The 69,232-nt window shown below is 52.7% G+C and overlaps 2 protein-coding genes and 2 non-coding genes across 11 annotated transcripts; all 4 read right to left on the bottom strand.

Moving 5' to 3' along the window:
• Nucleotides 1-4,623: 4,623 nt before the first annotated feature.
• Nucleotides 4,624-9,616, bottom strand: Lrrc3 (leucine rich repeat containing 3). 2 transcript variants are annotated; one of them, XM_042265928.2, is made up of 2 exons: nucleotides 9,274-9,616; nucleotides 4,624-8,383 (listed from the first exon to the last, which is right to left on the bottom strand). In XM_042265928.2, the coding sequence occupies exons 1-2, from the start codon at nucleotides 9,599-9,601 to the stop codon at nucleotides 7,698-7,700; spliced, it is 1,014 nt and encodes a 337-aa protein (XP_042121862.2). In that variant the 5' UTR covers nucleotides 9,602-9,616; the 3' UTR covers nucleotides 4,624-7,697. The 2 variants fall into 2 exon arrangements, with proteins under 2 accessions (XP_042121862.2, XP_006989492.3); XM_006989430.4 differs by having other exon boundaries at nucleotides 4,624-8,602; nucleotides 9,274-9,612.
• Nucleotides 9,617-14,974: 5,358 nt separating this feature from the next.
• On the bottom strand, nucleotides 14,975-66,564 carry Trpm2 (transient receptor potential cation channel subfamily M member 2). Of its 7 annotated transcripts, none has more exons than XM_076558506.1 (33): nucleotides 66,464-66,564; nucleotides 63,464-63,705; nucleotides 62,617-62,705; nucleotides 55,280-55,448; nucleotides 52,805-52,985; nucleotides 51,321-51,487; nucleotides 49,746-49,926; nucleotides 48,365-48,426; nucleotides 47,439-47,639; nucleotides 46,036-46,138; nucleotides 43,517-43,638; nucleotides 42,917-43,270; nucleotides 41,869-42,006; nucleotides 40,558-40,687; nucleotides 40,196-40,341; nucleotides 39,258-39,370; nucleotides 37,974-38,187; nucleotides 35,852-35,970; nucleotides 35,204-35,336; nucleotides 34,575-34,746; nucleotides 30,766-30,949; nucleotides 29,830-30,011; nucleotides 29,441-29,573; nucleotides 26,011-26,098; nucleotides 25,292-25,379; nucleotides 24,553-24,710; nucleotides 23,714-23,790; nucleotides 23,350-23,451; nucleotides 20,545-20,631; nucleotides 19,582-19,687; nucleotides 18,316-18,417; nucleotides 17,040-17,156; nucleotides 14,975-16,104 (listed from the first exon to the last, which is right to left on the bottom strand). In XM_076558506.1, the coding sequence occupies exons 2-33, from the start codon at nucleotides 63,620-63,622 to the stop codon at nucleotides 15,958-15,960; spliced, it is 4,524 nt and encodes a 1,507-aa protein (XP_076414621.1). In that variant the 5' UTR covers nucleotides 63,623-63,705; nucleotides 66,464-66,564; the 3' UTR covers nucleotides 14,975-15,957. The 7 variants fall into 7 exon arrangements, with proteins under 7 accessions (XP_076414621.1, XP_076414622.1, XP_076414623.1 ...); XM_076558507.1 differs by having other exon boundaries at nucleotides 63,464-63,743; nucleotides 66,464-66,520; XM_076558508.1 differs by lacking the exon at nucleotides 66,464-66,564 and having other exon boundaries at nucleotides 55,280-55,375; nucleotides 63,464-63,601.
• Nucleotides 18,374-18,449, bottom strand: LOC121824892 (Z6 small nucleolar RNA). Its single transcript, XR_006066898.2, has one exon. It is a non-coding gene; the product is annotated as a Z6 small nucleolar RNA (small nucleolar RNA).
• On the bottom strand, nucleotides 19,570-19,628 carry LOC121824946 (Z6 small nucleolar RNA). Its single transcript, XR_006066939.1, has one exon. It is a non-coding gene; the product is annotated as a Z6 small nucleolar RNA (small nucleolar RNA).
• Nucleotides 66,565-69,232: the final 2,668 nt, after the last annotated feature.

Here is a 69,232-nt window from a genome sequence, read left to right as displayed (position 1 = left end):
ACCCCAAGGTGCCACCCTGGCTCTGGTTGGTCTGCTGAATGGAAACAAACATGAAAGCCGAACCTATAAATCAAGGTTTTTAAATTCTGAATGCAAGCCAGAGGGGAACAAGAACACTCAGGTATTTACAGCAGGCATGCTGGCTGTACCTCTGGTTTGCATCTTGCTGATGGGGCTCATGCAGCCCTGGCTGCTTGCAGAGCCACAAGTTCATGCTTCTTGATGCACCTAGCACTTCCTCAGCAAAGTCCCAAGTGTGCCGGGCCAGGTGCCTTCAGGAATCCATGGTGATGGGTGACAATAAACATGTTATAAAAATGTCCCTGGACAAATCTCAGTTTTCAGCTAGGGCTGCTTCCTGGACGTCCTACCTTCCACAGAAACATGTCAGCAGTCATCTTTGTTTCTGGCTTCTAAGCTTTGCTTCCTACAAGAGTAGCCAAAAAAAAAAAAAAACCAGCCAGCCATGTGTGAACGCACCTACATCACCTGCCTCCCAAACCGAGCTTGATCTGTATAGTCCTGCTGTGGCACTGTTTGCTCTGAGGTCATTGTTCCTCATGTTGGGATCGCTAGGGTTTGACCTTTGACCTCTCCACGGCCAACACGTACCTTTGTCACCCCAACGCCTCCCTCACTTACATACATGAACGCTTTCCCCCAGATACCTGGCATGTGCACACATACGCATACCTTCCCATGGGTACAACAGCGTAAACGTACGCTGCGAATGCACGCTCACACACACCTTCCAGCCCTGCCTGGCCACGCACTGTCCTGAGCAGTAGGCCTTGAGACCCCTCCTACATGGCTAGCTCAATCTGAGGCATGCTGGTCCTCTGTCCATGAGTGTCACCGGCACCTTCTGCAAGGGCAGGTGCTGCATAGCGTGGATGCTACCTAGCAAATCTGCTGTGCAGTGGGACCCATCCAGCTCACACCCTTTGGTCACGTTCTCAACCAGGGCCTGCCTGCCTAGCCCACCGCCTCAGGAGTCCCACATTCCCTCACCGCTGGGCTGCTCTTCCTCGATCTCCTCAACCAGCCGCAGTCCCTAGCTCCTCCCTAAGCATGCTGTCTTCTGTCCTCCATCCTCCTCCTCACCAGCCTTCGGCTTGCAGTCATGCTCATGAGGCTGCGGGAAAGGTCATGGGGGGGGGGGAGGCTTACTGTGGCCGATGGCCATTCACAGGATTGCTGGGCCACAGGGCAGGTTGGTGACGAGCGACAGGACCACCTCCCATAGGAACCATTTCAGAGCCTTTGGTTCCCGCAACCCTAGATCTCACAGCTCTTCAGTCACCGATGGGTGCCTGGTACCACCTAACACTGCAGTGTGGAGATCACAGAAGCCACGGAGAGAGGGGCCGATCACGGAAGGAGAATGGCAAGACTTGTGGAAGGTCTGTGTGTTCGGTGGAAGGGCATGAGAGGGTGGGCCAAAGCTGCAGCAGCATGGATCTGCTTGGATGAGAATGGCTAGGGAGCGCTGAGCTGGTTCCTCCTGCCTGCCTCGGGTCCAAGAAGGGCAGACAGGGAGCTGGTAAAGGACAACACATCGCAGTGGCGGGGATTATATAGAGAACTCTGTTGTCACAAAGCCAGTGCCCCAAACCAGCAAAGCTTCCCCAACCCAGTGTCCCGAAGGGCAGGAGGCTCACACAGGCTCCTGGTTGAAGCCGTGACAAAGCTGGCTACTTCCTGAAGGAACCTGTGTCCACATCCTTCCGGCTCCTGGAGCCAGGGGCCGCCCTTGGCTCCTGGCCTCCCTCCCCATTCCCAGCCCAGCTGTATCTTTCTTCCTCCGCTGAGTCCCTCTTCCCAACCTGCTCCACACGGAACCGCGGTGCAACGGTCAGCAGCCCCAACCTCGAGTCCTTTTCTGCCGCGATTGGAGTGGGATGCCTGCAAGAGCCCGTTCTGCTGAGTGCTCCCTGGCTTCTTCCCCCTCTTCTCGTTCCTTCTCACTCACTCCTCTCTTCTCTCTCCTCTCTTTTCTCATTTTGTCTCTTCTCCTTTCCTCTCCTTCCTCTTGTTTCTCACCTTTCCTTCCCCTCTCTCCTCCCTCTCTCTCCTTTCTTCTTCCCTTCCCTCTCCTCTACCCCTCCCCATCCCTTCTTTCCCCCCCCCAGCCCCCGAGGGGCCAACATTGAGACACAGTGAGAAGATGGCCATGGAGAGAAGTCCAAGAAAGCTCTACCCCACCACCTGGCACCTGTCCTTAGACTTGCCACCTCCAGGAGCCTAAGGGAGGACAGGACAGGGTGGTCTGTGTCTTTATCATTCCCGCTATTCTCCTGCTGGATGGGTCTGTGTACAAAGCTTACCTGTCCCCCAGGACCTGGAATTGCCTACTTAAAAGTTGCCCACATTCCCCAGATGTAAACTAAGGAAGCCACAAAATCAGACTACAGGATACAAAATACACAGACATTCCCATCCCAGTCCTAACCCGGCCAGGGTAGCCCAAGATGTATGTCATTATTAGGCAGCTCTAATCCAAACCACAAAGCCACCCTTCCTAAGAGGGCACAAGAGCATCTCAAAAAGTGACAGAACAAAAGGCTTGGGACAAGAGGGAGTCCCCTTGCTTCGGTCTGCACAGAATGAGGGAAGAGGCAAAATGGTTGGCCTCCAATGGTCCCGACAGCAGCACATGGCCACTTCTGATGGCTAATGTCACCCAGTGTCGCCTGGGTGTCCTCTCCCTTTCTGGGCAGTGCTGTTGCCATGGTTACAAGTGAAGAGCCAGTTCTCAGCTCCAAGCTTGATGGGTCCTGCCTCTGGCTATGGTGGCCATGCAGACAGGCTGGCTGAACAGGTCTGCTTTGCCTCACCCACTGGCCGCTAGCCTTTCTTCCATCTGGAGTCAACCAAGCTCTGGCCTTTTGTTTTGACAACACCCCAAAGCCCAGTTCCCAAGTGACAGTGTCCAGGCCAGCCATCCGAGATTCAGATTCCAGCCCAGGCTGCCAGGAGCCAACCACCACTAAGGAAGCATGCCCCTCCTCCTGGACACCTCAGCTCTTCTCTGAAGCAGAGCAGAACCCACCATGCCAGCCACTGGGAGAACCCACCAAAACACCTTTGAAAGCGAGCTGGCCTTGTGATGTAGAGCCTGTGGTCCCCTCCCAGTGGCCTGTGGCCTGAGTAAAGAGGGTGGCTGAGAGCTGCTGTTATCCCAAAGCCAGATTCACACAGAGTCATGGGATTTTGCCTTGGCAGGGCCTGGACACTGACCCTGCCAGAGCTGTCTGTCCCACCCATGCTCATGGCTTTGTCCTTGGCACCACCCGGAGGCCCTTCCCAAAGCAGGGGCTTTCCCCCTGAGCCCAGCACTCAGGGACTCAGGTCAGGGTCTCCTCAGCCTGTGGTATACAAGGCAGAGGTGTCCAGAGGTGCCAGGAAAGCAGCTGCCTGTGGATGCTGGAAAAGTCTGGAAACAGATGCTAACCCAGAGACCCCTGAGCAGGCAACAGTCTCTAGAGGCCTGAGAGCATGGGGCAACACTCCCTGCAAGGACCACAGACACATTGGGCCAGGAATGAGGGAGGGATAGCAAGTGTAGATGCATGTGCCCAGAAAGGAGGTGGCACCAGTGAGCAGTTCATGTCCGTAAGAGTGTGCATGTGTGTGCGCATGAGCATGAATGTGACATCACGCCAGTGTTTGGCTGGCTTGTATGTAGTAAAAATGTGTGCATGTGTGCGTGCGTGTGTGTGTGTGTGTGTGTGTGTGTGTGTGTGTGTGTGTGTGTGCAGACTTCGGAAGCTGGTAGGCCCTGCTCTGCCTACACTGAGGGTTTCCTAGGAGGGAGAAACCAGTCTTCAGGGAAGGGAGACAGGCTGACAGGTGACGTGAACACCCTCGGGTCTTTCAGACACATTAACTGAGAACTGATCTGGAGAGCAGAGACTTGGTGTGGGAAGGCTCCATGGCAGGAGAGCACACTGAGAGGAGGAAGATTTCATCCATTGTGGAATGAACCTAAAGAGCAAGGCAGGGATAACCCAGTTGGCAGAGAGGTACCAGGCCATCCCCAGGGACATGAGTCTCCAGGTAGGGCACCTGGAAACAGCAGTGGGAAGAAGGTTGGTGGGGTCGGCAGGCACCTGTGACCCCAGAGCAGGGGTAGGAAGCTGTCAGGAGGCAACAAGCATCAGTAGAAGGTGAAGCCCATGAGTCATCAAGTCCTGAGCCTGGGAATCCCCAGACTCAGGAGACTTTGTCTCTGGCATGGCCCTAGTGTGGCCTGTAAGCCTGTGGAGCATCATTGCGTGGGAACGCCTGCACGATCCAGGTGCTGCTGGCCCAGCCTGGAGGTCACACTGAATGCTTCTCTGGAAGTATGCTGCCAAATGATGACCTTTTCTCAGGATATGAGAGTGGAATTCTGACATGTAGTGTTTACCAATTTCCTTGGTGTATGTAGCACCTCAACATGGTCAGATTGAAGGTGCCATGGCGCAAGCTGGCTCCCAGCATTCCTGATACCTCATGATCAGCAGGATGCAGCTCTAACCATCAGTTAGAGATGCCCTCCCAGCTGTGAGGACCCGCAGACACTGACAGGGATGCAAGGGACAGGTGTCAGCTGCAGTTGATGACACAATCCCCATCAGCAGCTTTTTGGCACAAAGAGCTTTATTGGGGGTTCACAGAAAGACTGAGAAGGGGACAGATCCGGTTCAGGACTGGGCTTCCAGGAAAGGCAACTCAGAAGCCATCCTAGGTTGCTGCATGGCTGAGAGCTGCCACGGGTCCAGAACACTCACTCCATCTCAGTCTACGACTTACCATCCGCCACCTCTGACCCCACCCGAGGAACTCAGTCTAGAACCATGTCTTAGGAAACCACATGGGACTAGTGGGGGAGGGGGGAAGCATCCAGAGGGACCAGTGACTAGGACCTGGGATGGTGACTTTATACTGACTGAGGTGGGAGTGGGATGAACAATACTGAGCCAAGTGGCACAAACTGCCCACTGTGCCTGAAGGGCATCTGGGCACCTCTGTTTGTGTGGCGAGGTCCCACCTGCCTTCCAGAGTCTGGGGGCGTAGAGAAGAGGAGCTGACCCAGAGTATCTAGGGTCTAGAGGGTCTGTGCAGGGTTGGGGAGGAAGAGCATCCCATTCAAGGGTGGAAGGATGGGGAAGCTGGTGGAAGCAGATGGGATCCAGGGAGAAAGAGAATCTCAATGCACCGCTCCCCACCAACCCCCGCCGTGAGTCTCCATCAGCGAGTCCAGCCTCATACACTTCTCCTGTGAGCTGGTCATGGAAGGGAAGATAGAGGACAGGGAATGACATGGCGGGGGAGATGGGACTCCAAAGAAGCAGGGTTGGGAGCCTGGATGAGGAGGAGAGTGCTGCAGTCTCTGGGGTTCTTACAGGAGGAGGCGCAGCTTTCTCCAGGCTCCACCCACATAGACTGTCCCTGCCTTCTCTTTCCAGCAGGGGCTGGGCAGGAGCCCTGTTGATGTACAACCAGGTAGGGCCAAGCCCTAGGCTAAGGGTAGCAAGCCTGGCAGTGAGTTGAGCAGCCTGGGAAGGAGTCCTACCCCTGTGTATCTAAAGGGCCCACCCACTGGGTGACTCTGGGACAAGAGCAACAGAAGAGCTCTGGGGTGCTGACCTCACCACCCAGCCTCCATCCATCCTCTTTCCTGACCCGGCCATGGCCACAGGACAGACCTGCTGGACAGTGGCAGGCTCCTGAGACAGGGAGGGCTCCCTCCTTAAGTAGGGGGGTGGAGGGGCTGCAGGGACCCAGCTACCACTTGCATTGTGGCACCAGCCTGGAAACAGCTCCACACATCACACCACACCGTAAGAGGACGACAAGCCATATCCTCTGCACCAGCACCTCCAGAGTAGGTGCCAGGCTAGGGGTGTCCCTGTTCATGGGGCAGACACAGACACTCTCGACACTGCCACAGCAGCAAGATAGCACCCAGTCTTTAATCCAAGCCCTCAGCTCAGGCTTTCTAGCCTCTTCTCCTTGGGACAGAACCCTCCAGGTCCAGACCACTCTGCCCTCAGCACCTGCCTCCCCTGAACACTTAACCGGACACCACGTGTTGGCTATGTCTGTGCCATGCGGTCCAGGCAGCAGCCACTCCACTGCCTGGTGTTCCTAAGGAGGCTGCTCATGGCTCCGATTCTCACTGGAACGGGAACAGTGCTACTAGCCCGTGCCAGGGCCCGATTCCTACAGCCCTGCAGACAGTGCCGCTTGGCCCAGTGCCGTGGGCCAAGAATGGTGGGCAGGGTCTGAGCTCATCTAAGGCTTCAGATTAGTACTCCACCCATATGGCACACGCTGGGGATGGTGGCCCCAGGGCCACCATGTAGGTGTGAGCACTCAGCAGTGGGAGGAAGTCTGGAACTCACGAGTGTTTCTTTCTCATGTACTTCTGTGGCTGACAGTCATGTGGCCTCAGGGGCCATGTCTCTTGGTGACGGAACTGTGGGCCACGGCGATGCTAAAACCAAGCCAGGCCGGGCCCCAGACACAGTCTCACCTTGTCCCTGCAGATCACAAGAGAATTTCCAACAGAAACAGAAGCCACAGTCAATTTCCACTGAAAGAGACATCTAGACCCGACACTCGACATCCACACAATCTATGCTCATTTGCTTCTTCATATGCTCATTGCTTCAAGTACTCAACATAGCTTAAGATTAAAAACACTTATCCAAAAAGACAGTAAATAATAAAACCGGAAGTTAGTCAAGTAGGTGGCTGTAACATCTACCCCTGAACATGAAGTAAGATAGGTAAGAAAATTGACCAACAAAGTAACGCTGGGATTTCAGCGAGGTGACAAGAGGAAGTTCTTGTTGCTAGAGAAAAGCAGCCTCCTGTGAATTGGCATGGAAACCTCAAACACCAGTCCCTCTTCCTTTGAAAAGCTGCTTTTGATATCGGCAGTAGAAAAGCAAGGCACAGGAGCCACTGTGATTGGCAGGCTTCCACTGGCCAGGCACAGACGGGAGTGGCGGAAGCAAGGGAGGGCCATAAGTTGTCTGGCAACGGGCACTGCCGTGGTGAGCCCAAGCTGGACCTTTCTCGTGTCTCCCCATTTCCTCCCCGTCAATGGACCGAAATTTTGGCACAAGGGCGACCCAAGCGCTCCCAGAACAAAGGTCAGTGCGGGCCGGTACAGGCTGTACTTTGCACTGACCTCTCCAGAAAGGTCTAGATCGCCAGTGCTTTGCTCTGGGAAAGGGCAACCTCTTTGTTCAGATGTCCTGGGAGAGCAACGGTAAACAGAGTGAGCCATTCCCCAGCGGCAAAGCTGCTGATGCCTCTGATTGACACTGCCACAGCCAGCCTCCCCACCAGGGCCCCATCTTCGTGTGCACGAATATCCACTTCCCACAGCACCGGGTGGAAAACGTTGGCAGATCAGAGGGGTCGCAGACCTACACCGCAAGCAGCCTGGGTTTGAGTGCCAGCTGAATCCAGCCCTGGCAAGGTCTTCCATTTCTCTAAACCTCAGTTTACCTACCCATTAAGATGGGCAAATCCCCTACTGTGCAGGCAGTGGCTGCAGAGACGAAACGCCAATGAAAGTGCTTTGGGGGCTGTGCAGAAGCAGTTGTAATGCACCTCCCCGGAACACAAGAGCACCATCACCTCCCCCGGTGCAGAAACCAGGACAGCCAGGCTCAGTGGCCCACCAGAGGCAGGCGCTAGGGCACAGGGCTGAGAGGCTCCTTGGAGACTGGCGCACTAGGCAGGGACTTCAGGTACTCCAGGTGTCGCCTGGCATCTTCCTGGTTGTGGCGCACGTAGTACACGACATAGGCAATCACCATGGTGAACCAGCAGAACATGGTGACCAGCATGGCCACATCAGTGGTCTTCCGGTGGGTACTGCAGAAGCTGGCACCCGAGTCCAAGACCTGGATCAGCGGCTTCCCCACGAACTGCTCCTGTGCTGAGGTGTGGCAGGCAATTTCATCCACAGAGTCAGGGTCCAGTTTCAGCTCCCACAGGGCCTCCTGCAGAGCACACTCACAGTGCAGTGGATTGTGGGACAGGCGGATCTTGGCACTCAACTTGCCCAGGGCGTCCTTCGGAATTCTTCGGATACGATTGTGGGATAAATCCAGAAGCCGCAGGCCCCCGGCCAGACCTGAGAAGGCTGCAGGCCCAATGGCCTCGATGGTGTTGTGGGACAGGTCCAGCTCCCTCAGCTGGGGCAGGTTCTGGAAGGCTCCGTTGGGGACTCGGGAGATTCTGTTGGCATCAAGCTTCAAGAGCACCGTGTCCGCGGGGATGTCCCTAGGGATCTCCTGCAGGCCTTTGGAGCTGCAATGGACAGCCACAGCCCCGGCGTGGTCAGGGCACTGGCAGGCCTGTGGGCAGGAGGCACCTAAGCGCAAGCAGAAGAGGATGAAAAAGCAAGACCCTTGGGAGGGCGCCAGTGGGGATGAGGGGCTCTGCCTGCCCCTGGGGCCCATCTTGCCTCCACTTGACCCAGGTGGCTCTTCTCTAGTGGGATTTGCAGGTGGCTGTCCTTCCCCACGTCGCGGGCAGTCATCCAACACAAACTCTGTGTCCTCACCTGCAGAAGAGCCTAACGGTCTCAGCTCTACAAGAAAAAGAGAAAGAGAGGTGGGGGTGACCAGCACGGCCCATTACTGTCGGTCTGGGAGGACAGAAGCAGGGAGGAAAAGCGTCATAGACACACCAGGTTGGAGGCAGGGTTGCAGGCTATCAAATATACCTGCCTTGTAACTTACTCTGGAAGATTCCCAAGGCCACCCAGAGAAGCATCTCCCAGCTAAAAAAAGACAACTAGAGCTAAACGCTGGCTGGAGACCGGCCCTAGCGAGACGGTTACAGAACCCTGCCCTAGCCCTGGTCACCCACCTATAGCTGGGGACCCAAGTCTGGGCGGAGGCCCAGGGATCCATCTCTCTCTCTCTCTCCCCTCCCCCAACTCCAGGCGAGTGCTGGCCGAGGGCTTCCCTCCCGATCTGTGCCAGCCAGGTCGGGCGGGGCAGGTGGCCGCGTGTGCCCATTTGTCCCTGAGCACTTCGGCTACCTGTGACACCTTAAAGACGGCGGCCATCAGTTACAGCTCGCGGGGCGCTCGGAAGCAGCAGCTCCACGCCCGCGGCGCTGGGGGCAGCGGAGAGGAAAAGCAGCCCCCTGCGTGCGGCCGGGCTGGGCGAGGAGCGGCGGCAGAGAGCAGGGTAGCAGGGCCGGGACACCGGAGCTCCGCGGGTGGGAGGCCACGCGGGCCGGTGGGGGCTTTACCTGAGCGTCCGGGGCTGCTCTGAGCCTTCCGAGCTTCCCGAAGCCTGGCCAGAGCTCTCGCAGCTCCGCGGCGAGCCGCCCCGCGCCCACCCAGCGGCCAGTAGAGGAGAGCGGCAGGCAAGCCAGGGCGGGAGGGGCGGGGGCCTTTGAGATAGGGGAGGGACCGGCCAGAGGAGGGGCAGGATGCTGGCGGGGTCGGAATGAGAGGGGTGAGGCCAGAGGGGCGGGGTTCTGCCTGTTGGGGCGGGGCCTTGAAGGGAGGGACAGGGTGGAGAGGCGCCTTGCTATAGGGATGGGACGGGTGAGAAGGGGTCCTGATAGGGGGCATTGGTGTTGTGTGCCTTAGGGGACGGGGCGGAGCCTGTTGTGGGTGAGAGGTGTCCAGGTAAGGGCGTGGTCTGAGTGTTGAGGGGCGGGGCCTCTGAGGGGCGGTCCTTGTGCTAGGAGAGGGGCCTGAAGGAGGAGGGGCTGGGTAGGGGAGGGTCTTGTTTGAGGGTCAAGGCCTTAAGGGGAAGGGTGTCATAGGGGAAGGTCTGTGTAGGAGCTGAGGCCTGTGTAAGGAAAGGCTAAACAGAGTTTATAAAAACGGTAGAAGACCGAGAGGGGAGAGGTGCGCAGGGTTGTGGGCGGGGTTCCTGCGAGGGGCGGGGCCTGGTATAAGAACTGAATCGGCTGGGGCGGAGTCTAGGCGGGGCCTGGGAGGGCATGGACGGGTTTAGGTGTCGGCTTTCTGGGGCATTGGTAAGGGGAGTGTCCATGGGCGTGCCACGTGGCCAAGCCCGGCTCTGAGCACCCCCACCGCCGGACTGATGTCCCTCATTCCAAATCCCAGGTCCAGGGTGGAGACACCCTAAGAAGGCAGATAGGGGCTTCTACCTGGGACCTGATCCTCAGCTCCAAACCTATCACCACCGGCCTCAGGAGGACCTCAGTCTCCCTTTGTCACCTGCCTTCTTTGGACAGTGGAGTCTGCATTTTCCACAATGGCCTCCCACCACACAGGTTCTTTCAGACTCCTTATTTTGAGGAGTGGCTCTTGGGGCTGTGGGTCTCCCTAGGTCCGGTGTGCCAGTTTCTGGTCTGCTTACCTGTTCAGGTCCGGCCTGGTTTTGGGGCTCTAACAGAAGGGCCATGAAGCACTGTGGAGCAGCAGCCTTGAATGAATACCCTGAAGGGCAGTGGCTGGAGCATGACTGACTTCTGGTTCCTCTGTCATACCAAATGATGAGCCAGTGTCTCTCATTGGAGACAATCGGGGTGTGGAGTGTTGGCGTGACCTGTGGTGTGGGTCTGTGTCACCCCAGAGGTTCATGGTGTGGTCTGTTTCCTGTCTGCTCCATCACTCTGCTTTTAGCTGGGTTGTTTGTTTTCCTTGATTTTGAGTTGGGAGAGTTCTTTGGAAACATCCTTCTCAGGCACATGGTTTGTAAATATTGTTCCTCAGTCTGTGTGGACTGATCTCCATTCTTCCCACAGTTTTTCCCGCAGTTGGGTTGTAATTTTGAGGGAGTCTAACAGTGATTTTCTTTCTTTGGAGGATTATGATTTTGTGTGTCATATATAAGATGCCTTTGCCTGAGGTAAAGCCATGGGGTTTTATAGAGGTACAGATCTGGGTTTAGAGTTAATCTGGATACCTGGTATGAGGCATGGTATATGGACAGCCCATTTTGTCTGGATGTTGAGAGGACCATCCTTCTCTAGTTTGCTGAGAATATTTTTTAAATCAAGAGTGGAGGTTGGATTTTGTTTTTGAAGGTCTGTTAACACGGGATTATAGCAATTGATCTCCTGTGTTAAATTGGCCTCTGTTTGGGGAGAAAGCCCACTTGCTGCTGATGTCATCGTCTTTGTATGCAGTTAAATCATTTACCATGTTTACAAATGCCGAGTCTTCCCCTTTAGCCTAATGTTTTGTGTCACTCAAGAAAGTGACATCTCATCCAAGCTGTCACAGACATGAGTTCATAACGCACCCCTATGACCTTTTCAGAGTCCATGAAATGTGAGTGATTGGCCATACTGTTCTCTTGTACGGCTTCTCCAGTGCCCTGCGCTTCCTCTCTGAGAATCCAGGATAGGCATGTATCGGTTGACTGTTGATCAACTCAGAACAACAGCTTGTGGGTTAAAGTGGCTTCTCCGCTGTCTCACTTTTCCCCGTGGATTTCCACTCTGGACTTTCTTCTGTCCTCTGCTTGCACGTGTTTAATCCCCTCTTCGTTTTCTGGTTTCCTCGGCTAGAGGCTGCGCTCCGGGCGCTGCTTCCTTCTCCAGCACAGGCACGCCCTCTCATCTGGTTTCAGCTGCATCCCAGAACTTTGGGTTTTTTTTTTTTTTTAATTATCACCAAGTTTAAAATACTCTATAACCTCTCATTCTACTTTTTAAAATAAATATTTATTTTGTGTTTGTGTGGTCAGGCCAATGCCACCCACGTGTGTGGAGGTCCGAGGACAACTTGGAGAAGTTGGTTCTCTCTCTCCACCCTGTGAGTCCTAGGGGTCAAACTTGGGTCCTCAGGCTTGGCTGCAAGCATGCCCTTCCCACTGAGCCATCTCATCAGCCTCTCCATTTCTTGTTTGTCCCATGAATTTAACCGTATGTCATTCAAATTCCAGATGTTTGGAAAATTTCCAGCAATGTTTTTTTTTATTGCTAACTTTATCCATTGTCAGAAGATATATTTTATGTTTATATTTTATGTTTTATGACCTCTTCATAATACTGAGACCCATTTATGGTCCAGAATCTGGAGATGGCTTGCATGCACTCCAATTACCGTTCTCTGCTCAGTGGGGTGTTCTGTATCTGGGATGGAGACTGCTGGCTATATTGCAGAGAAGCTTCTGGAATTACCAACTCACCTGCTTGCTCTAAAAGTGACCAATATGTGGGGATTGAATCCCTAGTTATAACTGTAAATTAGGGCCATAAAGATGGCTCAGCTGATGACGGCACCTACTGAAGCCTGATAGTCTGAGTTCGAGTCCCAGAATCCCCCAAAAGTAGGAGAGCACTGACTCTACAGTTGTCCTCTGACCTCCACATGTGTGCTGTGGTGCACACACACACACACACACACACACACACCACAATAATATTTTTTGTTTGATTTGGTTTTTTGTTTTTTGTTTTTTTTTTTTTGTTTTTTTTTAGACAAGTTTCTCTGTGTAGCTCTGGTTATCCTGGAACTTTCTCTGTAGACCAGGCTGGACTTGAACTCAGAGATCCACCTGCCTCTGCCTCCTGAGTGCTGGGAGTAAGGGCATGCGCCACCACCACCCAACTAAAATAAAATGTTAAAAAAAATAAATTTTAAAAAACGTATAGACTAGTCTACTTTCCGTGTGTGTGTGTGTGTGTGTGTGTGTGTGTGTGTGTGTGTGTGTGTGTGTGTGTGTGTTTGTATCTGTGGGTATATGTATGATTACATGAATGTGTGTGTATGAACACACATGTATACACGTGTTCTGCAGGAAGTTGATCTTGCGTGTCTTCCTCAGTCTCCACCTTAGTTTTTGAGACAGTGTCTCTCACTTAACCCAGTGCTCACCAATGTGGCTAGTCCAGCTGGCCAGCAAGCCCCAGGAATCCTCCTGCCTCCACCTCCCCAGCACTGAGACCACAGGCCCACGATGCTGTGCCTGGCTCTTTTGACATGGGTGCTGGAGTCTGAACTCAGTTTCTCATGCTCATGCAGCAAGCACGTTACCAACCGAACTGTCTCCCCAGACCCCCCAGTGTCTGCTCCGCTCATGTTGAACCCTCATGTTGTGACCCCGTGTGTTCTTGACTAACTGACCCTACTGTCGCTGTGAATTGGTCCTGTGGATCCCTAGAAATCCCCCTTGTCTTCTGTTAATACAGCCAGGCCAGCTTCCTTTTGGTCGAGTGAGGGTAGGACGTTCCCATCCGTCCTTCCTCATCACATAAGGGGACTTTCCATTTCAAGCCACTTCCTTCAGGGTCCCACAGTGTCGATGCAGTGCTCGAAACCAATCAACTCCAGAGGGGAAAAAACAATAACTCTACAGCGGAGAAAGCACATCTGTGTGGCCAGCTGTGCTGGTTGCTCTTCCCATTGCTGAACAATTTGACAAGCGACTTACAGGAGGATTTGTTCCGGTTAATAGTTTGAGGCTGCTGTCCTGGTGGGGAAGACAGCAGGTGCCCGTCCACAGCCTGGAAGGCAGGATTTGCTCAAGACTCGCTTACTCCCATCTTAGAGGACCAGGAAGCAAAATGACTGACTGATGGCATTCAGCTGCCTTTTTCCTTCCTCCTCTATTATTCTACCTAAGGCCCCAGCCCATGGGATGGTGTCACCTTTACCCATTTAAATGAGGTGGGTCTTCCTGTCTCATTTAAACTCCTCTAGAAACACTCTCACAGACATGTCTAGAGTTGTTCTTCAGTCTTCTAGATGATTCTAAGTCCGGCCAAGTTTATAATGACTAGTCATCACACAGGGGATATGTCTTTAGTGATCAGACAGACGGTAGCTACCCATCGAGAAGCATACAAGGCCTGCTCTGGTGATGTCCTGCCCAGTGACTCCCTTCATACAGCTGTGAGAAGACAGCAGACATGCTCAACCACACTGTCCAGAATGACAGAGTGCTCAGGGATGAAAAGATCACTACAGACAGCAGAAGTCTGCATCACTGATGCAGATGGAGAAAGCTAAGCAGTCAGTGACAACTGGTCTACCTCAGCGATGGGCTCCTAAGACAAAAGACAGCTATGGGAAATCCAAAGAAACTGAGTCAGCATTGCAGCTAGTCAGCAACTGCAGCTGGTTGGCCTCTGGTGTCTCCTGGCAGGGCTGTCTTGGTTTAAAGGATGACTGGGAGGGAGAAGGGACCTAAGCAACCCCTCAACACATCTTTGTTTCCTCATCTCCGGCATTGGACTAGGCATTTGGGCCCATAACTTGAACATTGGAGGCTTGGTCCCTAGCATGGTACTTCTGGAAGGAGGTGGAACCTTTGGGAGGTGGGACTCAATGGGGGAGGGGAGATCTCAGGTCATTGTGGAGGTACCCTTGAAGGGAACAATGGCCTGCATCTCTCAGCTGGTGGACATGTGATTGGTTTGTTCTGCTCCCATATGCTCGCTCCACACCCAGCCTTGTGCCATCATGCCATCAGCACGTGCAATGGCTCAATCTCAGGACACAGGGACACAGCCAGAGCAGAGCCAGTCATTTTTAAGATACGTATTCTCAACAGCGTGGGCCAGACAGAGCCTCCTCCTTTGTACCGCTGGAATCCTTGTTTCTCCCAGAATCCCTAGATTTCCCAGGATTCCTGGATCTCCAGGGCTTCCTGAATCCTCCAGACTTCCTGACTTTCTGCATTGTTTTGAAGACTGAACTGGGAAAAGGACACCCCCCCACCCCCAGGACTGTGTCCTCTCAGGTTGGAGCCATGCGGTTGCCCTCACTGGGCTACCTGTTGCTTCCCAGAGACCCAAGACTTGTGTTGCTTGGCAGGAAATGTCAATCAGACCACCTCCTTCTGGGCATCTAGGCTTCTTTCCTGGGAACCAGGCTGCCTCCACTGGTTCATGCCAGCTCAGCATGTGTCCTCCAGTCTACTGGGAGACACCCCCCTTCCCGCCCTGCACGCACGCCTTAGAGTTCACATGCTTTCCTTTGTTCCCAGTGGTCCAAGTTGAGTCCTGGGCTTTTTCGAGATTAATTTTTATTTTTTTATTTTATTTATCTTTTTTTGTTTGTTGTTTGTTTTCGAGCAGGGTTTCTCTGTGGCTTTGGAACCTGTCCTGAAACTCGCTCTGTAGCCCAGGCTGGCCTCGAACTCACAGAGATCCGCCTGGCTCTGCCTCCCAAACTGTGGGATTAAAGGCGTGCGCCACCACTGCCCGGAAAGATTAATTTTTAGATAGACTGATCATACCAGTCCTTTATTGTCCCATCCCATTAAACCTCAGCATTGCCCACCCCTACCCTGGCTGCAGAGTTGGTCTTGTAGTCAGTACCAATCCCTGAGTCATAGGTCACCCTGTCAGAGAATGGTACATTCCTCTAGAGGCTGTGACAGGATGCACTGTCTTCTTCTGATACTTCCTGTATCCAGCAGGTCAGCTGGAGCTGGGGGATGCCCTGCTTGAGTGCTTTCTAAAGTCTAGGGATGACAATCATTTATATCAAAGTCCTCACTGCCTCCCCAGTGCCTGTGACCCAGCACCGGCCAGGAATCATGAGGACAGTGTCTCTTCCTGAAGGAGATCCAGCCTCTATCTGCCTTCTGCCTAGGGTAGAAGGCTCCCACAATGAGGATAGAAGTCCCTCCAGGAGATAGCACCTGCCCCAGAGGTAGCTCTTCCAGTCAGGATTATGGGTAATGGCAGCATCTGGCTGGACAGGGCCCCATAAAGCCAAGGTCAAGTCAGTGGTACCTGAGGACACAGGCACCGGGAGCCGCTGAATACACTCTGTCCTCATCCGTAATCCTGTTGTAGCAGAGGTGGCTTTCAGGACAGCACCTCTGGGGACTTGTTAAGATCCTGTGGTCACCCCAACCCAGCACCACTACCTACCACCCCAACCCAGTACCCTAGTCTGCCACCCAGACCAAGGTAAAGCAGCCCAAGTGGTGTTGGGGAACATTGGTGGCTAGCCATGCCTGCCCCTGGAGCTAGTTCCACCAGAAGCCACAGTCAGAAGTGAGCTCCAAACAGCGAGGCCACCTTTTGGAGGATGGTCTTGTGGTTTGCGTACAGGGGGATGCGCCGATCCACCACCTGCCATTCAGTAGACATCTGCAGGCCGCGGGTTGACTCCTTTGGGTCGTGGGTGCGCAGGTTCTGCAAGGACAAACAGCCTGTGTCCACCCAGCAACCTGAATCCTCAGGCGGCAGGGGCCAGCGCAGCCTATGATATTGCCTCCCACCCATAGCCAGCTTTACTGTATGACACAAGATCACCTGCTCTGGGTGCCTGAGCTGGCCCTGCTGGGCACCAGAGGCCAAAATGAATGAAGGAGATGTGACCTGACTCAGAGGCCTTTAGCCTGCCAGGACAACCTGGATTTCACAGGGTGGGACTCTCCCACCCTGGTTCTAAATCAGCAGTGGGAAGGAACTGTTCTCAGTGCCAGTGGACAAATGTCCTGTAAAGAGGGCACAGGGAGTAGAAGAGGCCATGCCAGCCTCTCTGGGCATGGTCCTCAAGTCCCCCTGTGGCGGTTAATATTGACTGTCAACTTGACAAGATCCAGAATCACCTCGGAGACAGATCCCCAGGCAAGTCCATGAGAGGATGTCTAGATTGGATTAACTAAAGGGGGAGGGTAAGAACCTCTCTGGATGTGGATGGCACCATTCCCTGAGATGAGGTTCTGGGATACATAAAAAGGGGAGGTTGAGCTGAGGACCAGCATCCTACTTCCTGACCACAGATGCAATGTGACCAGCTGGTCCATGCTCCTGCTGCCGTGACTTTCCCAGCCATGGTCACTGCGAGCCAAGGTAGACCCTAACCCTTACATTGCTTTTTCTCAAGTATTTGGTCACAGCAATATAACTAATACACGGAAAAATAACTAATGTATCTCCTCACCAAACCACCTGAGTACAGGCTCCTACTGCCTCTCCCTGGTGCCCCTTTGGTCCCTCTGTGATGAGCACCTGCCTCAGCTCCCTACCCATGGGCAGCTCTGTCAAGACCCCCAGGCAGACCAACTACTGAGAAGGCCCTGAGATGTGTCCAGAGCATCAGCACCTAGAGGCTGGCCTCATACCTCTTCCAGACTCTTCAGCTCCACATCATTCTGGCCCTGGAAATGGATGCTGATAGCCACTGTCTCAATCCAGGCATTGTCTGTGTTCCTTGGGTCATCCACATACCCTTTGTACACCTGGAGGCCAGGACAGGGGTGAGTTATCAGGCCCCCAGTGATGGGGCCCTGACTCCCCAGGCCACCATGGAAGAGCTCAGATCCACAGTGCCTCCTGGGGCAGGGTCTGAACATGGCTAGCCATCCTGTTCAGCCCCTGACCTGCCTCCCCATGCCTCCCCATGATTGAGACTGCCCAGTACATGCTTTCTTCCTGACCAGTCTCAGGCCCCACAACCTCCTGACCCCACGACTAGCCTCTGACACAAGTCAAGCATAGGATGCTGCTGCCTGCACTGGGAATCCAGAGGCTCATCCTCAAGGATTCTGCTCAGGGAAAACCCAGACAGCAAAGGTCACCGCTACACACCACACTCAAAATGAGAGTTCAGAACAGCAATCCTAGAAATAAAGGCAGATGGTACCCCAGGGCACAGGGGCTTCTTTTGGGGGGATGAGATGTTGGAACTAGATAGGGATGGTGGCCACAGAGTATTAGCAGTTTATCAATGTGAGGGAATTGCTCATTCTAGACGAAGTCTCTTGTCAGCTCCCTAGAGGGGCTAAGGAGAGATCCCAGGAAACTTAAACAGCCTCCAGGGGAAGGGGGATAGCCTGGGATTTCTCAAAGAGGGTGAGGTTCAGGCATCGCAGCCTTGTTCCTGGGTGTCCATGTTTATCCATGGAGTTACTCCAGATTCATGTGATATGAATTTTACTCTGGTAAGAAAAGAAATTACGTTTTAAATTGTAAGAGAGAAGGCAGTGGTGTCCAGGGAGGCACTGTGCCGATGATACCATCCAATACTGTGGGACTTCTTAGGAAACAGCGGGTGCCACCAGCCACCACTCTTGTTTCTTAGACACAGAACAGCTGGACCACCCCCAGAGGGCTGTTGACACTGGTCACAGTATAGGCGGCAATACATTAGTCCCGACGGACACGGAGATGAACTTGTAAATCTGGACTATACAGCATCTCAGCTGCTGAGAAAAAGCAGGTCATAGACTGCTCATGGCCCCAGTCCATCAGGAACGCACATATCTTTGTGCAGAGAGTCTGGCTAAGGAGGGTGGAGGGTCCTATAAAGAAGTAGGCATCAGAGCCCTGCCTAAGGATTCCAGGCATGCAGGGGCTCAATCCACAGGGCTCAGTGCACAGGGAGGGAGTAGGCCCTACCTCTGTACCTTGCACCAGCAAGGTCTCAAAGGGCACCCAGAACTCTTGCCGGAGGACCCGCTTCAGCTTCCGTGGCAACATCTCCCCCGGTTCCCGAGATCCCTGGGCAGAGGGGAGACGAAGGCCAGTCAGCAAAGCATGCAACCTGGATCCCGGACAACCCAGGAACCCATCTCCTCTGGCCACCTGCCCAGTGTAGGCAGCCAGCCAGCCCCCTGGAAAGCTGACGGCGGCAGTGTCTGTCAGTCAAGAGTCAGCTCTCTGGCTGTGTGATGCTGCCCAGACCCACCATCCGCGTCAGCAGTCCACAGCCTGCGCAGGAGCGAAAGAGGAGCAGGAGCAGCCACTGTGACTCCATGAAGGCCACCGAACCTCCCACCACCGCCCACCACGCTGGCACCAGAGAGGGACAGGCGCTGTACCCTCATTGTGGGCTTGTCTTCAGTCCCTCCTGCCTGGTCCCTGCTGCTGGGCTATCAGCACCCAGAAAGCCTGGATGCTGCCCTGGCGCTGCAATTCAGCCTCTAGCCTGACGACCCTGGTTGACACCACTGCCCCATACCACTACAGGGACATGGGGATAGACAGAAGTCTCAAGAGCAGGACCGCTTTTTGTTGAGTTGGAGAAAACCGCAGACCCAGGGAATCGGGACAGAGGAGAGGCCTTGCCAGATGGGCTACATTAAAGATGCTGTGTGCCACAGCCAGGGTCAGGCTAGACTTGATCCTCCTGACAGGACAAGGCTCTCTGACCCCTGCTCTAAGCTGGGTCTGGAGGTGACGGGGCAGGACAAGCTGATCTGGGAAGAAAATGAGCAATATGGAGTCACATGGGCATGAATAGCCCGGGGCCTCTGCACCCCAATTCTGTCATTACAAAGGGCCTCTGCCGTGCCCATCCAACTTCAGTCTCACAACCAGCTACCGTTCCTGAGGCAAAGGCCTGTGCAACACCCCACCGTTACCCCTTACACAGCACCCTCTGCCTTTAGGGTCCAACTCAGGATCTGATGGGAGAGGCAACCCATGTCTAAGTCAATGTGAGTTGTCCCAGTACTGAGCTCTGCCACCCAGGGCAGCCTGGCCTGGGATACACTAGATGATGAGCCTGTGAGGAAGCCAGGGAGGGAGCTCCTGAGAGACACTGCACCGTGTCGGCTCACCCAGGGCGATGGGAGGCGGGGCCTGTCCCTGTCCCTGCCAGTGACTGTGCGTGGCTGGTATTCAGGCAGTGAGTGGGATGGACAGAGACAGTGCCTGGCTTACCCCCGGCAAGGCCCAGTGCTCGGAGTGGGGCAGCTTCATCACCAGCACCTCCAGCATCTTTCTGACGCTCTTCCGGCAGATGGCTCCGCCCTGGTTCCTCTTCCACCTACATGGGGGACCCACTTACACCTGCGGGGCCACAGGTGCCCTTGTGCGGAGCAGCTGCAGGGACTGGCTGGGTCTGGAGGCGGCATCAGACTTACTGCTGCCTCCCTCACAGCCCCTACCCCCACCCCTACCCGCCCCACCCCCACCCCGTTCTCGGCTCCCCTCTCTGTCCCCTCCAGCTTCTTCCCTAAGCACCTAATCCCCAGGCAGAATAGGGACAGAAGCCACAGGGGGGGAAGTCCATCCCAGCCTCTGACCCAGTTGTCCAAGGCCACAGCTCTCTGGCCCTGAGAGAGCCCAGTGCCTTGTTGGCTCCACGCAGCCTGGGCTAAGACCCCCCCCCCCCCGAGGGGACTCCCCAAGTGCAGCCAGTCAGAAGCCGCCCAGAAGGTAGGTGGGACCCAGGGTCAGAAGCATCATGTGGTTAAAAGGCTTGGGAGGGGAACACGTGGATGTGCACACAAGGCTGTGTAAGAGTGTGGATAGGTACAGATCCCCCGGTAGGAAAACTCCCAGATCTTAACATTTCAGCGGGATTGTGGGTGGGTTTGGTTTTGTTTTGCTTTTTGTAATTTCTGTAACTTTGTCTCTTTAGTAGAAGCTCTAGACAGTTTTTATCAGCCCTCTATCAGGGCTAAGGAGGCACCCTAAGAAACTTCAGCAGCCTTCAGGGGAAAAGTGGTAGCCTAGGCTTTCTCAAAGAGGGTGAGGCACAGGGTATGTGTCTGTGTTCTTCCACACAGACTTCCACAAAGTATCGAGTACCAAGGCCATTCTCTAGGCCCTCAGAACACGTGGGGGTGGGGTGGGGTCTTTGGAACCCAGGTGCTGATGCCAGCCAGACACGGGACTCACCGAGTAACCACCGGCTGCAGTGTGTGGTTGGGTCCAAACCAGCTGAGGCTCCCGCGTCCACGCAACCCCGTACGGCCCATGGGGTTCCTAGGTTAGAAAGGATTCGCTTGGCCATTATACTTGATAGAGAGATTAGGACAGCCCTAGGGGAAAAACTGAGCAGGGACATGGGCAGGTGGGGCCAAGTCACAATGGGCATAACAGGGATCGTGTGCCAACTCCTGCCAACCTGTCCTGGCCCCTCTGAGATCTCCACAGAGTGAAGCCAGGGTTTCTGGTCAGTGTGCAACCACCCCGGCCAGCCCTCCTTCACAGAGAGGGTTAAACACCCAGAGACCTATCTCTGGTGCTTGTGGTCACAAATGGGTAACTACACTTGAAGCCAGGCTGAAGGGACCAGTCTGTGGATACAAGGACTCACTGCACTCCTGGAGTACGGAGTGCTAGTTACAGGCAGAACAGGGGCTTCTCACTGTGCCAGGATCCCTCCCCTCCTCTCATCCCACCAGACCCCTTTCCAAATCAGGTCTAAGAATTGGTGGGCGGGCTGGAGAGATGGCTCAGAGGTTAAGAGCACTGACTGCTCTTCTGGAGGTCCTGAGTTCAATTCCCAGTAACCATATGGTGGCTCATAACCATCTGTAATGAGATCTGGTGCCCTCTTCTGGTGTTCAGGCATACATGCAGGCAGAACACTTATGCAGGCAGTATACATAATAAATAAATAAATCTTAAAAAAAAAATTGGTGGGCCTCATGACTTCAACACAAAACAGAGGGAGGACACACCCCTGTACCACCAAAGGATGTATGCAGCCTCCTCCACATATGACCCTCCCAGCCCACCACTCCACCTCTGCCACCTGTGGATGGGCTCTGCTTCCTTCGGCAGCTCCTAATGCCCCTGACACCCTCCCTCTCTTCTCTCGCCCATCTCTAACTGCTCAGCTGAGGTCCTGGTGTTCCCACACCACCCAATGGGTCGGTATTGGCACAGAGCTATTGGGAGGTGGAGCCCTTTGGAGGTGAGGCCTGGTGGGAGGCTTTCGGTCACTGGGATGCCCTTTAAGGTGACAAGGGAACCCCAGCTTCCTTTTCTTCTCCTTTGCTTCCCCTCCATGAGGTGAGCAGCATTCTCCACTCCACATGCCCTGCCATGACGGGGTTCCCTCCCCACAGGGCCACCAGGGCCACCTTGGATCTGTACTAAAGGCTTTCAAACTGAGGCCACCGTGGCATTTCTTTATTTCTTAGCTAGTTGTCCTAGGTGTTTTGTAATGATGGAAAGCTGACTGACCCAGCACTTCCTCTGCCTTAGACAAGCTCTGCTCCTCCACACTTCAGCAGTGTGGCTCAAGTGAGGAACACTCACTCCAAACACTACTGTGTAGAAGAGTAGAGGATAATGCATCATATCCTTCTCATCTGCACTTGTCCCCACCAAAGCTCACCTCAGATCCACCCTAGCGTTAGATACGTGGGGTGCTGGGGTCAGGTAGGGCCTTCAGGAAGTCATTGCTCACACAGACAATCCTAGCCGTGTGACATCCTGCACCTCCTCTGCCTCCATCAGCAAGAAGGCATCATTGGATGCAAGCCCTTGACCTCGGGCCAGAACCATGAGCCAAAATCAGCCTTTTTTTTTTTTTTCATAACCTACTTAGTCCTCGGTATTCTATTATAAGTGACATAAAACAGACATAGCCAATGATTTCCTGGAAACTATATCCAGGAAAATATAATTTAAAAAAACCAGTTCGAGTCCTAACTACATAAGTATGTTACTGTATAAAAATTATTGGGGCTGGGAGATGACTCATTAGGAAACGTGTTGGCCACGCAAGCAGGAGGACCTAAGTTCAAATCTTCAGAGCTCACATAAAAAAAGGTGAGTGTGGAAGAACACACCTGTCCTCCCAGGGGTGGCAGAGACAGGAGGATCGCTGACCAGCCAGTTTAACCAACTGCTGAGCTCCGGTCTCACTGAGAGACCCTGCCTCCAAAAAGAAAGTTGGAGAATGATCGGGGAGACCCAACCCCTCTGGTCTACATGTGCACAAACACGCAGGAGCACCCTGAGCCCTGTCAGGTCCCTCCTGCTCGTCTGTTTCTACACAGCTGTCATGACATCAGGCATTCACCCGTCATCCCAGCATGGCGGTCACTCGTCCCACAACTGACATTCCTTCCCAAGCATCCTTGGCCCCATCCATCACGGACCCATCATGAGGACACCACAGCTAGAGCCCTGGTCTGTTTCATGCTGCTCCAACCTCTGGCTCCAGGAACAATAGCCCACTCTCTGTATTCCCCCAAAACTGCCTGCCTCCCACTTCCCTCAGGCCCCCCCGCATCATCCTCTGCTCCGCTGCTCCCCCTGCTGGCCACATCCCATCTGGAAGCACAGTGGTGTTTATGGGTCTCTTATTGTCTTCATATAAGTGGTCGGTCCATCATAGACGCTGGGCAGGGTTACCATCCCTAATGTGGGCCCCCCAGCCACGCACTCTGGCAGCAGAATGCTCTCCTCCCACCTGACTGTGGTCCCCACCTTACCAGCCATGAGTCAAAGTCCCCAGGTACCAATAGACCCATGCACCTGGGACCCTGCTAGGGTGATACAGGAGCCTTCTTGGGAAAGATACAAAGAAAGGCTTTGTAGCTTGAGCAGCCTCTGAGGAAGTGACACAAGTTGAGTTTCTTTTTCTCTTGTTTTCTTTTACCAGAAAGAAATGCCAGCTCGCTCAGCGATGAATTCACCCCACAGGCCAGCTTACTAACGCCGGCTAAGGCTGGGCATACTCACAAAGGGAGTCCATCCTCGACCACATAGGCTCCATGGAAGCTACGACGGTCCGTTGGTCCATCCACGACATTGTAACTGATCTTCGACAGAGGTTCTGCCATGCTGGAGGCAAGAAAGAGGACGTGTCCCAATAAGAGGGAGGTTATGGCAGAGCAGAGACACAGAGGGACAGGGGGGCTCAGCCTCTACTGGTAACCCCAATTCTGTGACCACAGGCCTTTCCTTTGAGAGGGGCCTCTGGCCGCAGGTCATGTCCGTTGTCAGGATGAGTTGTGCCCTTGGGTCTCTGGGGCGGATGAAGCGGAGCCTGCCCGGGTCTACCCCAGGTGAATTCTGGGGTCTCTCTGGAGAAAGGGCCACTCACTCTCCCACAGGATCTGTGAGGGCCACGTCTTTCTTCTCAGCTGTGTAAAATGGGGGGTCGTAGATCAGAAACTCCGCCTACAACAAAGCACATGAGCTTCCTCAAGAGTTTTGCCCTACTTCCAGGCAAGCAAGGGGGTGGGTGGTACAAATGGGCCCAAGAGCAGCTACAGCCAAGGCCACTACCCAACCAAGACCAAACATCCAAGTGTGCATGGGCATCTCTCGGCCCTGGGAGAGCTGAGGGAGAATTCCAGATGAACACTCCAATGGGACCAGCCCAAGCATTGCTATGGATGGTGTGGACCCTTCCAGGGATGGGACAGAGGCTACATGGGCCCCTGGAGATAAAAAGAATTCCACACAGCAGAGAAAGGAAGGAGGGAGTTTCAGTCTAGAATGTTCCAGACGAACTGAGAGAAAATCCTGGAGGCTGGAATGGCAAGTAGGTGGCATTATCCCTGTCTGTGTGTATAGGTCTCTCTTTTATGCCTGTCACTCAAGGGGGTGGTGGTGGTAGTTGTTCACTGGGAACCGAAGAGTCAAGAACAAGATGGATGGGATGAGGCCGGAGCATGTGAGGAGCTACAGAAGCAGCCCTGGGTCATGACTCTGTGAGGCCAGATCGCCTCACCAGGCCCTTCCACATTTTGGTAGTAAGGCTCATGTGATTTAATCTCTGCATGCCTTGCTTCGTTTCCTCCTCTGCCCAATGCTCAGATGACCAGAGAGGCTGTAATGGGTAGAGGCCACTATAAACACGGGGTGGGGGGGCACCTCTTCTCCTCCTCCAGAGCCAAGCCCCTCCTGCATTGGTTCACCTAAGAGAGTTATACTCACCTCCCAGGGCACCTTCTCATTGGGCACAGGGAAGCGCATAATGCGGGCATTGGGGTAGAGGAGGTGCCGGGCGTTCACATGGTAACCATCTCCTGGCTCCTCCGCTTTCCTCCTGATGTTCAGTTCAGCATCTGGCTCATCGAAGGTCCTTTGGGATGCTGGAAACAGATACATGTTTGAGCACCAGCCCTGAGACCCCGCTTCCCATCCCAGGAATCTCAGCCCCAGAAGGACAAAAAGCTAGGTCGGCATTGCCTAGCAGACACCGGCCACTGAAGCCACGCTTAAATGTCTCAGCAGTGAGCTAACATCACAGGCTGTGACAGGGTCTGTCCAATTAATGGGGGCAAGTTTGCTTCCTACGGGCCAGTCACACCTAAGGAAGACCCATTCACGTCTATTTTCTGACTAGCTGCACATTTAGGGAAACAGACTTTGCTTTCTATGCCTCGGTTAACATGACAGTCTCAGTCACCTAGAACTATTCCCTGCCCCCAACTCTGCAGCAAGCTGTGTGGAAGGAGGTCAAGGAGGCATGGAGTGCTGCCCTCAGGAATCCAGTAACTGCTAAAGCCAGGAGAGACCTGCTCAGCTCATAGACAGAGGTGAGAGCTGGCCCCATAGGGCATCCAGATAGCTACAGCCAAAATCCCTATAACTGCCTCTCTTGCTAACCCATCCCCCAGACTCAAAACCACACAGACTATTGGTGAAAGTTACTAAGAGACCATCTACTCACCCAGGGTCAGCACACCTGCCTCTGAGCCAAAGCCACTGTCCTTCAGGGTTGTCACGATCCAGTGCAAAGCTCTGGCCGTCTGAGCTACCTGGATGGAATATCCCAAGAAAGACCAGATTGACATCTGTGGTCCACATTACATGTGGCTTAGGACCTAGAGGACTGGCCTCACTCCCCAAGTGACCCAGGCACCCTGTTGGGCCATGCAGCCTCAGAGGAGAACTTGAGGTTGGTCCTCTGGCCTCGGTGAAATTTAAGACATAGTCCCAAGACATTAGTGTCTCAGAGGTGGCCTTGAATAGAGAAGGCAGCCATGTGGATGCTGGGATTGCCAGGACTGTGTACTGATGTGGGTGCCTCACTGTTCAAACCTGCAGGGGGCCCAGGGCAAAACGCTTGGGTAGAATTTTCTAGGGAGTAAAGAAGGTGCTCCTTCCAATGGATAATCCCTGAGTGCGTGCGTGCGTGCGTGCGTGCGTGCGTGCGTGCGTGTGTGCGTGTGTGTGTGTGTGTCTTTCCCTCTGTCTCTCTGTCTCTGTCTCTCTCTTTGTCTCTCTCTCTCTGTGTCTCTCTCTCAATCACTCACCTGCTTGCTCACTCACTCTTTCCTTTCCCCTCTCTCTCTCACAGACCTCCATTTCTCCATCTTTCTCCAAAGTTCTTGGTCTCAGTGTCACCACAGGACAAAATGCCCCACCAGGCCCCGACTGCCAACCTACCTGTTCCTCCAGGGAGACCAGCCTCTGCTCCATGGAGCCCGACCTCTTCACACGGTCCATGTCCAGCAGATCCACCATGGTGTCCACTCTGATAGAGGATAAATAGACAGGCTTTAGGGACCCTGCCAATTATATAAAAATACGATACAAATCGCAGACAGCCCCAGCAAACCCAATAGCTCAAGCGTAGCATCCCGCTGACTCTCACTTCCATACTGTCTGTGATTTCAAAGTCTACAACATGCATCTCTATCTTAAAATAAAGCTGCCCCAGCAGAAGGGCAGCCCAGGCTCAGGTGGCCAGCTCAATGGGCTTTCAGAGATGTCAGCTGGGAGAGGTGACTGCGTCCACAGTCACCCACTTGCACAGATTTGCCCCCTGGTGCTGGGCCATGAGCTCTGAATGCTTGTCTCAGACCACAAAGCTTGTGGTGACGCTGAGTGCTGGTGGGGCACTGGGGCTGTTGGGAAATGTTTAGTTTGAACCAGAAGCCCCGCCCGCTCCCCTACCATGGCCAGCTGTGTTTAAACTACCGTCCAGTCAAGGCCTGCCTGCCGAGCTCCGAGCAGCTTTGCCCAGGGAGTCCTTTATTTCCTCCCACTTGAAGTGCCAACTGCTAGCAGCATCCTCTTATAATAAAGTGAGCCACACTGTAACATCTGATCGGTGTTTCTGGGGATGTGACCCAATTTGAACAGTCATTCGGGAAAGGGAAGCTAAGGACCACACTGAGTGTGCTGGCGTCTACTTCCCCATGCATGGCATTGCTTCAGTCCACAAATGACAGTGACACATGGGAACCATCTAGATCAGCAGAAACCCCCAAACCTCCAGCCATACTCTGTGGATGAGTATCTGGGATCAACTTCGCTCAGCCACAGTGCCATAAGCCCTGGCATACCACACACCAGGGTGCCTCCCTGGGCCTCAGATCCCTCACTGCACCCCCAGAGAGAAAGTGGCCAAGCCAGGGTCCTCACCGGGTCTGAGGGACTGCTCATCATTTCCCGGTCGCTCTATGCTTTGCAGCACTACTGAGTATGTTAACGGTTTCTAGACAACGGGCCAGAGATTTCTGAAATGTTATGTCTTAGCACACTAGCTACTGTTCCCCCTAGAATGTCTGTAGGAATCATCTTGGAAATTTGCTATTTTAATAATCCTTTTCAACCTCAGGAAATAACTGGAGAAGCCCAGCTTCCTCCAGGCCCCAAGATGGAAACTGGACATCAGGTCCATTCTGAGCCTCCTACAAGGAGAGAAATCTGGGGTGAAGGCTGAGTGGGCTCATGTGACTGACTTCTTCAGGGTCAGCCTAGTTTCTTGAGGCAGGAGAGCACAAAATCACCAGGACAGGCCCCCAAATCCGGGCTATAGTGTTCACCAGTGGCGGACACTGTACTATTCCACTTCTGTCCCTTTCCTGAGTCTTTGCCTCCTCAGTGCAAAGGTGGAGCAACCAGCATCTCTTTGTAAGAAAGGCTAGGGTAAGGCCAGGCAGTGGTGGTACACGCCTTTAATCCCAGCACTCAGGAGGCAGAGGCAGGCAGATCTCTGTGAATTCGAGGCCAGCTTGGGCTACAGAGTGAGTTCCAGGAAAGGCTCCAAAGCTACATAAGAGAAACTCTGTCTCAAAAAAAAAAAAAAGGAGGAGGAGGAGGAAGAGGAAGAGAAGGAGGAGGAGGAGGAGGAGGAGAAGAAGAAGAAGAAAAAGAAGAAGAAGAAGAAGAAGAAGAAGAAGAAGAAGAAGAAGAAGAAGAAGAAGAAGAAGAAGAAGAAGAAGAAGAAGAAGAAAGGTTAGGGTAGAGAAGCAGGTCACATGTTCAGTCCATAGCATGACTTTGACACTGCACCATCAGAACCCTCATGCTGACTCTACTGACCCAGCTTCAAGATCATCCTGGTAATGGAGCACCCAGACATGAGCCCCATTTCAGAAGCCCTCTGGGTGCCACATACCCCAGTATCTGGGCAGTAGACACAATCATTGTTCAAAATTAAATGGCACCATACAACCATTCTTGATAAGCAGGTGACAGCAAGTTCGGAGGGGCTGCATGGACCCTGGCACCTGACCTTAAATAGACCGTGAGAGTGTGGTATCAGCAAAGAACGCAGCCCAGAGTGCCACAGGCTAGCCAGGCCAGGGCCCATAGCTTAAGAGCCACACAGCATTCACTGAGTTTCTGCCTGACTCTGGGCTTTCTCTGGGGGTCAAGTACTGTTTGGGAAGGTTTAGGTTATTCTTGCTAGAGGAAGTATGTCACCAATGGGTTTTGAGATTTGCTCTCCCTGCTTTTGGCTTCCAGTTCAAGAATGAGGTGAGCTCTCAGCTTCCTGCTCCTGCTGAAATGCCTGCCACCTGCCACCATGCTGTTGCCACTGTTGTGGATTCTAACCCTCTGGGCCTGAAAGCCAAAATAAACTCTTCTGTAAGTTGCCTTGGTCATAGTATTTTATCACAGCTACCAAAAAGTACCTAGTACCACCCCCAAGCAATCAGTTGATACATTCACCAACCAATAAGCCTATCTCCAAATCCACCAATAAACCACAAATGAACCTGAGACGGACTCACCAAACAATGCACTCACAAAGCCGTCAACCAACACACCAGCAAACCTGTCAACCAGCCAGCCTTTGCAATTGTTCAGAGGTGCGGACGGGGAGTGGGGAAGCAGGAAAGGCCTTGAGTAGGCAACGGCTCTAAGTAGGGGGCATTCCAAGGACAACTTGATGTCACTGTACTCAAGCAAATGGTACCTCTTTGTCTAGCTCACCCATCACGATAGGCACAAGGGACTTTGATCATCAGCTAGTTCACTGAGGTCCGTTGATGTTGCCGTCGGCATCACCATAATGACCAGCACTATTGGGAGCCGCACCGTCACTCTCAACATCCATTCTCTCTAGCATCATCACTCTAGTCCCCATCATCTCCAGCACTCTCCACACCTTCATCTCCATCATCATCATCACTCTAGTCCCCATCATCTCCAGCACTCTCCACACCTTCATCTCCAGCATCATCATCATCATCACTCTAGTCACCATCATCTCAGCACTCTCCACACCTTCATCTCCATCATCATCACCATCACCAGCATCATCACTATAGTTACCATCATCTCCAGCACTCACAACACCATCACCAGCATCATCACCAGCATCACCATCACCTCCAGCACTAACATCATTGTCACTATTGCCATCATGCCACATCAACAATCATCACCATTATCACCATCACCTTCATCGTCACCATCACTGCCATCATCATCACAATCCGGTGCCCTGTTTGCTTGTCATCACAATGACACCCAGTTTCCTCTCCCACAAGCTGAGCATGGTCCTGCCCCATGGGACTGCACTTTGAGGATGCAGGTCATGGCTTTAAGGATGCACCCCCAGGGCTCCTAGCCTCTGTACTTCTCACTGATGTCCCGGATCCTCTGTTCTGGCCGCTGTTTGAGCTGGTACTGCTGGTTCTGTAGGTAGTTCTCCTTCAGGTAGAGCTCCCAGGACAGGAGGGCTGCCTCCTCATTCTTCTCCAGTTTGTTCTCTGTAGGCAGGATGGGGTTAGCAAAGATCTGATGACCTACCTAGGGCCCCATGGAAAGGGTCTATCACTCCATATCCAGGCCAGGGAGCTACTGGCTCATGCCAGGTGCAGGGAAAGCCCAGCAGCATGAAAAGTCAGCACGCTTAATGATGGCCCAGGGCTCTGGAAGGAAGCCCACACTGGCATCTGGACCCAGGACGGTGGGAATGTACAGTGTTGGGGGCAGGGCCAGTGGTCAGGGGGCAGGGGGACCCACTGAGCTGTTTGTGCCGCTTGGCAGGGATCTTCAGGACAATCCTCTTGATCAAGAGCTGCAGGTGGCTGAGGAGGATGAAGGGGGGAGGTGCTGGCGGCCGGCCATGGTACTCCTCAATCAGGTCATGGCGCTGGAACTTCCAGATCTGGTCTGTGTGTTCCTGCACTTCCTGGAATGTGTAGCTGGCAGGAGGCAGAGGTATAGGTATCAGAATGTTTGTGGGACACAACATTCTGGGGTCAAGTGCCTAGCACAGCCGGAGCAGGTGAACGGGAAGTAAACCAGATGCCAAGAGGCAGCCAGCTTCTGGGAACGGGTGAGGACAGGAATAAACAAAAATGGCGTCTGTGAGGGGCTAGGCATGGGCAATGGACACCGCAGAGCTTCTCTGTGTATCTAGTAATTTGAAGAAGCAGAGGATGGTGTCTCGGGTACTTCAGGTACTCAGATCTTACACAGACACCCAGGAGCAGGAGAAAGAACATGTGCCACTTTATCAGATAGCTTTTCCTGCCTGAGGGACAGAGTCTATCCAAATCCTACCCGCACCCCCTGCCCTGATCTCAGATCTAACTAGCACATGCAGTTCTCAATGTTTAGAATACTCTAAAACAGAAGGTGCACCCCTCCGAAATCAGCTGGTGAGAAAAGAATATATTGTGCACACCATAATGGAGGGACTTCCAAAGGTCACGGCCACCAGGAACCTGGCTGTAGAGACAAGAGGGCCAAGGGCTCAGGGGTTTCACTGCGGGCAGGCTGGGCCTCCCATGGCCGAGCTGTTCCCTTTCAGCGTAGGAGTGGGTCTTAGGACCCTGAAGTCAGTGGACAGGGGCTACTGGGCCCCTGGGAACAGTGACACAGACCGGGTTCTGTGCTGGCTCCGCAGGAGCTCCCACACACACTCGCCTTCCCTGCACAGGTGCCCACACTCACTTGAACATGGCGATGAGCAGGTTGAGCAGCAGGATGTTGGCAAAGAGCAGGTAGAGGCAGAGCAGGGTGACCGTCAGCCACTGAGGGAAGGCGGGCGTCTGCCCTGTCCAGTCGCTCTCGGGACACTTGGGCTTGTAGGGGTCTGTGCCATTGGGGCTGCACTGGTCCATGCTGAAATTCACACCTGTGGGGAGTGGGAGGGGACAAAATACATGCAGTCGGTCACCAGGAACTGGCCGCCAGGGACCCTGGCCACTGGGGCACTGACAGTCCCCATAGGCTTAGACACCTGCATCCCAGGAGTTAAGGACTGGGTGTCTGGCTAGAGTCCAAACCAACAAGAAGTCTGTCTGTACTTGAGTATCCTCAAGCAGGAAGTGGGCTATTCAGGGGGAATCTGGAGCCAGAGCTGTCTCCCAGGTTGGTACTCTGCACTCCAGGACCCAGCCATCCCTCCCTCAAAGCTCTTCTCATGGCTACAGATATCGGTGGATGGGTCTTGGTCCTCAGAAATTCAATGAGAAGGAAAGGATCTTCAAAGAAATAACTGGGGGCTAGAGAGGTGGCTCAGCAGAGAAGAGCACATAACTGTTTTTTCAGAGGACGCAAGTTCAATTCCCAGCACCCACTCCAGGTGGCTCTCCACTATTGTAACTCCAACTCCAGGGGACCAGACACTTCTGACCTCCGTGGGCACCGCTATCATGCACACATACCCTCACACAGACATACGCACACACATCACTAAAAATAAAATAAATTGGGGGCTGGAGAGATGGCTCAGCGGTTAAGAGCACTGGCTGCTTTTCCAGAGGTCCTGAGTTCAATTCTCAGCAACCACATGGTGGCTCACCGCCATCCATAATGAGATCTGGTGCTGGCGTGCAGGTGTACATGCAGACAGGGCACTGCATACATTAAATAAATAAATAAATAAATCTTTAAAAAAATAAAAAGAAAGAAAGAAATAGAACTAAAAGAAAAAAATAACAATAACACAAAAAGGAGGACGGTACCCCAGAATGAGCTTCACAGCTCCAGACCTGGCCATTGGAAACTGAAGGATGGCTAAGGTAAGCCAGTGGACCAAGCGGTCAGAGAGACAGCCTGTTTCCAGTCCAAAGCCCCAAACTTCATATAGACCCAAGGAATTCAAACCCCAAAACAATTTGGAAACTGAAGAGCAAAGCCAGAGGGCTCACCACGCCCAGGTTCAGAACTTACTACAAGCCACAGCAGCCATGGCAGGAAGGTGCTGGGCGAGGCCAGATGCACACACCAGCAGAAAAAGAGGGGAGACCCGAGGTGAATGCTTTCATTAAGGATCGGGTGACTTTCACAAGGGGCCAGGACAGCTCGGGGAGACATACTGATGCTGCTGGGACAACAGACAGCCACGTGAGAAAGAATGACCCTTGCCAAGCACAGTGGTGAACAGCTACAGTGCCAGTCCTGGGGAGGCAGAGGCAAGGGACTCACCGAAAGCTCCAGGGTAGCCAGGGCTATATAATGAGACCCTGTCTTTAAAAAAAAAAAAAAAAAAAAAGGAATGGGCTGAAGAGATGGCTCCGAGGTTAGGCTGCTCTTCCAGAGGCTCTGGGTTCAATTCCCAGCACCCACATAGTGGGTCACAACCACCTCTAACTCCAGTTCCAGGGAATCTGATGCCTTCTTCTGGCCTCCCTGGACACTAAGCACAGGCGTGGTACTCAGACATGGTGCAAACAAACACCAATACATATAAAATAATAATTTAAAAAAAAACAAGAACGGCCCTTCTCTCACATACTAATGTGTATAGATAAAGTAGATCCATGGCTGTATAGGGAAAGAGAACAGTATCATGGATAGGGAGAGGCTGAAAGCTAGCTTTTGCAAATGAATCAGAGGCCAAAAGAAAGATCGAAAGCTATAAACCTTTACAAGAAAAACACACACATAAACCATTTGAGCCTTGGGCTTGGCAATGTTTTCTCCACTGTGACACAGAGGCACAAACGATTTTAAAAATCAAGCCGCACCTCATTAAAATTCTATGCTTCAAAGAAAGTGTCTTTTCATAAATAAAAAAAGATAACCTCTGTAATAACAGAAAATATTGCAAACTAGTCCTATGATAAAAGTCTTAAAAGCTCAATAATAAAAATATAATGGAAGGGGGGAATGAGCAAAAGCTAGAAATGGGCATTTCTGCTAAGAAGATGTACAAATGGTCCAGTAAGCACATGAAGATAGACTCAGCAGAAGCCACAAGAGAAACGCCAATCAAAAACCACAAGAACACACTGCTGACATAACGAGTGTGAGGTGAGCGTGGAGAAACTGGAACGCGTCGCCTCTGTGGGAACAGTTTGGCATTTCTCAGAGTTAAACACACCCGCACAACAGCATGCACATAAGTTCGCAGCAGCAGCAGCAGCAGCAGCAGCCACAGAAGCCAAAGCCTAGGAAGCATGCAAGTGGCCACAGCTTATGAATAATTAAAATGTGCCTCATCCATGCAGAGAAATACAATAAAATGGAATGAAGCGCTGATAACCACTATACCCCTCAGTGAACCCTGAAAATATGACACTGGGTGACAGAAACAGACACAGCTGACTACGCCACGTTAGGTCTAGCATGTGCGACATGTCCGGGAGGGCGAATGTGTGTGGACAGCAGCAGATGGGTGGCTTTGTAGGATGCAGGGAGGGAGGAGGGCAGTGGCTGTTGCAGGGACGGGGTCTGAAGCTAGCTTCCGAAAGACACCACGCATGTGAGGACCTTCTGTGGGTAGCTGATGTGGGGAATCTACCTGAAGGATGCTGGTTTTAAAAACCACATGAGAATGGGGAATAGCTCATCAGTAAAATGCTTGCACTGTGGCATGACTGAGCTCAATCCCCAGGGCCCATGTTAAAAGCCAGATGTTACAGCTCATGCTTCCAATACCAGTGCCAAGGAGGAGACAGATGGATCCCTGGGACTCCACTCAGCTAGCTTAGCCTACTAGGCAAGTTCCAGAGCAATGAGTGATCCTGTCTCAAAAAATGAGGGACTGAAAAGATGGCTCAGTGGCTAAGAGCACTGGCTGCTCTTCCAAAGGACCTGGGTTCAGTTCCCAGAACCTACATGGAGGCTCACAGATGTCTGTAACTTCAGTCTTAGGGATCTGACACCCTCTTCTGACCTCCTTGGGCAGTGTAAAGACATGGTGCACAGATATACGTGAATGCAAATTCATATACATAAAATAAAAATAAAGGAAAAAGTCAAAACAAACCAACAAAAGACAAGGTGGGTGGCTCCTAAGAAATGTCATACATGTGCACACACTCACATTTACACACCTGTGCACACACTCATATTTACACACCTACACTCCCATACATACTCAGATACACACCCTCACACATGTATATGCACACACAAGCTCACGCACAGGCACAGATACACACTCACACTGAAAAGCTGTATTTCTGCCACAGAGTAAGCAGTCATGTCTGACTGTAGTGGGGTGAGGGGAAGGGGGTGCCTTCTGATGCTGTGGACGGTCAGCTGTGCCCCATACATCTTAGTTCCTGCTGTCACACGACTGGGAAATGCAGGTAGGTGCCTGTCGCTCTCTGTTGAGGGCTGTCAGCATCCAGGACAAGCAGACTCCAGTGGAGCCCTGGGCCTTCCTGGGCCTTAGAGAGCCACAGAGCCTGGCTGGAAATGAACCCCATCTCCTGTAACCTTGAACTCTTAGGGAGTCCGAGGGAGCTCCCCGACTCCATCTCTCTCTACCCCCCTGGCCCCTTAGATGCCCACAACCTGGCTCCTACCGTCGATGTAGGTTGGGATCTGCCCAAAGATGGTCAGGTAGGAATGGTAGACGACCCCACGGAAGATCCAGTCCACCCGGCTCTCGTTGTGGATGAGGATGGCCTGCTTGGCCACTCCGAAGGACACCACCCACACCGCCAGGAGAAAGAGGAAGAAGAAGACGTCCTTCATCTGCAGAGAGTGAAGCAATGAGCTGCCCTTCCCACCCTGGATCTCCTCTTCCCGCTGTCGCCCTGACGTGAATGCAGGATGCCAGGAGCAACCAGGGCCTCCCCGCCACCTCACAGAGCACACCGATGTATTCATAAGGAATACCCCCGAGACGTGGAATGGGGTCGGACAATGATGACCCCCAAGAAGAAAGGACTTGCAGCTGAGCAGCAATGGGGTCCATGCTGGGGCTGCGGAATGAGAAACAGGCAAGGCGGCCTGGAGGAGGCGGCATCCAGACAATAGGATGAGGGATATTCAGAGATTCTGAGGATGAGGCAGAGGCAAGACACAGGACAAATGGTCATCCATCATCTCTAGTACCATCCTGCCTCTTTCGTGATGGGCACAGCCCTCAGCCTCCCTCCCAGCAGCCGTGGGCTCCAGTCCCTCCCAGATAAGCCCGTTGTGCCCTCACCATGCGCTTCACGATGATTATCTTGGGCCCCAGCGTCTTGCTGATAGTAAAGATGTGCATGAGGCGGAGGCAGAACATGATGAAGTCCAAAGATAGGATGATGCGCCCGGGGTACAGCGTCCCTGGGATGAGCCTGGAAGTGGGCAAGGTACCACCTCAGGCTCTGTTCCCTAGAAGGCAGAGCTTTCTGAAACCTCTCCCTGGCCTGGGGTGGTTCTTGGAGGTACAGGGCTCTGGAGGAGCCGGGCCCAAATATGTCCAAAGCAATGGTGACATCAAGGGAAAAAAATTCACAGAGAACTGAGTTGGCTTCAGTAGAGTCCAGAAACCCAGGGGCAAGGACATCCCAGAAACAATTCCAGGAGCCTTGGCCATATCCATCCTACCTCAAGAAGGAAGAGGGCCACCACCTCTCAGATACACGAGCTGTCACAAGTGGAATGTAACCCAGCATGGAGGGGCAGAGAGGACACTATATGTCTGAGAAGCTGAGACGAACAATAATGGCTGGTGGCCCTTACATGTGACAGCAACCCAAGATGGGCAAAGAGCAGTCACATACCCCAACACCATTTCTCCATCAGTGCCAAGGCAGGCTGGGTCCAGGTGCCCCCGCAGGAAGGAGGCAGGGGCACCCTGGCCACTTACCGGCAGGTCAGTCCTACTATGAAGAGCAGAATGGCACCAACGTCCAGCTTGTTCCAGAAGTCACTGAAGTACAGGGACGCCATCTTCTTCAGCCCACACCCATCGGGATCGTAGAAGAGCTACTGAGGAGACCGCAGTTAGGGGAGGCCGACATCACCATCAGCATCACACTGACAAAGCCCTTTGTGGGCGGAGCTTGACTCTGGTGGGGGCCAACAGGACACAGGGTGGGTGGACCTCTGCACTCAACAAGTTCAGGAACAGCGTGAGCAGAGGTAAGTGCCTGCCATCCTCCACTGCTAGTCAGTCTCTCATGAACCAGGGGGTCCTATTGAACCTGTGCGTGCATGTATGTGTCCGTGTGTGTGTGTGTGTGTGTGTGTGTGTGTGTGTGTGTGTGTAAGTGTCCGTGTGTGTGCGTATGTATGTGTCCATGTGTGTGTGTGTCCGTGTGTGTCCATGTGTATGTGTGTGTGTCCGTGTGTGTGTGTGTGTGTGTGCATGCATGTATGTATGTGTCCGTGTCTCTGTGTGTGTGTCCGTGTCCGTGTGTGTGTGTGTGTCCGTGTGTGTGTGTGTGTGTGTGTGTATGTATGTGTCCGTGTCTGTGTGTGTGTGTATGTATGTGTTCGTGTCTGTGTGTGTACGTGTGTGTGTGTGTGTGTGTCCGTGTGTGTCCATGTGTGTGTATGTGTGTGTGTGTCCGTGTCCGTGTCCGTGTGTGTGTGTCCGTGTCCATGTGTGTCCGTGTCCATGTGTGTCCGTGTCCATGTGTGTCCGTGTCCATGTGTGTCCGTGTCCATGTGTGTCCGTGTCCATGTGTGTCCGTGTGTGTGTGTGTGTGTGTGTGTGTGTGTGTGTGTGTGTGTGTGTGTGTGCTGGAGAAGCTCCTTTCTCCCCGCCAGCACCTCCTACACGGATTTTTGCTCTGTCTAGAATGACACCTGCTTCCTGAGACAGTCCGGGAAGGAGGGGCCTGGAGGAGAGCACCCAGGATCCTCACACGGTCTGCCTGGTAGAAATTCTCACGCTTTTCTGGTACCAGGCCCCCAAACTGTCATGGCCAGGCATATCCTTTCCCTAGGCCTGAGGGGCAGATTCCAGGAGACACACGTGCTCTCTATCCTGGGCTGCCAGGTGAGGTGATATCAGGAAACACAGAAGCCCTGACCCCCATGGGGGGTCCAGCTACAGAGGCTGAGGAGGCCCCAAAACCTCAGCATTGCTCCGGCGTCATCGTGCCCCAGCCCCATGGCTCTTTCTTTGGCTCCCCTCTTTCTTTTTTGGGTCTCCCAACAGGCAGGGTGTCCATCCTATGTAAGCTGGTACCTCAAGGACGCAGCGGGAAACTAACACAGTGAGGGTTGGTCTGCTCAGTGGTCAGACCCTCGTCCTGGGAGGTGACATTCAGCCTTGCAGTGGTGTCCTGTTTATCAAGAGTGTGAGCTAGTCCAGGCGGTCATATAGGCCACTCAGGACTAGTTCACCCTCTAGAGGGAGACTAGAGACAGATCAGCCAGGAGGATAGAGCCACGTCTGTGTGACTGACCCCCAGTAGGACCCTGGACCCTGCAGCTTGCAGAAGCTGCCTGGGTGACACTGGCCTTGCACATCATTACACATTCTTTCTCCTTGCAGGGAGAACCAAGTTCTGCCCCTGCCTCAGGGAAGGGACCTCTGGATTCTCTGGGTCAACAGCCTTTGGATGGATGGGTACCTCTGTGTTGGGCAGGTTTTACTCTAAGCCCTTTTCTGGAATGAACCATAACCATGTTCATGGCTCTCCATCGGTCTGAGTCTTTTGCAAATGATCATACAGGGCCCCACACTTGGCAGTGTCGAGAGACACACCTACTCACAGGTGGCCACAGAATGGAATTAGGTGGGAGACCTCGGGCCACGCGGAACCAGCGCGACTTCCGGGGGGCGTTGGAAACTGACGGTCATGAGTGCTTTGCCTCGGAAAGGTCCAGAAGCCTCGCTTCAGGCAAGGCAGCCGGGCCATGGCGGCAAGGCTCCCAGGTGGAGGAGTGGGCGCCTGCCTCCCGGGGTCCCACCCAGCTCCTAGGGGCCTGGGTGAGGCTCGGTGGGAAGAGACACTTGGTGTGGGAGAGGTGAGCACCTGCCGCGTCTCCTCGCACACCAGGGAGAAGAGCCACAGGTAGATGAGGCACTCGCACCAGGACGGTGAGGCCTGGAAGTCCACCATGAGCACGTAGGCGAACAAGCAGAGGAAGGCAAAGTAGGACAGGATGTTCAGATGGAAGATGACCACGGGCGCGTTGAAGAAGGCGCGGACGCGGGCCGGCCGGCACAGGGCCTGCAGCCTCTTCTCCCTGCGGCGGACACATCAGGTGACGGTCACGGACTTCCGTCTCCAGGATCCCTACCTACCCTGTGAGAGATGTGACTCAAGGGGCAAACGTGCTAGGAAAGGAACATCTCCCTTGGTACCCAGGGCCATAGAGCAGTTATAGACAGGCCAGCAAGACCCCAAACCTCGCACAGGCCCAAAAGGCCGGGAAGCAAGTCTCTGTATGTTTTGCTGAGCTGTGAATACCACAGCTCCTATCCAGGGCCGAGGCCTGGCTGTATGCCTAACCTGGGTTAGGTTCCGATGCCCTTAGGATTAGTTCGTAGCCAGAGTTCTCAGGCCTCTGGTGCCCCCACACGTGGGGACCAACTGCCATTACTGTCGTATAGGGCAGACTAACAGCATGGCCAAGTCCCCACGTGGACGGGCTCTGGCGGGCAGCCCCTTGTCACAGCTGCTATTGGAAACACAAGTGCAGCTCTGTTCCCCTCAGGGAAGGGCAGGGGCACTATACAGGTCACATGGCAAGGTCCTTGACCCCTGGAAGGGGTCACCTGGGTCTGTGCAGGGTGGGAGTCCAGAAAGCAGGGCGGACTAAAACAGCGTTAGCACCTGATCCGCTCCTCCGTTTCCCCTCGGACACATCTCTAACCGTCAGGGCATGAGAGGGTGACAGAGTATGTGGTCTATGGCTATGAGAGGGCTTGCCACCGGCCACCTGGCCTGGAGTTTGGCATCTGCCCCCGAGAACCCAGAGATGCCAGGGAGCCCAAAGATGACATCTAGCAAAAATAGAAATGACCTCTTAGCAAGAGCCCTTGTGCTCTGAGGTGACCACAAGTGAAGCACAGCCAGACCTGGTCTTCAATCCTCCACCCGGTCCGGCTGCAGCACCAAGGGTGCCCTATCCACCCTATGCTCCCTGTTGCCATGGAGCCGAGGCCAAGAGACAGCCTCATCAGCACCGCCAGCCTCCAGTATCCAGCAGAAAATTCAGGGCGTGGAAGAGTTGGACCCAAGGTGATACTGAGGCCTGGCAGTGCCCCCCTCTACTTCCTGCAAGTCCTGGGGGCCCAGACCCCTCCCCCTCACCTGAAGGAGATGAGGCCGGTGAAGAGCAATGGAAAGGCCAGCATGCACAGGATGACCTGCCACAGGCTGTTGTCCACACAGAGCTGGCCCCACCACACCTTGGTCAGGAAGGCCTGTGGACAGGGTGGTCTCAGAGCAGTGGGCACCCAGCAGCCTGACCCCCACCCAAGCTCCCAGCCACCAAAGGATGAGTGTTAGTCACACACACCCCTAATCACTGTGCTCTCTGAACCCCTAACCACAGATGGCCAGCATCACAGACACACCACGGTCAGCCAGCAGAGCGATCAGGGTTTGGGGTGTTGGGAACCAGGCCATGGTGTATGATAAGTAGTGAATAAGCAGGGCTTATCACATGGGGCTCTAACTGTCCCCCTGCCTGCCATCCATCCCTCCTCCAGATTCAGGACCCCCAGTCTCTGCAAAGCCCTGGTGGCATGCAGCCCCAGGCTGTTATAAGCAGACCCTTTTTGGCACCATGGAGGCCGGGCTTGATTCCTCCCTGGGTATCCCCAGGCTCCACACATCCCAGGACACATGGAGTTCCAAGGGTGTGGTAACAGCATGAGGCTGTGCTCCAAGGACACCCAGGTAATAAAGGAGTATGTTCCGTAGTCCCTAATGCTCCATGAAGGCCACACTGTCCCCCTCCCTGTACTTCCTGAGCCCCCAGATGACACAGGCTCTTGGAAAGCACACTGAGGGCCACCTGACATTTGAGCATTGGCCTCCATGCCTACCAGGCACTTCCTTTGCTGGGTACCAGCTTCCCCAATCCCCAAAGCAGGAGGCAAGTGCCTGTCCATTAGCATATGTCTAGCTACTAGGCACTATCCCAGTCATCAAAGAGCCACACTGCCAGCAACAGCCATGTCATCAGAGGCAGGGCTGTGCCCCCCTGGGCACCTGACTCTGGAAGTGGGCCCTCGGGGAGTCACCTGGATGCCTCCATGAGACACGAATTTCATGTCCTTGGCCTCTAGGGCCAGCTGCAGGCAGGTGGCCTTCCCCCAGGCCTCTGACACACGGACAAGAAGCTTCTGAGCTCTCTCCTCATCCTTCCGGTAGCACTCAGTGAAGACACCTGAGGAAGAAGAAAATAGCGTCTGGGATGATCAGAGAGTCGGCCCTTCCGCCGCAAAGGTCCGCTTCAGCAAAGGCAGGACATAGGGTAAGACTAACACATAGGGACTGTCCTGAAACATCTAGGTCATGGGCAAGGGCTCTAGGTAACAGCATCGGAGCCAACATAGAGAGATGGAGACCCTGGTGACGGTGCAGGCGGCCCCAGGGGGCTTACCTATAGCTCTGTGCTCAAACTCATCCGCCAGCGCCAGCATCTCCTCCGAGCTGTCTGTGTCTTCCTCCTCCTTGGACAGCTCCTTCAGGATCTTGCTGCAGGCCAGTGCTGCAGCAATACAGTCCTGGCTCTGGGACACAGGGGCACTGTGAGGACCCGGGGGACCACTAGGTTTACCCACCCTGTACCTAGAACCTATGATAGTGAACAGAAATGCTTAGGACTTGAAGTTTTGGGGGGGGGGGCTATCCATATAAACAACTAGTCGTCCACATTAACACATAAGCCCTCCAATGGAGGCCTCTTGTACTGACCCATGGGTACTATGTGCTTTTATCACTCTAACAAGAATAATGAACAGATAGGAGCTGGCAAAATCTGGGCAGGTTGCAGAGAACAACACTGTCTACATCCTCAGGCCTGGAAGTAACCACAACAGCTTGCTTAGAGGGCCTTTATCTTTCCTTCCTTCTCTTTCTTACATTTTTTAAATGTCAGTCTTTATTTTTATTTTTTAGGATCTATTTATTTATTATTATTTATTATGCCTGCATGTATGCCTGCACACCAGAAGAGCACCAGCTCTCATTACAGATGGTTGTGAGCCACCATGTGGTTGCTGGGAACTGTGGTGGTAATCTAATTGTACTGAAATGTGATTTTGATTGTATGTTAATAAATAAAGTTGCCCGGGGGTCAGAGCTATTAGAGCCATAGCAAGAGTGTGGCGGTGGTGGCACACGCCTTTAATCCCATAGATATCTGTGTGTTCAGGGATAGAGCCAGCATTGGAGACATATGCCTTTAAGACCTAGGGGGCTGTACATTCAGACAGTGACGAGGCAGTCACGTGTTTGGGTTTACAACCAATGAGAAGGCAGAACAAAATACTTTAAATAGACGAACAGACAGGAAATAGAACCCTCATTCGGGAAGCTGGGACACCGCAGGCGGAAGGGTGAGATTTTAGGCTCTGAGCTCTGACCTCTCGGCTTTCTCTTTTGCATTGTTTCTGTGTTTCTTGTTTGATAAGACGGTTGGTTACATCTATAGGGAACTGAACCCAGGTCCTCTAGAAGAGCTGCCAGTGCTCTTAACCTCTGGGCCATTTCTTCAGCCCTTCCTTTTTTCTTTTAAGAATTATTTTCCCACCAAAGTTTTTATTCCCCACCACTGGGTGCTCCAAGCCTCCCTAGGTTAGAGATCTTACTACCCCACACAACCGTTTGTTATTTGCTACAGGAAGTGAGCCCCTGACTCAGATCACCGGTCTAGACATCCTCATGTCTGCAACTAAGCTGGTCCAGGTACCTGAGCCCAGATGATGCCTGCCAGCTCCTGGCGGTTCTGGATGATGGCCCAAATGAGAAGGTCGCGGACTGGGTCGATGGTGAAGGTAACATGGTCTGTTGATCGCTTATAGAGGGACCGGAGACTCACTCCCTGTACCTGTAGGCGGAGGACAGTCCGTGTCCCACAGAGTCCCCAGCATCAGAACCCTTAGGTGGTGATCAGTGTGTCTCCTGCCTTGTGCAGTCACGGAGAGATGGCACATTTCACTCTTGGGAACTTAATTAAATGATCCATTGGGGGCTGAGGCGATGGCTCAGCAGGAAAGGACTTGCCACACAAGCCTGAAGACCTAAGTTCGGATCCCCACCACCCACATTAAAGGAAAAAAGATGTTCCCTGGAACTGAGTCAAAATAAGGCCTTCCTCCCAAAAGATGTTTTCTGGCAGGTATTTGGTCTCAGTGAGGAGAAAAGTAACTGGTGTAGACATTTCTGGAGGTAATTAAGCCAAACTGAGATTATTGAAGGGAGGCTTCTCTTTCCCACTGTTCTTCTCATGTAAGGACTCAGCCAGAGCCCCCACCTGCAGGACAGAGAGAGGGCCTCAGCAGCAACCAGCCCTGTCACTGTCCTCAGACTTCAGTCTCCAGGACTGTGAAACAATGAGTTGCTGTTATCTAAGCCCTGGATCTGCAGGGTTTCACCCCCATTGCTTTGGGGTTATTTATTTATTTGTTTGGTCAATTGGTTTTGGTTTTCTCTCTCTCTTTCTTTTCTCTCCCTCTTCCTTTCTTGGTGACTGTCTCACTATGTAGCCCAGGCTAGCCTTGTACTCTTCATCGTCTACCTCAACCTCCTGAGAGCTGAAATTATAGGCATACACACACACACACACACACACACACACACACACACACACACACATACACACACACTTAGCAATTTCATAACACAGCTGAGAACACAGTAGTCACCCACCAAGGAGCCAGGCATTGCCCATCACCAGCATGACACTACACCCCAACACCAGCAACCACTTGGCTAGCACCCCCGTTACCAATACTCACATTGAGTTTGATGTGCGGCATGGGCAGTGAGAGCCGTGGCCGGTCACTGTACCGGGGCCGGGGGTACAGCAGCTGTGTGGTGTCCCCCAGGAGCTCACGCAGCACCTGGGCCACGTGGTGCATGTGCAGCCGGGGTGCAGCAGGCGCACAGGCCAGGCGCTCATGCTCCTCAGCCAGCACCTTCTGCAGCTTGCTGTGGAAGAGGCAGGATGACTCCAGGTTCTCGTACAGGCAGAGTAGAGTGTCCCAAGTGACAAACTCCTTCAGCCGCACCCCATTCTCCAGAAAGAGCCTCACAAACTCCGGTTTGTTGGAGATGAGGGCAGCTGTCATCATGGGGTGCAGATCTGAAGGCTAAGAGGGAGCAATGGTCAGTGACCATCACATTAAATCAGCACCTCCTAGAACTCTGAGCTCAGAACCCTAGAAGGAGCTTTTGGGATATCTCTCCTGAAGGATGGAATCCACCCTGGTCATCTATTCCCCAGGCAGGACTAGAGCCCTGCAGACACACACACACACACACACACACACACACACACACACACACACACACACACTCACTCACTCACTCACTCACACTTACACAGACCCCCTTACCTTCCACTGCCATTCATCAGTGAAGATCTCACTTCGAGCAATGTCCACACGGTTCCATGCCACGGCCAGCTTCAGCTGATGGTCCCAGTTCTCATGACCAAAGTGGTCTTGGCTTCGAGAGGCTGTGGGTGACAGTGTGTGTCAGGTGCCTCTCTGTGAGGCTTGGTGTGGGGCCCAGGAGTTGGCTGGGGAATTCTAGTTCCCTTAATTAAGATTTAAAGTGATAACTCAGAGCTTAGTGCTGATACCCTCCATGAGACACCCGCTTTGTAAAGCACTCTTCACTCATTGTTAGAGTCAGAGAATCTCAGGGTTTTGGTCATCTCTTTAGTTTACCCCATTTTGCCACCCTGGACCATCTCCCAGACATGCCCCTCTGTGACAGGTGGGCCACAGTATAAGGAAAAAAGTCACAGTAAAAGAAGATAAAGGGGTTCTAAAAAGCATTCATTTATATTAACATGCAAAGCAGAATTCCAAAAGAACACACACACACACACACACACACACACACACACACACACACCACCTTTTTCTCTATTCTAACTCTTCATCTGCAGCAGTCATACCACCCAGATTCCCAGGAACGCTTATCAGCCAAACATTCTTAAGCTCACCCTCTGCTTTAACTGTGTGTGTGTGCATGTGCGTGTGCATGTGCCTGTGACACATGTGTTGGAGATCAGAACCCGGGTCCCAAAGACTGCACATGGTTTCTACTCAGAGAAGAACAAAAACAAAACAACTTTGGCCTCTCCCTCACACCACACAGTGGGGTCCTGCTGAAGAGGCAGGCCAGGTGTGTAAAGTGACGTCAGTGACAATTTGCAACCTTGGGACAGGCAGAGTTCTGAGCCAGGACACGAAAAACACAAACCACAAAGGGAACGCTGACAAACCACGAAGGGCGATCCCTCTGCTCTTCAAAACCACCTTAACAAAATGTTGCCGCAACCCACGAACCAAGGGCCGACTTGCCACTTCACATGTCTGACAGAGGACATCAGAATGAACGAGGGATGCTTACAGCCCAGAAACAGCCAGACAAACAGCCAGATAAGAATAGTCAAAAGCCACTTCACCAAGGAGCAGAGAAAATGACAACAGAGGCCATGAAACATGCCCCATGCCACAGGAAATACATCAGGAAAAATACACTGAAACTCTGCATCATGTCCAGGCTGGTCTCCATCCCCCGTTATGTAGCAGTTTCCTTCAGCTGAAACCTTTCTTCCTGGAGGGAAACTCCGTAAGACTCAGGAAGTCCCTGAAACTCGCCAGATTCGCAAGGCCCAAGACTCCCCAGGGTTATCGAAACAGTGAGGAGCACTGAGACAAGGATGCCCTCCCACCGTGCAGCTGCCTGCAAGTGGAACAGAGAGCTCCAGGGATGCAGCTTTTCCTGAGTCCTCACCCATGCCAGAGTGAGCTTTCAGTGATGATGGCCCTGCCTTTGTGTCATCCATGCTCCTGTAGGTAGCTTCTCGCCCACGCTCCTCTAAGCAACATCAATAAACTCACTGGTTCGCCAGGTTGGAATTTGGTGGCAGTGCCACTTTGATCTGTCATCGGTTCCCTATCCGGGGTGAGCAGATGTTTGCAGAAATAGTGTCACACAGAACCCCTTCCCGGAGCCTTCCCTGGCCCCTCCTCAGCCCCATCTCCAGCCCCGGCACCCATGGCTCCACCTCTTTTTCTCCACTTATCCACTGTAAATCCCTCTTGTAAGTGGAGTTTGCTGTAGGGATGTTTTGCAAGCTATCTCGCAGGCTCTCCAAGTTAATCCTGAACATAGGAGACAGACCAGCCTGGCCTTGAACTTGGCAGTCAATCTCTTGCCTCAGGCTCTGAAGTTCTGGGATTGCACTCATGAGCCAGGAAAGCTGGCTTAGAATACTAGCTTTCAGACTAGTAATTGTTACATTCTTAACCTCTTATGTAATGAAGAAACCAAGCACTGCAGTTATAAACCACGGTTACAGTGATACAAGTGTTCACAACTGCCCATGCATTTGCCTGTTTGAGATTTTTATTCCTTCATACGGCACCGTGTCAATAGCTAGTGTTGTTTCAATTCACCCTGATGGCTCCCTCGAGCATTTCTTATAACTTGGGTCTAGTGGTTACAAATTCCCTACGCTTTTATTTATCTAGACTACCTTAATTTCTCCTCCACTTTACAGCCCTCTGCCTTCTACTCTCTAATTAGAAATCAACACGTTATCTTACTGAGACTCCCCTGTCTGGGATAAGCCGACTCTCCTTGCTGTTCTCAAGATTCACGGTCTTGGAAAAGCTTGACTGTAATGGGATTGGTATGGGTTCCTCTGAGTTCACCTTACTGGGAATTGGCTGTGTTTCTTAGATGACAGGGGTGGGTGTACAGAGGCATTGGCCCCGACACAGCTTCCCTCTGGCCAGCATCTGATTGAGATGCTGTCGTTCATCATGAGCACACATGTCCTGGTTTCTCCCTTCTTCCCCCCCCCCCCCCCCCCCCCCCCCGCTCACAGCCTCACCTTTCAGTAAAGCTTGCAGAATGGCCACATCCACATCCTGCTGCCCATCCTTCCCTTCCCGGAAGATCGTCAGCAGCTGCCGCCTCCGGACGATGTCTTGGATCTGCAGCAAATGGTTGTCAGTGAGATTCGGGGTTAAGGTATTCTGCCTCCTCGAAGGACAAAAGGGATTGGGGTCCCAACAAGGAACCACCCAGTCTATGCAGGCTCAGCTAGAAAGGGCATTTGCCACCAAGCCTGATGACTTGACTTCAATCTCCTAGGACCCATATGGTAGAAAAAAAGAACTGACTCGCACAAAATGTCCTCTGACCTCCATGATGTGTGCATTGAGGCACCAGCATGTGAGCATGAGTATACACACACACACACACACACACACACACACACACACACACACACACACAAAATAAATGTAACAAAAATACTTTTGGCAAAGAGAGATTAAATTCAGTTCTCTGAATTGCCTGAATAATTTATAATGTTGCTGAGAAAAGACTCCCAGCCTGACCAACAGCTTACAGCACACCGGATAAGAAATCAAAGGCCTTTGGGAAGGAGGAAGGAGAGGGGGAGAGGATGAGGAGCTCACCAGAACTTAGGTTGTTTCCTTGCCAGATAATCTCACAGAGCATCCACACTAAACAGGGGCACTCTGAGTGCCTAGCAAATTTAAAATGAGGTCTCCATGCTTCCCTGAGCTAGCCAGACAGAGAACTCCTTGTTCTCCGTGGTCCAGCCACAGCCCAAGCCCCTCCATGTGCCACAGTCCAGTGTGGCTAGCTCCAGTGTGTTCCTAAATTCAGCTCAGCCAAAGCTAGCACTGCTCACACTCACCCCAGGATGCTCACACCCTGTGTAAAATTCTGAGGGTGCAGACACTCACTACACACTTTGCAGAGCTCATCAAGGCACCACCCCAAAACCCAGCTGCAAGACTAGGGTGCTGGGCCCTTCTGAGGCTGCTCCATTAGAGTTCTTATGTGGAGACAAGGCTGGATCACATCCTGCCATTCACTACTGTAGCCGGTAAGCTCTGCAGCCAGCATCCCAGCCAAGACCCCTCCTGTGCTCTGAGGTGCTTCCTGACCCCCTCCCCAAGCACCGCACCCCTCCAGTCCAGCATGCTCTGGGTCCCAGAACAACACTTTCAAGCTCTGAGATGTCCCAGTCCAGCCCTGGCATTCTGTAAATCGAGTTCAAACCTCAGTTCTCCTTTAGCATTCTGTCTGTCATACGCTTCAACCTCCCAGTGCCCAACTAGGAGGCCCTGCCTGTCCTGGGGCTCAGAGCTCCCCACCAACTGCAAATTCAATTGTGCACCCACTCTGACCCATTTCAGGGCCCCGGAGTCCTGGTCTGTCTGGTAGTCGGCCTGGTGACCGTAAACCAATGTGTCTCACCTTTTTGGTCCATTCCACGATCCTGTTTTCGGTGAAAGTCTCAAACATCTCCTGGAAGAAGATACTGAGCTTCTGCTGTATCAGGGAGATGGTGATCTCAGAGACGGGCAGAGTGGCCACCTGGGCGATGACGTCAGCCACTCGGCCGGAGCCCTCCACTATCACACAGGGCGTACCGTTGGTGATGGCATTGTAGATGGTCTGCAAAACCAGAACCAAGTAAGTGTGAGCTGGCCAGAGTCCTCACCCAGCTCTGACAATTCTGAAACACAGCATCATTCAGTGGCAGCTAAGGCTGCAAGTCACTTGCTGCTAGAGTGAGCCTGTGAAGCTGGAACTTTCCAGAAGGCCTCACTGGTTTGGTGCACCCCACTCTTCAAGAGACAAAAGAGCTGTTGCTGACACCCAAGGAGTGTGCCACTGATACACCTGACTCAGGCTTGTCACTCAGCACCCAATACCACTGTAACAAAAGGGTCCATGGCACAGTCATTGACCAGACCCACTCACAGGGATGCTGTGTGGATCCAGAATGACCAAAGCCTAGGGGATACCGGGACCATGAGGAAAACCCCAGACTTTAGCTCCAACAGCTGGGCTGGAGCTGGGGCCTGTGCTCTGAGGGCAGCGCCTGGGACACTGGCTGAAGGCCTTCTGGAGAGGCTCTGGGAAGAGAGAGTCAGCAGCCCCACCATGACCGGGGCCAAAGCCAAGCCACCTCTCCCACATGAGGGTCTACCCATTAGATGTCTCCTCTCTCACCTGGAAACATCCCTGTCCTGTGGTGGATTCCCTCCCCTCCACATCCTGAGGACAGCATGCCATGCGTGTTCCCGGTGATGGCACCAGATTTTAGTAAAAGTACCCACCAGCCCTTCCTCCACAGCAGGGCCTGCGCCCCATGATGGACAGCAGCTAGTACTCACGTGCAGAGTGCCAGGGCCGCCCTCCAACACCACGCAAACAATGGGGATCTTGATGGCCACACCTAGGCAGACATGGAGCCCATGTGAAGCCGTGGTGGGGGAAGCAAAGACCTACTATTAGAGGCTGCTTCCTCCGCCCAACCAACTTCACCCTAGTCACGTGGGGAAGCACCAGCCGGACCGAGTGGTCCATAATGGGCAGCTACTATAGGTGAAGGATGAGGGCTTGCAGACAAGTTGTTCATGCACCATAAAAGAGCAAACCCAAGACCACCTGGCCACCTATCCTTGGATTTGCTCTCCCCCTATCCTTGACCATTCTCCCTGCCCCTGCCTCTCCCCCTGACCACTCACCCTACCCCTGCACCCACCCCTGATCTACCCCTGCACCTACCACATCCCTACTCTTGTACCCAACTATGCACCCCATCCTGCCACCTGTACCCCACCCCATCCTGAATGAATTCCTGTGCAGAAGGGACAAGAACGGAACCCCATCTTCTATACCCAGTGGACCACTGTAGCCAGTCCTTCTCTGTTGTCCTTTGTAAGTTACCTCAAAATCCAAGCTGGCACAAGGAACTTCTAGGAGGAGACTGAACCATCCAGCACGGGCTGGGGTAGGGCACAGGTCATGAGTCTTCTCCCCTTCTACCCAACCCCACTCAGAAGGCAGGAGAAATAGAGATGATAAGAGGAGTCCCTTCCCCTGGGCAGCAAAGCCCACCCAGTGCCAACAAGGGTCCCTGCCTTCATACACCTCACCCTGGGTTCTCCTAGTGAGAACAGTGCTCTCCCAGTGTGGTGCCTGAACAGGCAATAGACTCCCCCCTGGGAACTTAATGGGCATGCAAGCTCTGTGCCCTCCAGATCTGAGGGAGGTGACTTTAGGGTGGGGGTGATGAGCCCCACTAAGGACCCTGATTCAGGAAGCACAGAGAAGCTTGAAATACACTACCCAGAGTCGTCCCAAGCAACACAGGTGCTGAGCTGGAGTCCTCCCTGCACTTCCTGTTCCCTCTCCTCTCCTCACCTCACACACTAGGTGCTCCACCTCCCCACAAGCAACTGAGGTCAAGCTGTGAGTTCTGGCTGGCATTTCTTCTCGTTTCCCAGCCTCAAATTGTCTCTAGTTGAAAATGTAGACTGTTCTACTAACTGACAGAAAACAGACAAGCCTTCACTGACACCCTTCCACTGATTAAGGCAGCAAGAGAAGACAGGTCCCCATGAAGAAGCAGACAGGGACCCGGGAAATGAATACAGGTGTGTTGCAATCTCACCTCCACGTACAATACAGGCCATGGCCAGCGGTGGCTCTGACACAGGGCCAGCCTCAGTTTCTTCTGCCCCAAATGCCCTCGGAGGCATGTGCATTTACCTCCTCTTTCCTTTGTCTGCTCTGATATGAACTTCTCCAGCTTCGTCCTCAGGGGAATCTCCACACCATACTGCCCATGGGTCCCATCGTCCACCAGGATGAAGTGGGAGTGGTTGCTGTCTAAGCAGGTCAGATTCCCTTGACCTTCCTCATCCAGCATGTACTCAGCGGGGAAGCCTCCCTGTGAATGACCAGGGGAGACTCACACAGGTTGGTTAAAAAAAAAAAAAAAAAAAAAAAAAAAAAAAAGTCATACCTGTATTCTGGAAATGGGCGTGGGTGGGTCTAATGGCTTACATAATGCCACCCCGAAGATACCAAGCCCTAAGACCAAAAATCTGCTGGTGGCCCCTTATTTGGAGAAAGAGCCTTTGTAGCTCTGATGTTAAGGATCTAAACAAGAGAAAATTAATCTGAATGACCTGAGTGGGGCCCCCAGGAACTCCCAGGAGCACCAGAAGTTAAAAGAGCAGGAAAGGTCCTCATCAGAGCCCCAGAATAGTGTATAACCTCATTTTCATTGTGGCCGAGTGATATGGTGTCTGTGCTGTGGGAGAGTGACGACTAACTGTAGACGGATAAATTAGTTGCTTTCTGCCACCAGTTTGTCATGTTTTACAGCACCCCAGAGAAACTAACCCTCTGGACCAGACACCTTCTCTACTATCCACAGAGAATGAAACAGTGTAACAACAGCTCTCAGCTGGGAATTCCCCTGGACTCCCTTAGCCTCAGGCTTACACCATAAAAAGGATGTGCAAAACAGGATAGTTGGTCCATCCTGCCCGGGGAGACACTCCATGATTCAGACACAAAAGAAAGACCAAGACTTCCTTAGAGCAATGTTGTCTGACAAAGGACCACTGAGACAGGGAGACTGCACACGGGGCCAGGCATACTCTTGTCAGCAGTGACAAGAAGCTTTCTCTAGTCACAGACTATATTGTCCCCAGATTTCCCTGGCTGTGAATGAAATGTCCATGTCCTCATTAGGACAGATCCAATGTGTCCTTAGAAAATCCCACTCAGTGAACCAAGTTATCTAACTCAAGTCTCTATTCTTATGCAGCTGCTGAGCCAAGCTCTAGGTATAGCATTAAAGTGCAGCCCAACTTGCTGCTGACTGCCAGAAACCACGGCTCTGTGGAATTCCAGGCTGGAGGCCTCTGAGCATAGAGGTTCAAAGCTAAAAGCTCAGGCTTTGTGGTCAGATAGCTGGCTCAGTCCTACCCCAGTGCTTGCTTGGCTGTGTAGTCCTGGTTGGTCACTCCCTGTCCTTGAAGTCCATTTCTCATCAAAGCAACTCTTGGGATGTACCTCTACCTGGTAATAATCAGCATGTGGATCCCTCCTGTGATCTTAAGACTGTCCGTGTTAGCTGCCCACCCTGCTCACTGTGTCCGAGGTATTACATTACCTAAGTCAGACCCGGGCCCTGCAGCACCACCTCCCTCCCCCAACACTCATGCTGACACCCACCACGCTCCCTACAGTCTTTGTAAAGAGTCGGACTCCTCACCCTCTGCTCCCAGCCTTCCTCCTCTGACCCAGGCTCACTCTGGAGTGGCTACTCACCGTGGGATGGATCAGCCCCTCTCGGTTGTGGATGGTGCCCCACGTGGCTACACCGATGGTGATGACTTCTCCTTCTTTGCAACTGCTGCTCAGGCTGAAGTCCCGTACCGCCTCACCCACCTGCTTCATCACACCCGTGTGGGACCCCCCAGTGATGATCCAGGCCCCTGGGGAAAGAGACAGGCCATGCCTCTAGGCTCCAGTGTGCATCCTGTCAAGCCAATAGTGACACCCAGAGTCCCAGTGTGCTCCTGACACGGGACCTCATCATCAGACTCTCAAGTACGTTGGCAGATAAGCCTCTAAAGCAGGATCAAGGAAGAGACACTGTATTGTGATAGCATCTTCCTGATGCCTTTCTGGAACTTGAGCTCCCCACATTGCAAAAACAACAATGGAAAAGACTCCCATCTTCTCTCTGCAGGCCTCTCCTGGCCCTCTGCCTTCTCTCTGTCCCAGGCTGAGGAGCACAAACGGTCTGGATCTCCTACTTCAGGACCTGCAGCTTTCCATTTTCCTGTCAGTGTTTGAGACCCAAGAGTGGGAGGTGATGCCCATGTTCCCCATCCCTTGGCCCTACCCCTAACCAATGACCGACCTTACATCTACAGCCACATGGCTTACTACAGTCCCTGGGAGCCCCTACAGGGGACACTCTTTCTGTCTACCCCACCCTCAGGGCCGCACTGCATGCCGACCAGTGAAAGAATGCCAGGGCTGAGTGTGAACTAGTTCTGCCTATAGAGCAGCAAGTGACAAGTGGGTTCTGCTGGTCCTGCCTGACCTCCAAAGAGAGGGCATGTGGGCAGAGCTCTCATGCCTGCTACATGAGCCAAGTCCCGTCTGCTATTGTTTGGGGGGTGAGTTTACTGCACAGTGCTGGCCAGACCTCTGAAATCAGCGCCTCAGAGACACACGTGATGAGGACGTTAAAATAAAATAAAACCAAGGGTCTGGAGAGAGAGCTCAGTAGTTAAGAGCACTGGCTGCTCTTCCAGAGAACCTAAGTTCTGCTTTTAGCATCCATGTTGGAAGGCTCACAGCCACCTCTATCTCCAGCTCCGGGGGATCTAATGTCATCTTCTGTCTTCCACAGGCATCTGAGCACATGTGGCATACACACACACACACACACACACACACACACACACACACACACACCAGAGAGAGAGAGAGAGAGAGAGAGAGAGAGAGAGAGAGAGAGGTACACAGGCACTAAGTAAAAATAAATCTTTTAAAAATAAATCTAGCACATTAGCACATGGCAGTGGTATGTGACTATAAACATCATGGAAATAAATAGTGTGAGCTGAGAGGCAACTGGGCGTCAAGGGAAGTGCTGTCTATAGACCCAAGGAATCTGGCCCAGGCCAGGGTGTGAACTCAGCTATCCCCAAGAGTTTTCCAGTACTGATGATGCTGACCCCCAAAGATCCCCTTCATCCTCCTTGTACTCACGGCCTGGGCAGGACCTCAGCACTCACCTGTAGTTTGGGCCACCTTGACCAGGCCTCTCCGGAAGATGCTCTTCAGCCTCAGCTTCATGTTAAAGTTCTTGGCCCCGCCGGTCACTGAGATGAGGAGGTTGGGGACATCCAGGCCCCAGTGCTGGGTCATGAGTTGGTAGATGACACTGGAGGGCGTGTCCTGGGAGACCCGGACATACTGCAGGGGAATCATGGGCTGGTGAGGGGACCTTGCAGGAGACACCCTGCAGGGGACAGTGCGGGCATCCTGCGGGGCAAGGGAACTGAGCAGGGGACAGAAAGAGAACCCCGCAGGGGCTAGTGAGGATGCCCTGCAGGAGACAGTGAAGGAACCCCGAGAGAATGGCTTCACCCTTCACGTTCAGCAGAGTGGGCTCACCTGTGCCCTGCCTCCCCAGCCTGGGGCTGGACACCTTGAGTTCACACCCCGGAAGAAAAATAGCCAGCAAAGCATAGTCAAGACATGGGTTGTAAGAAGAAAGAGGAGGTGAGGCCCAGAAGAGAAGCCCAAGTACAGGGGCTCCCTAGGTAAAGCCAGACTATTCATTACAAAGCCCCTAGGCCCAGCTCCCTCTCCCATACTTCCTCTTTCCTCATCCTCTCTGCTTAGGGGGCACCTCAGACCGCCCCCCACAAACACCCTCCTTATGCCACCCCCTGCACTGGCTCCTCCATGTGGTTTGACCTCCACCCCATCTGCTTCCTGGTCTCCTCACACTCCCACCCCTGACCTGTCACTGGGTTTACTGGGCTTGGCCCTGCTCTGTGTACACATTGTCTGCCTCTGAGAAGGGTTGAGGGTACGGGAGGTGGGAGGGGGCGGCCCCTTGGCTTCACACTCCAGAACACCTTAAGCTCCTTCTAGACGTTATGTGTGCGTGAATGTATGTGCGCGTGCGTGTGTGCGTGCATGCGTGTGTGTGTGTGTGTGTGTGTGTGTGTGTGTGTGTGTGTGTGTGCGTGTGCACACACCTGGGATAGAATCCAGAGACCCATGTATGCCAGGCAAGCACTGCAGCCCACAGCCCAGGGTGGACTTTTCCACTCTGGTTAAATCAACTGTCTAAGGAGCTCCAGCTTGACTAGAATCCACCCGAGGGACCCTAATGGGCAGGATGACGGACATCACAAAATCCAAAGGGACGTTAGGAGTCTCCAGAGCAAACAGGATACTGCATATCAACAAAGAACGCTAACTGATACCGCGGTGGCTGCTGCCTGTCAGCCCTCACAGCAGCTGTTCTCACAGGGAGGAGCAGGGGTCCAGGACCACCCTCTCATGGTCTTGCTCTCAGACTGTAAACCACATCATGTCCAGAAGGAGAGGGGCTATGGGCTCACATTGCGGGTGCTATAGTTTAAACATGAAATGTTCCCCCACAGGCTCATGTCTTTGAACATCTGATCTCTGGTTGGAGGTACTGAGATGCTGTGGAACCTTTAGGAGGTAGGTTCCTCTCTGGAGGAAGTGTTTGCTGGTCTCTGGGGAGCAGGACTTAGTGGTGGTAGCCCGACTTCCCTTGTTATCTCTCATCTGTCTCTCTCTCTATCTCATCTATCTCTTGACCCACCAGGATGCAGCCAGCAGCCTCAGCCCCTCCCCCGCCCCACAGCTTCAAGCACCCGGAACTCCACCATGTCTTCTCAACCACAATGGACTGTATCTCTTCAAACTGCAAGCCAGAATAAATCCTTCCTCTAGAAACTGCCTTTTGTCACGGGACAAGAAAGTAACACAGTGGGGGACATACACTCTCAGGAGGCGATTCACTGAGGTCAGGACACACCTTATGGTTCTCAATGAATGTCCCACTCACTGGTAGAACAGGAGTGCTATCCCCTACCACTAACTGTCCCTGGCTTAGGACTGTCCCCGTCACTGCCCTTGGAGAAGCAGCTGGAGCCAGGAGGTTGTCAGGTTAAGAACTGGGACTGGGGATCAGCTGGATTCATACCCACCATGGCTCTGCCTGCCACAGCTTTGAGCAAGAGGTGAGACCTCCCTGTGCCTCTCTTCCTGACCTGAGGCCAGGTGACGGGACCTCCTCCTGCAGCTGTGTCTGCATCTCTAGCCCAGGGTACAGCCACCAGGAATGGCTCTTGCCTCTGCTTCCCACACGGGGTTTCTCCCTCTCCCCTCCCTTCCGGAGACCTCACCACTACCTCACCAATCACTTCTGTGCTAGGTCCTGAGCTCTTCTCCTCATTCCTCTAGACCCAGGCAGACGGGAGACCCTTCAGAATGAGCTCATACCTCCCTCGGGAAGCCCTGCCTTCCTCCCTCTGCTCACACGCCTCTCGTTTGCCTGAAGAGTGCACACCACCCCATGCCATTCCTCATTGTATAGTGGGTTCCAGGCAGCTAGACGCCTACTCTCATTCTCCCCCCCCCCCTCCACCCCCCCCCTCCAGGAGATCTGCTACAGGGTCACAGGGGCCAACATGGCGAAGAGTGAGCATAATGGGACCCACCTTCCCTGCTTTCTGGCTCAGGCCTGTGAACACGATGTCGCCAAAGGCATCTGTAGGCATCTCATGGACATGCTTCTTCGGGTCCCATTCCTTGCCCTGAAAAGTGTGAGGCTTGATGGCCACCTCCAAGTGCTGCTCATGGGTGTAACCACATTCACACACTACTTTCCTGTGAAGATACCAAGGTTATCATGGGAATGGAATGCCTCCGATGCTCTCTCTCTACCGGGACATCAGGGGGACCAGAGGAGAGCCAGGACATTCATCCCACTCAGCAGGTGACAAGACACCTGCCTGAGTGTCAAGGGGACCTTGTGGGCAGTGAGTATGAGGCATCCTTGCCCTCCCAGCCAGGCAGCATCAGTCAGGAACTAAACAGAGATAGCCCGTGAGCTTGGACTTTGAACTTTTCCCCTGTGGCAATAATGAGATTCTGCCTCTCCCTCCCTCGGGGCCAGGACCCATCCAAAACTCAAAAGCCAGAAAAATCATGAGTCTTGTCCTAAGCAGCTAGGACAGACACCCACACCAGGATGGTACAGGTGTGGGGACCTTCCGGTGAGGATTTTACAGCAACCAACTTAAAAATGCTTCTGTGAGTGACTAAAAACACCCTGAATCCAAACTGCAGCTTCTAGAAAGACAGAGTACGGCAACTGGAAATCTTAGCAAAAGGTAAGGACTGAGGGAGAGAAAATAAACCAAAATAGAAATGCATAGACACAGAGCCACGGGAGACCAGCAGGGTCATCCGAGTCCCAGAAAAAAGAGAAAAGCCAAGCCAGCAAAGCCATGTAAAGAAATAATGTCCTATTTCCTGTTGACCCACCCCTGGCCAGCCAGGCTATGTCTCTATGGATCAAAATGCCAAAGACCTGCGTGGAGTGACCATAGGACTCAAAGCATTTGAGCTCTAAAGTGGTATAAAGAAAGTGCTTCTCATTTTTATTACTAAAGCAAGTAAAACATGAGGTGATGTTTACAATCAGCTTAAGTAAATACAAGCACGGCGAGCTTATACACCTGGTGCTATGTCTTTTCATCTTTGGTTCTATGAAAAGAACCAAGAATATTCCTTCCCAGGCCTTTGCCTTCCCCACAGAGATAATGTGGACACGCCACGGGGATTCCCTTGTGTTCTTGTTTTCAAGTGCATCCACTTATCATGGTTCATGCAATCCTTTCTAGAAGGCCACCTGGTGGGAAGAACACTCTGCACACTGCCCCATCCATAGTCCAGAGTAAGTTCACAGTTTTCTTACACAGGCTCTCCCAACTTCCCACGTTTGCTTTAAAAATAAACAAGCACGTAAATAACTAAACCTACAGATCCGAGAATCTGAGTGAATGATGAACAGCGCAAACCCAGAGAAACGCATGCTAAGAGATGACATCATCAAACTTCCAAAACCAAAGAAGAAAAAAGCCTACAAGGTTCTTGTTTTTGTTGTTGTGCTAATCTGTATGAGTGCTTTGCCTGCACGTGTGCCTGGTGCCCAACTAGGCTAGAAGACAGCATCAGATTCCCTGGAACTGGAGATAGAAACAGACATGAGCCACTATGGGGGTCCTGGGAAGTGAACCCTGGATACTTTAAAAGAGCAGCCAGTGCTCTTCATCGCTGAGCCATCTACCAGCCTCTCAGAGATCCGCCTGCCTCTCTGCCTCCCGAGTGCTGGGATTAAAGGCGTGCGCCGCCGCCGCCGCCGCCGCCGCCGCCGCCGCCGCCGCCGCCGCCGCCGCCGCCGCCGCTGTCACCACCCAGCTTATAAACAACACATTTCTTATCAGATGCCATGGAAGCCACATAAAGAGGTTCAGGACTGAAAGATCTAAAAACTACAACCCAGACTTCTACAGCCTTCATCTATCCTTTGAGAATGAAGTCAAGGGATGCTTTTAGCTGAACTGCCATTAAGGAGACTTGTCAACAGTAGATCAAGTTCGGAGAACGGCTAAAGGGGTGGGGGCGGGGCTCAGGCGGCAGGGTCTTCCTGGCATACTCGAAGGCCTGGGTTCAGTCGCCAGCACTGCATGAACCAGGCATGGTGGTGGACCCCCGTGACCCAAGTATTCAGGAGGTGGAGCTAGAGGCAAGAAGATCTTAAATCAAGGTCCCCTCCAGCTACATAGGGAGTTCAAGGCCAACCTGAGCTACATGAGACCCTGTTTTTAAAAAAAAAATGACAAAGGAAATTATCTAACCAGAAGTGGAAGGACAAAGGAAGGCATTCTGAATATCAGAGAGGAAGATGAAACAACAGAAAGTAAAAATGTGAGTAAATATATTTCATTTCTCTTAAGTTTTTTTGTTTATTTGCTTGTTTTTGTTTTTTGTGTTTTTTGGGGGGTTTTTTGGTTGGTTGGTTTTTGTTTTTGTTTGTTTGGGTTTTTTTGGTTTGTTTGGTTTGTTTGCTTTTTGTTTTTTAGGGTTTTTTGTTTTGTTTTGTTTTGTTTTTGGTTTTTTGAGACAGGGTTTCTCTGTGTATCTTTGGAGCCTGTCCTGGATCTTGATCTGTACACCAGGCCTCGAACTCATGGAGATCCACCTGGCTCTGCCTCCCGAGTGCTAGGATTAAAGGCGTGCGCCACCACCGCCCGGCTTTCTCTTAAGCTTTTAAAATGACGTTTGGTGGTTGAACTGGGTCAGACATGGTATTCTAAAGAACTGGAAGTGAGGAGTGGTAAAAGGAGGCATTTCTACAGTCGATTGCAACTCAGTGTATCAACACTCATGGATTGTGACACACTTTGTTACGTAACTTCAATAACCACAGCAGCCACCAAGAAGCTGAACTGAAACAGAAAGAAAACAGAGAACAAAAACAAAATGGCAGATTGAAGCCCCCAACGTAGCAATAACATTAAATAGTATTAAATATTAAACGTAAGTGATTCAATTTACCTGTCGAAAAACAGAGACTACACCAGGCACGGTGGCACACGCCTTTAGTCCCAGCACTTGGAAGGCAGAGTTAGGCAGATCTGTGAGTCTGAGGCCAGCCAGTTCTAGGTAGAAAGACAGACAGACAGACAGACAGACGACAGACAGATGGCATTAAAAAACAAAACAAACAAACAAAAACCAAGACCTCGTTATGATTTACGAAGTCTCACCTCAAATATACAATTAGAGACTTGCTCAGTAAAGAGTGGAGGCGGGAGCATGAATGGCCCTCAAAGCTACGTGTCAAAAGGCACAGGCTCCCTCTGCATGGTGCCATCTGTGTGACACAGACCTGGAGGCATATGACTCCATTCATGTGACTTTCTCCAAATGACAAATTTATAGGAAATTTATATGAAGATTGGAGTGTGGGTAGCTGGAGGGGAAGAAAGGGTGTGGGGGTGTGGCCATGGGGGAAGTGCAGGGCCGTCTCGGCATGCATCCGGTGTTAGTGGGGACACACGCCACACATGAAAGCAGAGTGCACTCTGACCGCTGCTGACCTCTCAGTTTTGATACGGCATCACTGCAATACAGAGCAGAGCTCCTGGGCCCAGGGGGCTGGCACATCGTTTTTTTAAATCTGTAATTATTTCCAAATTAGAAGTTGAACACATTATTCCAAATTAGAATAGAAGCCCAGTACAAAAGAGAAGAGGCAAGCATAATATACTGAGCCCTACAAAAGACAAGGTACAGCTGAGGCCAAGGATGTATCTAAACCAGATGGACTCTGACAAGCAGGAGAAGATGGCTGGGTCGGGAGAGGCAACCATATCTTCCCACCACGGCTGCTGCCCAGTTTGGGAGTTTCCATCTCAGTTTTTCCAACGTTATCATGAGGGGTTACATTCCCTGGCTCCACTCTGAAAATCATACAGACCCCTGAAAGAGACTCCAGACACTTTTGGATTTTTTTTTTTTTTTTTTTTTTTTTTTGGTTTTTGGTTATTTGAGACAGGATTTCTCCGTGTAGTTTTGGTGCCTGTCCTGGATCTCGCTCTGTAGACCAGGCTGGCCTCGAACTCACAGAGATCCGCCTGGCTCTGCCTCCCGGGTGCTGGGATTAAAGGCGTGCGCCACCACCGCAGCCTGCTTGCAGGAATCTTAAGGAACACTTGTGTGGCCTCCCTCTGTGGCTGGGATTAGGGTGAAGGCAGGGGCATGCCCCCGAGATAAGACCTGGCTGTTGTATCTCGGTCTGGTGATGGCAAGGATCCCACTAGGTAATACCAAGCTGTCTCCCTTCTCTCTTCTCTTTGGCGAAATGAGTTTTTACACCCCCCAAGGTGTTCTCCATCCTGGCCCAGAACATAAAGCTGTGCTGTGACAGATAACCTAGAAATTCAGCAACTAGACACTCTTGGCCTATTTGGGCATAAACAAGAATAACATAAGGAAAGGAAGGGAGAGAAGAGTTCTTGGGGGATATCCAATGCTTCAGAGTCCCTCTCCCAGATGGGATGATCCTGGCCTCACTCAGCACCCATGCTTTAATGCTGAAGACCCTCCCAAGCCCACTCCCTACTTTAAGGATGCAGGGTGGGAAAGAGATAATGTGCCCAGAGAGAGGGGGAGATGTTCAGCAACATGAGGAATGTCTGGCCTGGGGTGGCAACGGTCCAAAGGGACATGAGATACATCCATGCTGAGCTGAGGGTGGCCACTGGTACTGGGGGTCTAAGAAGCCAGGGGGTGGAGTCAGGCAGTGACGGTTCCAGGCCTGACAGAGAAAGGGGGAAAGGAAGTTCCTAAAGCGATTAGTGGCTGTGTTGGTGACTCCACTCCTAAGTTCTGTCCTGAGAGGAAAGATGCTGGCCGCTTCCTCTGCTCCTCTGCCTGTGCCATGGGCAATAACAGAGCAGAGGCATACTCTCGGCCATCTGTCCTCGGCTCCAGGGACAGGTGCAGAGGAAAGATGCAAGCCAGGTGCCTGTCCCCCACCCACCCAGCACCATGGACAGGGGATCCTCCTGCTAGGAAGTCGGCCTTCCACCTGGAGGCTGGGAACAGGACCCAGGTTGCTGCTGCTATAATATGACACCCACCCAGCACCATGGACAGGGGATCCTCCTGCTAGGAAGTCGGCCTTCCACCTGGAGGCTGGGAACAGGACCCAGGAGGCTGCTGCTATAATATGACACTTGCCGAACACTGGTGTTCCTTCTGGTTTGCAACTAAGTGGCCACATATTTGTCAGTACATACTGGCTCTGTGGTAGGTTAAATGAGAATGACCCCCATAGGCTCATGTATTTGAATACTTTGTTCCCAGGTGGTGGAACTGTTTGGGAAGGATTAGGGGGTGTGGCCTTGTTGAAAGAGGTGTGTCATTGGGAGTGTGCCTTGATCGTGGCATCTCTTCATGGAAATAGAACAGTAACTAAGGCTCTCTCTGGCTTCTAAGCAGAAGCCCCAGCATGGGCACCTGGAGAAGGCACTTTCACGGCCATGACCCTCCACTTTAAGCACAATCATGTAGAGCTCCCAACTCTCAGTGAGCATGTGGGGTGGCCTTGGGGACCCCCAAGCTCACACCGAGCACATCGACTGAATCAGCATTTACTTTCCCGCTAGGCCCTGCCTAGCCTCGGGAAGTGAGGCTGATTACCCCGTTTCTGAGCAAAGCCAGCATGTGGGAGGCACACAGAAGCTGTGACCCGTGTCCCTTCCCCTGGTCTCCTTGGGGCATGACAAAGGCTGTTCTTCCCACATGGCGGCCCTGGCCGCTTTCTGTATTGGTTCCTTGGTGTCCATAGAGGCTCCACAGACACAGACACCCCTCCCATGTGTCCTAGCATTTGCATAGAATGCATAGTCATTCTCCTCTAAACCAGGAGTTACCGGGTGGATGCCACAGGAGCCATTGGATTGCTTAGAGACTGATGTGAAAAGAAGCCTGTGTGGTTTTTAGGACAGACATGGGTTTGTTCTGTTATTTTTCAGTTTGCTGGAACCTGATTGTTCCCTGGGTACAGTAGGGTTCCTAGCGTGAAGCTGTGAGCAACGGTGGTGACCTCTCCCTCTAGGACCTATTTCTAGACCCAGCAGCAATCACACTCTTCCCTGAAGAGAAACCAGGCCAGGGAATGGGCCCCAAAGTCTCTGTGACCCTGGGTTTCCACTGACCACACCTGGAGAGGTCACAGGGCTCAGAGGCAACATGATCACATCCTTCCCCATACCCTTCAGAACAGAGGGGCCAAACACTAGCTGTGTCCCTGGCCCAGGAAGTCATAAAGCCGCTCAGCCTTGATTGTAGCCCCAAAGGACCTGAGCAGTGAGCAGGAGAGACAAGCGCTGAGCCCCCAGACACAGCACAGCATCAGTGGGAATAAGAAGGACACGAGCCGGGCGGCGGTGGCGCATGCCTTTAATCCCAGCACTCGGGAGGCAGAGGCAGGCGAATCTCTGTGAGTTCGAGGCCAGCCTGGGCTACCAAGTGAGTTCCAGGAAAGGCGCAAATCTACACAGAGAAACCCTGTCTCGAAAAAAAGAAAGAAAGAAAGAAAGACATGAGCATGCTGCGGGGAAGGCTATGTCCTGTACAGTTGTGGAATCCAGGAAGGCTACCCGGCAGAGGAGGTATCTGCCATCGGCCTTGAGGAGGAAGTAGGAGTTCTCCGGGGGAAAAGGAAGAGAAGAAAGTAGGTGGTTGAATAGAGGGCTACTATCATGAATCATCACCCAGCTCTATCTCAGGGACCCCCACCTCAGAGAGCAGTGTCTAAGGGTGCTGCATTCCTAGGAACAGGGATAGGCCCCCCATTTGCTCCATAGTCCCTCTGACTGGCCCAACTCACAGGCAGTCCCATCTGAGGAACAGCAATATCCAGCTGCTTCGAGTGACCACAAATGCCTCCAACCTGGTCTTAGAGACCATACTCTCACTGTGGGCTAAGGGAAGGGAGAAAGGGCAGCCCAGAGACCTTGCAGCAGCCGGACCCTCTGACATGGCTTTTAAGGACATCTGGCCTGTGGACTTCCTCTGGGTCCCTACAGTTCCTGGATTCCTGACTCTGGAAAACAAGAAGCTCCAAAGACATGGAATGGAGCCCTGACCCACCAGGCTTGATCTGAATGTTGCTCTGCACAGCCCCATTCACTGGTCACTGGACAGGTCACCCAACCCTCTGCCACAGGCCAACCTATTTGCAAAGCACAATTCATGCCCCCAGAGGACTCTTAGGGACATGAAAAAGATGGACTGGGCGTGTTCCCCAAGTGTCTCCTGAGATGAGATGGAGAGACTTGGGGATTCTCAGCCTGGCATGAACACCAGATGCTCCTTTACTGGCCCTGGCTGAGGCCGCACAAGTGGGTCTGATCAGCCATTCACACTGTACCAAGAGAAATGGATCAGAGACCTTAGTCAAAACCATGCCACTTACCCTGCATCGGAGAGTTTGGAACTTTCCACAAAATACACACATTCCTTCTTCTTGATGTTTTCAGGAATCCATGAGCTGAGGTTTTCTTGCTGGGAGTAAAAAGGAGCATGTTGACATTGTGAAGCCACATACCCCCCAGGCCTCCCTTAGACACTGGTCTGCTCCCTGACCAGCTTCCACTGAGGGACCCAAAGCCACCTCAAAACTTAAAAGCAGCCTTGCTTGGGCTCTGGGTGTATACTCAAGAGACAGGCATGAGACCATACAATTGTTTTCTCTTGGGGATACTTTGTTCTCAGCACTTTATAGGCTATATGTCCACATTGCTTTCCTTGGGGATGGTATGATATGAAAAGAACATCTAGGGTGAAAACCTGGTACCTGGCTTTGAAGACACCCTGCTGCCTGCCTGACCACATACTCAAATGTTTCAACATGATTACTCAAGGGCTTTCGGCGACACTGGCCTGGGACCTGAGCTGATGCCCCTGGACTCCACAGAAAGAGGAGCTAGAGTTATTGTAGAACAGCGTAAGAAAAGCGAGGGCTTCCATCATCTGGCATCATTGTCCACCTGGCCATTTCCCACACAGTGAAGAAAGGGGAGACAGCTGTAGCAGGGCAACACTCAGTAAGCAATCTGGCTGGTGCTTTATCATATTCCCGCCTCTCCTCTCCCAAAGAACATTTCTGGGTTGGAGGCCCTGAGGTGGGCAGACTCAGGTAAGAGATGGGACTACCCTATGGCCATTGACTGCCTTGACTAGCCCAGGGCACCCTAACCAATGGTAACCATTGGACTGCTTCTGTGGTCCAGGGTATAACAGGCCAGCCAGCGGGAGCCTACCTTCTCAATGAAGGGGCACAGAAGCCTCCTGCTCTTGTGAAGGCTGCTATTGCTTCGCCGGAGATTGGGGACCATGCCCAGATCCGTGGCCCTCCTGGCCTCCACCCCAAAGCCCTCCTCTTGCTCAGAACCAGTTCTTCTCCGGTCTAAGGACTCCATCCTCCACAGTTCTAGATTCACTCCAGGAGTGAAGACCTCTAGATGCCTTCAGGGAAGTCTTCTCATTTGTGAGGCTGGGGGTTCTGGAAAAACACCCCAACAGAGAGGTACTGAAATGCATCTGAAAGAGGAAGACGAGGCTGTGGTTCTAAGGCACGCCCACCTGTTTCCTCTGTGACGTCTTGGTCTATTTCCCCTGTGTCCGTCTGGACATCTCTCCAAGCTTCCAGAGATCTATCATCTTGGACAGTCTACAGGCACACAGGCATCTGAGGACCCTGGGAGCCCATCCCTAATGGCTGTAATTTCAGGTGTCTCCATAGCTCCGCCATTCACCAGCTCCCTGGATGAGCGCCCAGACCAGTGAAGGGAGACAAATTCCTGTGGCCACCACATGCCCTGGTGTGTGACCTATAGTTCTGCATCTCATGATTACAGAAATCAGTTGGCTTCTTTCATTTTCCAAAAGGAAAACGGAAAACCTCTACTTCCCACGAAGTAGGTTTCGGCAAGGACAGTAACGCTACATCGTGAGACGCCAGCTGTCAACCACAGCCAGCCTGTTGGCGCCAACCCTTCCTCCCGGGCTCTGTTTTTGCCGAAGCCACAAAAAGCTGCCGGTTTCCCTCAGTTAACCCAGCACTAATCCCAGCACTTGGGAGGCAGAGGCAGGCAGATCTGTGAGTTCGAGACCAGCCTAGTCTACAAAGCTAGTTAGTTCCAGTACAGCCAGGGCTACACAGAAACCCTGTCTCAAAAAAAAAAAAAAAACACTAAAGGAAACAAAGGTATTCAGTCCTGCAGGGCTTCCCTGGACCTGAGATGTCCCCCCCAATGCTGACCTGTGATGCTAATCGCCCTTCAATGTACTGCTCCAGCAGGCATCAAGAGGATTGCCAAGGGGCAAAAGCCAACCACATACCTCAGCCTCTCCCTGCACCGAGCATCACTTCTCAATACCAGGTCCTCAAGCTATTTCTCTGCCTAGTTGCCGGTCAACTCGCCCTCCTCGGGGCTCTTAGGGCTGAACTGTAGCTACAGTTGCTGGCCCCTTGATCTGCCATCCTCTCCCCATTCCCACCCCACCCCCACCCCCGTTTTGTCCCCGGGCCTAACTCCTTGACAGAACCTGAGGGTTGTGAGGATGAGCACTGGGCAGCCTCTTGCACAGCTGTGAGAGTACGGGACATGGCTTGTCCCTGTGCGACTTTTCAGAGCCTTGTCTTGTATACACAGTAGCCACCCACCTTGCCTCCCATCTACAGAGAAACAAAGGAGCCCAGGTGACAGAAGAGGAAATACAGCAGGCAGCGTGGAGAGACCTAGACTAGAGGCAGCTACCCTGAGATAGCCTACCCTCCCAATGCCAGGAGTACAGTAGGCCTAAGCACACAGCAGGAGCGTCTGATGTCTTCTCCTGTCCTAAGGACTCCGAGGTATTTGAATCCAGATTCACATTCAGACAGCTGCTGTCTCAGCATGGCCACTGGGTCTCTGCAGATGTCCTGGAAATCCAGCTGCAAACAGCCCTGAGATGCCCACTGCCCCCGACCCATAACAGCCCTCAGGCCATACTGTGACCCTGGCTCAGCCTCTTTCCCTCCCCATCCTCTGCCCAAAAGGAGTAAAAGGCGCTCTGAGACCCAGGATTGACAATGACCTTACTCGGTCCATCTAGCCTCCAGGGGCTTCCCCAGTCACTGACACCTAAAAATAGGGGTGGGTGTCCAGAGCACTCCAAAGGCAAAAGAGTGAATGGATGGACAGACAGACAGACAGGACCTGGCAGTACCTATACCCTGGATACAGGATGCACAACATGACATCTATTGATCTTTTTGTCTGGGTCGTCTAGTCTACCTGAAGTAGCAAGCAGGCTGGGACAGAGCAGGACCCCCACATGGGATGAGCCTCCAAATCTGAGCTCTACACACGGGCACTAGTAGAGACAGAAAAAAAAAGGGGGCTCAGATGTGGGGGGGGGGCAGTGGCACACCCTGCCCTACAGCCTCACAGCAACTGAGTCCAGGCACTGCTGAGATAACCCTCATTAGGAATGGATGTATAGCCAAATGCAACTGGACTCTGGGAACATCTTCCAAACTGACATTTGAGCTCAGGACCTCCGGACCCAGGGTGTGTCTGGCCACCCACCCCAGTGCACAGATGTACCAGAAAACATAAGGGAATTTATTGCTGGGAGTGAGGGGGGCAGGGTGAGCCCTGGCTGGTGGCTACGACCTTCTCTACCCTGCTCACTGTAAACTCTATGGCACTCAGGTTTCCTCCTAGTTCTCTGCTTGCTCCCCAGGCATCCTGGACATACCAGCCTGGAAAACACTTCGATTAGGATAAACAACTAGACACAGGAAAAGCACAGGAACTAATGCCCTAGTCCCCTGTGAGGGTCCAGAGCGAGAGCTGGGAGCTACACCGCGGTGTGGACACAGATCACACCGGCTGACACTGAGCCTGCGCCGTGTCCTAGCTCCAGAGTTTGTTCCTGGGTGCAGGTCAAACCCTGCAGCCCCTCAACGCCGCAACTTAAGTCCCATCCCAGGGCACGCCCCCCCCCCCAAGCCGAAATCTCTGCATCAGAGAGCAGACCGCACTCCAGCCCACGCCTGCACCAGGGTCCAAGACTCAGTCTTTGCACTTTCTTAAGCCACACTCAAAGGACACAGCAACCCGAGCCCCTGCACCACGCATTCCCTCCCGGTGCCGAGGAGCACCCTCCCCGCATTCCGCCTGAGCCCCTGCAACCAACACTCCCTTCCCCCGACTGAACCCGCATTTCCTCTCCAGATGCTGGGTCAGCGCCCCTTCACCAGCGCCGGGTACCTGCTCAGAGGCCGCGCACCCCAGCGTCACGCTGCGCAGCTGCGCAGGACGGCAGCCCTGACCCGCATCTCAGGGCTAGGCGCAGCCTGACTGGCCCGCCCCGCACTCTGCGTCACTCAGCCTGATGGCGTGGCAGCGGCAACTAAGAACGTGAAGCCAAGCATGTGCTGGGCCCCCTGAGACGCTCCACCTGCGGGTCAGTCAGCCTTCTCAGGACACCTAGTGACAGACGCTCAGAAAATGGCATTTGCGGGCTGAGGGTCAGATCTTTGCAAAGCGTAAAGCCTTGTCTCCAAGCCCTGAACCGCAAGGGCAGCCTGGGATAGAGAGCCAGGGGCCCCTTTGGACCTGAGCCTAGTTAAGTACCCAACATACACCTATCTCAGAACCCTCCTGCTAGAAGTCCCTCGCAGCTACTTTCACAGTAGCAGCACCCAAAGCCAAAAAGCAATTCCCAGGGAGTGACCTGAGGGCAATGTCAGCCTCAGGATCCCCTGAATGTGTCACACAACAGAGGGGACAGGAAGAACCCAAAGGATCAATCCCAAGTTGAGCCTGCAGCAAGGCTGGTTCCAGAGCCCAAAGATGCCCACCCCCCACCACACACACCCCAGTTACCCTGCAAGTGTTATACCTGGTTCCTGAAAGTGACAAGGACTGCGCTGACTCCTAAGAAGATGGCTGTGACTTCCTCAACCATTCTTTCATCCCAAAATCACACTCTGCCTTCTCCATCCCCAACACCAGTAGACAATGCCCAGCAGAACTCCTGAGCCATTGGCCTCAGTGCCAGGAAAGTAAAGAGGATTGATCTACGGTCTCTGATCTAGATAGCGGGGAATCTGCTCAGGAAGTCATGCCTAGCCAGCAGCTTCCTCCCTCCTCTCCTCCTCAGGGTGCTAGTTCCCTGTCCAAGACCTGATTCAGCATGTACTATTGAAGGTCCTTCTGCAACTACCCTGTGGCTTCCTCACCTGAGATGAGCCAACCAGCTTGGCTCATTGAGGTTGCCCACCATCTCCCCCTCTGAGGAGCCACCCCAGCCTGGATGGAGCCGTGGCAAAGAGATATTATTTGCAGGGACAACATTTTATAGCTCCTTTATGGCATGTTATTAGAAATAAATGCAATGGGAGGGGCTGTCTCTCCTCCATAGTAGTGGCGAGGTGGTGGGTCCCAGCCAGGCAAATGTACACATGGTTATCAGTGCTGTGACTGCCCTGCTAGGCTGCACGCTGTGTGGGCACCCGGATCTCTTCTCTGTCCTCTGCTGTGTTCCCAGTGCCTGGCAACCATAGGTCACTGAGTGGTAGGTTATAGGACAAGCTGCCACTCCCAGGAGACATGCCCAGATCTAGGGTAATAAGTAAGGAAGCGTATACCTCCCCCCCCCCCCATACCAGCAGCACATGGACCTATGCTTCTTCCCTAAGACATCTCATTAACTGAAATCACTATGGCAAGTTAATATTTCATAAGACAGTAATTGCAGCACAGCCAGCTGATGAACAGATTGGCCTCTGGTTCCAAGTAGCCCAGGGTCCCTATGGGAGCATCATCTAAGGAGAAATGGCCAGTGAGCCATGCATCTCCCATGAAGTGTCTGTGCTGTGTGGCCCTGAGTGGCTCCTTTTCTTTTAGAGAAGAACCACAGGTTACAGGATGGCCATATCACGTCTTCCAAGATGCCATCACAATGGCATTTATGAAATATCCATCCATAAAAAACAATGGCATCATCCATAAAACTCAGATGCAGCATGTGCTGATCTGGCCAGAAAGTCGCCTCAAGTCTGACGAAAGAGATATTCAGCACAAAAAGTTTTTTTTTTCAAGGCATGGACATTATGCCCAAGAAAAAAAGCCCCTGCTTGGGCAGCAAAAAGGAAAACCACAAAAATGTGGTGATCCGATGGCTCTCTGCATGGAGGTCACAAGTGAGAAGCAGAACTGAGGAAGCAAGGCTGTGTGGAGGGAGAAGAGGTCTGAGCCCAGAGCACCACACTTTTGGAGTACAGTAGCTGCTCGGTCCCAGTGCCGCCTTTGTGTTAGGAAACGCAGCCACAGGGGATGTGTAAGTGGATGAGCATGGCTGTGTACCAATAAAACTTTATTTACAACAAAGAAGGAGGAGGAGGAGAAGGAGAAGGGGAAGGGGAAGAAGAATGGGAAGGAGAAGGAGGAGGAAGAGGAGAGGAGGAGGAGGAGGAGGAGAAGAAAAAGAAGAAGAAGAAGAAGAAGAAGAAGAAGAAGAAGAAGAAGAAGAAGAAGAAGAAGAAGAAGAAGAAGAAGAAGAAGAAGAAGAACAGTGCCAGAGTTGGAGATGATAATCAGGCTTGAGAGTGGGGAAACATCCTCACTTTTCTTCATCAAGGGAGACAGCGGGTCCTCTGCATTCCAGAAACATCTCAGCAAAAGGACTGCTTGTGAAACTCAGTGGTGAGAAAGCACACCGGAAGTTGTAAGAAAAGCAGCCAGTGTCACCTGGGAACTCCCCACTCTCTACAATACTGCTGAATGTTAACACAGGCACAGTATCATCCTGAGAGCTGGATTGACCCCAGAGCCCAAAAGGTCACACGACATTTTCAGTACAAGTCAACAGCACATACCCATAGGCACACACATATACACATAGTTAAAAATAGAAATAAAAATCTAACAAAAAAGGTCTGTCTTTTAACAAAAATCTTAAAAAAAAAAAAACTTTAAAAAGCATATGGATATGAGACATGAACACACAGCCTATAATGAGATGACGTTATCCCT

The sequence above is a fragment of the Peromyscus maniculatus genome, chromosome 21 (assembly GCF_049852395.1).
Source record: "Peromyscus maniculatus bairdii isolate BWxNUB_F1_BW_parent chromosome 21, HU_Pman_BW_mat_3.1, whole genome shotgun sequence".
Taxonomy (NCBI): domain Eukaryota; kingdom Metazoa; phylum Chordata; class Mammalia; order Rodentia; family Cricetidae; genus Peromyscus; species Peromyscus maniculatus.
The sequence above is the reverse complement of the archived record's forward strand: the minus strand, read 5'-3'. Positions and strand labels throughout refer to the sequence as shown.

Coding starts and splice junctions, on each gene's coding strand:
- Lrrc3 (XM_006989430.4), bottom strand. CDS start 9,601: ATGCCCCCTATCAGGACCCCTTCTCACCCGTCCCATCCCTATAGCAAG. Junction 8,603..9,273: donor GAGCAGCCCCGGACGCTCAG/GTAAAGCCCCCA, acceptor TTTTTCTTGTAG/AGCTGAGACCGTTAGGCTCT.
- Trpm2 (XM_076558506.1), bottom strand. CDS start 63,622: ATGGAGTCCTTAGACCGGAGAAGAACTGGTTCTGAGCAAGAGGAGGGC. Junction 43,271..43,516: donor CTGATGAATGGCAGTGGAAG/GTAAGGGGGTCT, acceptor GCTCCCTCTTAG/CCTTCAGATCTGCACCCCAT. Junction 20,632..23,349: donor GTCGAGGATGGACTCCCTTT/GTGAGTATGCCC, acceptor TTTCTAACCTAG/GAACCCCATGGGCCGTACGG.